Below are 56,933 nucleotides of genomic sequence, written 5' to 3' on the forward strand. Positions count from 1 at the left end.
ACATTCTGACACCAAGAGGTCAGAGAGCCACAATGGTCTGCATGTGTACCTGTGGTCATTTGGTGGCTGTGCAGACTTACACGCTGTTTCTAAAACAGTATACTTACACTAAAATGTGTGTCACTATAAAACTACCTTTACTTATACTTTGCATATGTACAGTAATAGATGCTGAAGCCTGTTAGTACATAGAACAGAAAAAAAAAGGAACAAAGGAAAATAATTTCAGTTTTATTTGCCGGAGTACAAAACTGATTATATTGTAAAACTGTTCACTCTTGTGATTATTTAAGGCTACTATCGCAGACACTCCTCCATGGCTTGCAGCTCCTGTAATTCATTGCAGCGAGGGCCACAGTGAAGGCAGAGGAGTCGTCTGACCTTGGGGATGACGGAGAGGGCCGGGCCTCTGGCACCACTGGGAGAAGGAGAGGAGAGAGACACAGAGCTGTTATTTCTACTGATACATCAGTCAAAACAATGAGACAGTGGGAGTTTGGAGATCAAGTCGTAGCTTTTCATCTCATTAAACTTCATGTCCAGTTTAGGGAGTTACATGTTCTTGTTTTCTTCTTACTCACCCATTGAAGTGTAGCTGAGCTAATTTGAAGAGTTGTTGACCCAGTTCAATACTGTCCTCTCCGTACTGGGAGCAAATAGCTATGGCGCTTCGCTCCAGATAGGAGGCTGCATTTTTCCAGTCACCTACAAGAAGCAAAGCAGTAAAATCATAACTGCCCACAACTCTGGTCATGAACACACCTGGAGTTCATTTGACACCCTGGGGTGTCTGAGAATTCTGTTATTGGTTTCTTGACTTTAGCTACTATATCTGAAATTTAACATGACCCTATTAAGCATTTTTTGCTGATAATCAGAGCACCATGAGGCCCTGTGCAGGTTCAGCAGCTGTTAGGATTACTCCTCCATTTAAGTCTGTACCTGGTTTTGGAAAAAGTGTCAAGGTGGTTATTTCTGACCTAAAAATAAGCTCTGCACTGCTGCTCTGCTGCCACAGCCAGTAATGCTTTTATACCTGCTGAAAAGGCACATTAAGTTAATGGGGTTGCTTGATACTTTTCAGTTCCTATCAGTTCATTTTTAATGGTCTTCTCTACTGTTTGACAGAGCATATTTATAGATATCTTGTTGAAAGATTTGTTGTACTGAACTCAACCTGATTGAGCCACAGCTCACACTCAATTTATGTGTTAAGCCTCAAATAAATCGCCAGAGTGCACTGTATATAATATTCATGATTTTTCTTATTTTAAACTGTTAAAACTAAAGTCATCATATTGTATATTTGTTGAAATTATCAATATCATTTTGAACTTAACTCATTTGACTATTATTTTCAATTTTGACTTTAAACAAAATGTCATAATAATGATAAATTATATTTTATCTCTTAAGTTTTACACATGCTCTTGTCCATAAAAAGAGATGGGGAATTAAAAAATCTTAAAAATCTTTATTGTGCTAAAAATTGAGACTTGCCCTTCACTCTATTCAGACTGAAATCCCTACTGTTTGGTAGAGATCCACATTTACCATTAATAGACAAGTTAAACCTTTGAGTGACCATTAGAGGGTTCACCCAGTTTTTTGAGACAATACATGTAGAAATCCTGCTGAGAGACAAAAGCAACATAACCCCCAACTGTGTTAGTGAAGGAAGGGGTGTATTAACCACACAGCTCCCATGCAAATACTCATGCATTCTTTTTCTCACCCATTGTAGCATATGCTCTGGCCATTGCATCTGCCAGCTCCCCTTGTACAGGGTGTGTCTCCGCAAGGATTAGTCCAGACTGACACTGAGCCCTCTTCAACAGACTCAGAGCGTCATCTGAAAGGGGGGGGGGCAGAAGATGTAACAAAGACCTTCTGAACAAATGACAATGATACATTACTGTATCTACATACTGTATCAGCAGCCGTTTCTCACCTGGCCTCTCTCTCTCCATCAGGTCCACAGCCTTCTCTAGGTCGACCCTGATCTCCCGCAGCCTGTGGCTCACTTCAGACGAAGATATACGGTGACCACAGGACGACTGCGAACATATAAATCCTGTTCCTTTGTCCACACTGCTTTTCTGAAAATCATATAGTGTCTCAAATGATTAAGATGGAAACATCAACAACAGTAGAGTAAATCTTCAGAGTAAGTATAAAGAAAGTCACACGCACTTTGACAGATGCTTTGCACTTGCCACACAGGAGTCCAGACTGACGCTGACTACCTCCAACACCCGGCCGCTGCTGTCCGCCCTCTGCACCTTCCTCCGTCTCCTCTTGGGTCAGGGTGCAGGCCTCACACTGACACAGGAAATAGTACTGCTGCTGCAGGAGATGCTGGCGTTCTTGGGTCACCATCCTACTGCTTTGAGGACCTGAAGGAGGGACAATAAAGATAGTTCGAGAACCACACAGTCGAGAGTGCATTCTCAAATCAAAGTGATTCTGATTAATTCAAATGTTCTTACCATAGCAGTGCAGAATCTCTTGTCCTGCAGTGATACCTTTGGCTGCTCTCACAGTTACAGTGACTCCGCGGGCTGAGCCTCTGTGCTCGGCTACACTCTCACCGAAGTCTGCAGACACATCTAATCCGAGGGGATCAACACTAGCTCCGGTGCTGAACGCCAGGCTGGTGTTGGGACAACAGGAGTGATTCAGAAGGCTAAGAGTTGGGAATATTGCCGTAGCAATGCGGATTTCCCGGCTGGACTGCACTGGTGAGTTTGTTGCTCCTGCAAAAATCAGAGTAAAGGTCCTAGTGAACATTCATAGCAGAGGATGTGATTATTAAACAGGCACCAATTCTTCTATAGTGGATTCTACCACACTATAAGCATGGACACAGTTACAGTGGAACTGACCAATTAATCAATTAGTTGATCGCCAGAAAATCGATAAACAATTAAGATAAATGATTAAAAGTAATTTTAAGCCAAAAATACCGCAAATTCACCGGCTCTAACTTCTCAAATGTCAAGGTTTGAGGTTTTCTATGAAAAAAACATAATACCTTTGGATTATGGACCTTCAGTCAAACATTCTTTTTCTGACAATTTATAGGCCAAATAACATTATTACTATTGATTAATATAGAAAATTAGAGTAATTGATAATGTATAATAATAATAATAATAATCCTGTGGACCTAAATTGAAGAAAAATTAATTTTTTAACTTCATTAAAAATAATCGAATTACAGAAATAGAGGTAAAAAAGATATATGACTTCGTCACACCACTGCAAGTCGTCCTAAAAAAATATTTTGTTTGATATTTTTATGCATGTGGAATCATCTTTAAGCTGCTCATCCATCTCTTCTTCCAACCGATTCACTCTGAATTGATGCAGCACTAAGATAGATAACACTGTATGAAATCTGTATGAGTTACCTGTATCTTGCAACATCAGGATTGCCTGCGCGTTACACCTAAGCTGCAGAATGTGTCTCAGAACTGCACTTCCCAGCAGCCACAGCTCCGTGCTCCAATGTGCGTTACCTCCCTCCTCGTCTGGTGATTGCCCGTTTGTCCCCGAGGGCCCACTGAGGGCCCAAGATGGAGGTGGAGGTCCTGCCTTACTGAGCCTCAGGTAGAGTGTTGCTACGGTAACAGCACTCAGGAAACGCAGAGCAGGGCTATGGCGATTTAGGTGGTGCAGTAAGTGAAACACGCTCAGGTAAGAGTCACCGAAGTATGAAGCAGAAGGATCGGGTTGATTTGTACGACATGAATAGGACTCACTGGACTCTCTCTTTAGGCAGCCTGGCTCTGACTTTGTGTGCTCGTCTCTGATTGGTTCCCTGGCCATTTGGATGTTTTTTAACCCTGCCTTTAGTGTGACCCTCAGAGCGAGCTGTGACATCACACCCATCACCATCAGATCTGCTCCCAGTGCACATTCCCAGCAGTGATGTTCTTCCCAGGCGTCCCGCTGACAGCCAGTTGAACAGTATCGGCTGTAACTACATCCTTCACACGGCACAGGACACAATGTGTCAGTCAGACACCTGTGACAGCACCTGTGCTCTATTCCAAACATTCCTCTCTTCCCTTTCTCTTCCTCCATCCCCGGTATGAGGACACAGCTGTACGGCCTGTCATTAAGGATCACCTCCCCTGCTGCTATTCTCTCTGCTGCCACCAAGTGTCGACCTTTCTCCGGGCTGAAGCCAACAGTAGCTTGAGGACAAATCCCACATGTGAGACAATCAACAGATGGTGCTTTGACCCCATCTGGACCTTTGTGATTCTTTGAGGCAAGATTGTGATGATCCTCTTTTCCGTTTTGACCTCCAGAGAGGTGTTTGAGACACTGTGTGCGACGGTCCTCCAGTTTGTGTGAAAGATGAGAGGGGTAGCCATTCTTCAGGGCTTTGTCAATATCATCAAGACATTCCTGAGTAAAACAGAAATAGTGGAGTGTGAGCCACGACAAAATCCAAGCTTGTGAGCAAAACGTCAGATGGATGACTTTTACTAACTTATAAAAGTCAGCATTTTCGCTATAAAATGTTTAAAGTCTAGGATTGAGTATTAATCTAAACCTAAACGAGGAAACAAAGACGTGAGATGGGAATAGTTAAGCCATCTCTGCCTACAGCACAGAACAGATGAGCTGGAACAACTTGTGACTGATGTGAAGAAAAAGAAAATGAGTCAATCTAATGTGTAAAGCTTGGATATGACAATTTGTTCACATTCTTACCAGTTTTCACTGGCTTCATAAGTACGTCATTTCACATGAGACGTAGGCTTCTCTGTCATTCAACTAATAAGTATATTAGAGATGTTTGGGTAAAAATGAGTAATAGCAGGAGAGGAGGTTTTCTTGGCTTGGCCACAGTCAGTGTGGGTTGAGCTGAAGACAAGCAGCAGTTCAATTCTTGTTGTAGGTTCCTGGCAGATTGATGTTCCCCCAACAACAAAACACACAGGTTTCCTACGCTTTGGGTAACAAAATCAGCAGGATTGTTACAACACTTGGGGTTAGAGCTAAGTGTCTATCCTCTAATCATACTCCCTGTTAGCAGTTATACAGGTACACCTAGTTAAAAGCAAAGCAGTCTAATACAGCAGCCCTGCAATGAATCCTCCTTCAAGAGGTTTATACGGTTCTGTTTATATTGAAATTGTTTCGTTGTTAGAATGCAATACAGTTCAACAGCGACACAAACCGCAGTCTCCAAAATGACCATAAAGTTGAATCAACACCTCTCTAAAACGGTTTCAACACAATCTGAACATTATAAGCCTCATGAATGTGGCCTCTATCGCTGGACTGTTCTATCAGACTCCATTAGTTTTAGCCTGGTGTGCCTAATAAACTGCCAACTGAGTGTATATTGCCTGGATGACCTAGTTGGGAAAACACTTTAATGTCAGTGATATGTGTGAAAAGATCAAAACCTTGACAAAATATTATTTGATAATAACCAAATTATTAATGGGCTCTTGCAAATAATCTAGTATAAACAGCAATGCTAAGCTTGTGAGTGTACTGTTTACATGTAATAACTGGTCTACACAGGTTTTAATGATAATACAAGTGCTACACTGCTTCGGTATTTAATTGTGGAGGGTGGCTCTGTCTCACCTGGTAGCGCTGCAGATGGTGGAGCGCAGCCGAGCGGTTGGCATAACACAGAGACAGCTGCTGCGAACTTTGAGGAGCAAAACATATACCCTGTCATGACAGGAGACAGAAGCTGAGTGTTGGTGCGCATTAATTAGGACTGAGAGGCATGTCAACTTTAAAGCATACTGCTATTTCATCCCTAATGCATTTTTAGACTACTGCTCTCAAAAATGTAAACATATTATTTGAAACCAGTTTACAAAGATATTATTTTTTTCAGTTTTACAATATATAATGGTTATAGATTAATGCAAATTTCTCTGGTGAACATCTGGTTACTTCTGTATCACATCACAACTATTACACTACTATTATTACATTAAATGTCAACTGCAATACCATCAACTAAAACATTAACTAGACAAACGGATAAAAATTATTGCAAACACTAATGTAACAAGATAGGAAAGAAATGACAGTTGGACATAATCAAAAGCTAGGTGGTACTTTGAATGGAATGATGGACTTTTACATTCAATCTGATTATTGTGGTGGATTGAAGTTTCTGTTTTCTGGCCAAGACTTTATGACTTAAACCACAGATGATTGTTGTCACCTCACCTGTGAATAGTGGAGAGCGGCTGCAGTGTAGTCTCTGGTCTTGAAGTTTGAGTTACCCTTCTCCCTGCATTTGGCTGCTTGCTCTGTGTCCTTCTGCACTGAGTGTCCTGCAGAGATCGACTGCAGAAAATCAAGATCATCCTGGCTGGAAAACAGAGATATGTACCATTAGAAATACACAGAGGAAACTGATCAACAACTAAGCCAATACCTTGTTCAAAAACTTTTCCCAGAAGCATTATCATGGATTTATTGGTGGTTTATTGACAAATTACATAGAATTGATTATGGAATTTATTCACTTTGAACAAGTCTGCTTTGTGAACAGAGAAATGGATACGTGGTTCACCCGGCTACAATGCATTGTCCCTTTGTAGCTGATGAAAACATTACGTTTTAAATAGTTTTATAGTTAATAGTTTATAGTTTTTACCAGGATAAACTGAAGTGTAACACTGATCAGATCGATAAATCCACTAGCACAATAGTTAGCCAGCTACTCACGTTGTCAGAGTTAAGGCACACTTAAAAACATCATCTATTTCAAGCAGGGATGTGAAATGCTCCTTTAACTCGGGGGCGAGTCCAGTCCATTTCTGTGCAACGTGATCTTGCCACTGGACACACGGAAGATCCATCATGAGGTATAAGGAAGCCTCATTAGCACCGCAGACCAGCTTTGGGTTTATTTTGAGTCCGTTTCACGCCACTTTTAAACAGTGACAACACCACTGTCAAGTTAGCTTGGACCTAAAGAGAGTTTCCGATAAGAACCTTCAAAATAAAACCCTTGAACCCCTTGCTGTCCAATTCAAATTAAATAAGGCAATCATAATTAAGTGTCGAGAAAAATGTCCTTCGTTTTCTAATAAACCTTTCGAAACGAATCAGAATTTGTCTAAAATGCATTGTCATAAACAAAGCTTATTCCACAGGGCAAGAAAAAAGTGAGGTTTTCAGAGAGATGTAGAATTTTCATTGGACATAAACAACTTAATACATTAAATGTAATTAATTTCATTCCAGGCTTTTTGACGGCCTCCCCCATATTGCTGCCCTAGGTATTTCGTTCCACCATTCCTCCCAGTAACTACACCACTGCTCGTACTAGTGCTATGCCATTATGTCGGCCTCGCAATATCCTTACCAAATCTCCTTTATTTTGAAGGCATAAATACGCCATATCCGGTGTAGTACCCTTTGTGATTAAGTTGCTTTTTGTAGTCATTGCGAAAGTATCGTTTGTCTCGCTTCTCTCGCGATAAGTGCCATGCCTTTACCTTGGGTTTCGCATGAAAACAGCTAAAGTCTGCGGGCTTTAAGAACAACTTTACCCGGGAGAGATGAGTGTTACACTCACAGAGGGGGCGGTTGAAGTAAATATGAATATAATATAACTGACTTTCCGACTTTTTCTTGATTCGATGTCGCCAGGCTGATATTTAGCCATGTAGCTCTACTTGCTGCAGCATGCTAGCGAGCTAGTCTGATTTAAAGAGTCAGCTGCACCTACAGCTCAAAATGTTTAAACTTTGATTATCTTTGAAAATTTGTCAAATAGTGAGTTTCTCTTCATATGTGGGTGATTGGGGAAATGCTGATATGCTTTATTTATTCAAATACTGACACACAACAATGCTATGATTAAGTTGTCAGAATAAAATCTTGATATTTGGCCACGTCTTCCCAGTATTTAGGCGTCCAGACAGTTGATGAATGTCCGTTCAGCTGATAAACTAATGTTTACTTGGTAGGGGCAGTACAAAATAATTGCTATTTCATTAGTCTCCAATAATATTTAATTTTGACTTTTTACATTAGCAAGGTGGTAATGTGGTGGGACATGACGAGGCGAAGATGGAGGCACTAATAAGTGAAAATCCTTTTTTTGTGTAGGCCCTGCTCAAAGGCTCACACATGAACAATCCCGTGCTGCAGATGCTGGTGAGTAGATTTTAGGAGTCCACTTGACCAGCCAGTCCAACTGTATTTTATTTCAAACTCCACTTTGAAAGGGTACATGGATAAAATCCTTTATTACAGTATGTGTAACTTCATATCATGATGTATGGGATATAATACATTTTAATTGAGAAACCAGTTGTGGATAAAATTGAGTAGATGGGAGTTTCTTCTTTTAGCATATCCAGTATATTAAATTTGTGACAAGTTGAGGTACAGACTTACTCATCATGATCAGTGGTCCAGCACAACTAAAGACATTTAAAGGGACAGCTTTGCTATAAATGCTCTTTGTCTGTTCTGTCACACTAACAAATAACTATAAAGAAAATGTAGTATAAGTATCCTTCCTTCTCTCTGTGCTTGTCAGAGCATGCGTCAAATCAGTAACACCACAGGCCCAACCAGGTTCCGGCTTATGATGAGTGACGGTCAGCACTATTGGTCTTGTGAGTATCATACAGTAACTTTGATACTGTGGGTTCAGTTTGCTAAGGCACTGATAGGTCTCTGGTGTGTTGGTAACACAATGACATGGGATCCAACAAGGGTAATGTTATCAATTACAAAATACAGCAGTAGTGCTAAGGAAAATTTGCAGCTCAGAAGATCAGATCTGATATGTACATGATTATATTTGATTTGGATGTGTTCGTTTGTGTGTGTGTAGCCTTCCTGTTGGCCACCCAGTTAAACAAACTGGCAGAAGAGAACCTCCTGTTACCAAACTGTGTGTGTATGCTGACCAAGACCATCACCAACACATTGGCAGATGGCAGGTATGTGTTTTCTCTCTGTTTCCTTCCTCTCCTTTCTTTTTGTGGCTCTATTTTTACTCTCTCCCACTTCTTGTGTTCCAGGCATGTGGTGGTTGTGATGGGCATGGACATATTGCAATCAGCTGAGGAAACTGGAGGGAAGATAGGGAATCCCACTCCGTTTAATACAGATGGTATGTTCTTTTTGAAATGTGAATGCATGAAGTTAGAAACACGAATAAATATCATCTGCAGGTCCCTTATGCTCTCTTTATTCAATTTACAGAAAAGTCGTCATCTCCGCAGAAGTTTGCCTCAAGCACCTCTGCCTCACCAAGCCCTTCATCAGCTGCAGTACCTGGACCCTCCTATGTCAACAACAGCAGTGAGTGTCATATCAAAGATTTTTTTATATATGATTTCATGTTTCTGTATATATGATCCTCTCGGTTGTTACAAGTGCAGGTCAGTGTTAAGAGTCTTTACATATATAAGTCTTAAATATGCCTTTATTCCAGTTTCTTGCATGGCTTAAGTACCTTTGTATGTTGTTGCCTTCTCATTCACAGCAGCAGTTATTAAAGTGAAATGTGATTAGTGCTTAGCGGTATCATATTTTGCAGTGAATAGGTGATGTATCCTGAGGAGCAGAACTCCTTGTTTTGAGAAAGTTTACTTCAGCCAACAAATTGGATGAATTTCACTTGTATCCCTCAAGCACACAGTTATTGATTAGTACACTTATATTTCCAGATATTCTAAGAATATACAACACTAAAATCATTGCTTTCCATGCACAAGTGAGCAACATGAGGCTGATGCAGATTAGATACAATTCATTTAGTTTAAAAAAATGTCTGGTCTGTGGTTTTTTTTAAACTAGTAGCACACGTGGAGTATTGACAGCAGTACAAAAATATATGTGTTCATTTCCAAGCCACTGCAAGCAAGGCAGAGATGTCTAAATAAATCAGTTTTAAACACAACAAAGCACTGCCTCCAGAGGCCCCCAAGCTCTGTTTGTGGATATTACATGCCATATAGATTAATACTACTTATTTGCAGTGCAGATTACAGTAATTAAATACCTCACTAATATAAACAAGTTCTTATTTCTTCATTTAGCAGTTAAATGCACTGATCATTAGGGCTTTACTCAGTCTAAATACAGTTTTGTCAACTAGAAGTCACTGACTTTATTATGCGGTCATGCAGAAGGAGCGCTTGAAATGTTGTGCTTGTAGAGGACCAAACCATAGCTATCAATAGTAATATGAAGCCAGGGAAACAAGTTAGGATCATTTTCAAGTAATAATTAACTGAACACAATTTAGGACTTAGTAAAATGTTAACTTCTTTGTTAAAAAAGGAATTATTGTGTCTTCATTTTAAATGATCCTCTGCCTCTGAGTTCATTCCTTAGTCTCAGATCTTAACATGAGTATTATTCAGGCGTGTTGCACTGTGGTAAGAACCTAATAGTACTTTCAGATTAACAGGAAAATTTGGGATTGGTTGGATTCTTTAGCTTTGCCCCAGTTATTTCAGAGAATATTCAAATAATTTGACAAACTCTAATCTCGCCAACAGAGGGAGCCATGTACCCTTTAAAGGAAGGCAGCTGATGAATGATTTGCAGTTCCCACACTATTTTTTCTCCTCATTGCTGTTGTCTGTTCATAATTTGGGGACCAACATAGTCTTTGTTGTTTGGCTTTCAATCTCATTTACCATACCACACCGACTAAAAAGTAAAGTTTTCGTTCCTTTAAAATTCATAACACTACAGTGTTCAAAGGCTGTAGTCTGAGTGTGGGTGAAGAACGAGATGAAACAGGATCATAAGGCACAGCATGGTCCTCTACCAGTTGAAGGTAGCCACAGGAAATGCTAAATTAATGGAAGAGTGCAGTTCCTTCAGCTCAAATGCCTTTTTTATACATCACATAGTGCACTTTTATCATATTTACTGCCCAGCCATCAGAGCAGGAAACTATCTTGTTGCCCACTGGCCACCGCTGCTGGTGGAGTCTATAACTCACCCCTTCACTGTTTTAATACCAACCAGAATTTTATAACAAAATAGGACCCCGAATGATGGTTGGTTTCCTGCCAAAATGGCTGCTGCCATGTATCATGCTCAAAGTAGCCTGTGTTTTATTGGATCTTCTTTTATTAGCTTAGCCTTTGTTTCACTCAGTTGTTTTATACCACCAACTGCTCACAGCATCGACATTGATTTTGTTATGTGGCAGGAACATACCCAATAGTCCTCCTCAGTGGAGGATGTAGCCATGTGGGCGGATAATGAGTGCTTGGTATATATTGTGTGTTTGTGCATGTGTAGGTGTGTGTCCGTATGTGTGTTGTGACTGAGGGAGCTTGTGTGGGCCGATGGCTCCTCCAGTTCATGGCTTCATGAATATTGTGTTGTGGACCGAATCCCCATGTAGCGATGCACAGACGGAAAGAGAGAAAGAAAGTCAACTAATTTGACTCTGCAAAGGTGAGGCTCTGCATTAAGTAGTTCATCAGACTCTTTCCTCGTTATATCTTTTGATCCATGTTACTTCAGAGATCCCACCAGTTACAGAAAACCTGCTGCTCTGTTTAATTGTTCTGTTGATGAAATGGTCCTGTATTCCTCTTTAGAGACAAAAGCAAACCTTATGCACAAAGTCTGAAAGCGTTTTCTCCAGTTGAATGCGGCTAAGTGTTTGATTACTTTCCAATATTTTTGTAAATTGCATTTGCAGTAGGTCAATGAATTTGTGTGCATTCACAAAACTGTCAAATTCCACAAATGAAGTGTTTCCAATGGGCTGTGGGCAATGTAATGACTAGGGAGGCCGCTGTTTTATCAGAGGTTCTGGGTTAAAGCCACTGTAAAGACTACAGTCTTTGAGCAACACACTGAATCTCTGGGCGCTTCCATTTGGCTAATTTAGCTTCTTACTTCCTTCACTTGTGTCTCTTCCTCGTGTCTTAGTAGCTCCTGCCAGTGGGGATGCGACAGAGAGCTAAGATGCTAGGAGGAGATGCAAAGGCAGAAGAGTTGTTTTTACCAAACAGGACTTCCTTCCTCACTCCAGGGTCATTTTCATGAGACTGCTCCTACTCATGATGCACAACATCTCAACTGTCCCATAATTAAATATGAATTTCAAAAGAAATTACCTGAAGCCTGATGACTGCTGCTCCAGTACCAATTATAGATCTATTGCTGTGTCAAAACATGATATAAATAACATCAACAGACAAATACATTAGTTTATTCCTAAATAAAATCAATAATTTGGCTGTGAGGCTACAGGTATATTAAGTCCATATTATACAGGCTGGATTTTATAGGACAGATAATTCTGTGACTGATCAGTTGTTTAGGACAAACATTCTCCCGAATAAGCCAAGATACACTTGGAGCAAAAAAAAAGAGAAGCAGAAAGGAAAAGTCTTTCACTGATGAAGGAAACAGTTTTTTGATTCATTCAGGATTCAGAATAAAAACATCTAATTATTTTTATTCCCTAAATGTTACTGGTGTTGGGATTTGTTTGTACACAGTCTGCTCAACCAGCGGTACTGCAATCAGACAACCAACCACCTGTCTGCTCCCATACTGTCTCATTACATCAGCTGACCAATCACAGAACAGCTTCAGATTGAAACAGTGTTGCTATGTGGTTTTTAAAAAAAAAAAAACTTCTACAGAAGGATACACCTGTAATATCTCCCTCCTCCCGTCACACTCCTTGTCTTCTCCAAGACATATTTTTTAAGGATTTGAACGTCCTTGATGGCAGACCTTAATCCAGGTCAAGTGCCAGAGGACGGAGGAGCGAGGATGGGAAGAAGCGTATTTAAATGAATGGAAAGCCCCCCCCTGTCAACTCTAGGTATTCTGTTCTGTAGTGACCTCTGACCTCCATGACATTGGAGTGGGAGGATGTGATCAGAGAACATTTTTTCTTCAGGTGCCAGCAGAGTTTGGAGAGCAAATTTGAAAAATGTTTGGAGCATTTGATACAGGTTGAGCATGTCAATCACAGGTGATACTGTACTCTCTCTATTCAAAAGTATCAATATTCTGAAGTAATAGACAAAAAACACTCTTTAACAGTAGGTGTAGAGTCAGAGGTCATGACACAGTAGCCACCGACAGTTTTGTGTTACCAGTTAAATATTCATCAGCAGCCATCACTTAAAATACACTAGCTTCAAACTGCTTCGCCGATGATATTTAAATTCCAGTGAGATCTGCGCTCGCTGAAGTGCAGCTAAAAAAAATATTCATTATTCATCAGTAACCATTCTCTGCAGGTTTCCTTTGTCCTCACAACTCTTTCTCTCTTCTCCTCCCTCTGTCTCTTAGAAAACACACACACTTCACACACTCTCCTTCTTATTCACTTTCTCTATTTATCGCTATTTTCTTGTCTATACATTTCTCTCCTCCTACATTGTCTTCACCACCAAGCACACTTTACAAACACTGTTGGCATACATATTAGGAGCATGTTCTGATCTTAATGACAAAAAATGAGGATCCTTGATAAAGCTCTGTGCCGCTCTTCGCTCTGTTCTTCACCCTCCCTCCACCCGTTCCCATCGCCTATCATCTCCCCTTCTCTTCTTTCACCACCAGCTCCTTCCCTCTAACACTCTATCCAGATACCGTGTGTATGAATATTGATGTTAATTACCCCTCGCCTGAAAATAGCTGTTCAACCTGTGATTTCCCCGAGGAATGTACTCAAGACACACACACACACACACACACACACACACACACACACACACACAAGTACAAGGAGGGTGTCATAGAGGTGAATATTTGTTGTTCTCCAGCATTGGAGCTTAAATCGGTCGAGTGGTCTCTGTGTAATTGCATCTTTTTTATCCCAGACAATTCTTCCCCCAATTGCTGTTGCCCAATATGGCAGATCATTCATGCCAAAATGAGGCATTGCATAGAATGCATTCTGACAGCAGCTATCTATCTATCCTGCTGATGGGGCTGATGCTAATTTATTGTGGGAGGTGGGATAACACCTTGTGATTCTGGGGGCTGGTCCAAACTGTGCAAGTTTTCTGGCATTGTCATTTGTCAAAAGAAGAGGAAATTATGTTTTCAGGTCGTCCGTCTGTCTGCCACAGGTAAACTCATGAATGCCTTGAGGGAACTTTCTCCGATTTGGCACAAATTTGGACTCAAGGATAAACTGATTCAGAATTTGGTGGTTAAATGTCACTCATGTCATAATTAACTGTGACTGGATTGGTTGGCAGAGGCGCAAAACAATGTGGCAGTAATTTTAGTTTTAGAAATAAAAGGAAGTTATCCTTTTTTTTTGGAAATTTTTATGTCTTTATTTGATAGGACTGAAGATTGACAGGAAATACAGGGACAGAGAGCAGGAGAATGACATGTAGTCGAACCAGGGACTTGCTGCTTAGGGCATTTGCGCCCAGGTGGTATGCGCTCTAACCACTTGGCTATAAGGTCGCTCCAAGGAATGAACCTGATTTGAGTAAGTACTGATAGTATTTAAGTTCAAGTTATTAATTAGACATTAGGGCCAAGTTCTACTCTGTCAGACCTACTTCGTTCAACATGCTTTTTCTGACCAGCTACACTAGAAGGGCGGAATGAAGAGTTGGCCGTCGCAGAGCGGGAGGAGACGCAGTATAATGGCACATGTTTTCAGACAAGTTCTCCAGGAAGACATTCGTAGTTTTGCACTCAGTTCTTCAAATGAAAAGTACCACAAATAGTTGTGTAGCAAATAAAAAAAAAGACAGTTTGAGAGAAAAGTTCAGTCCCAGCGTACTTTCTCAGCACAGCTGGCCAGTCACAGCATGAAGTGGGTGTGAATGTTGAATTGTTAGTTTTGAAAAGTCACAGAAATGGTCGAACACAGCCACCCCCCCCTAGTAAGGGTGGGGTGGGGTGGGGGGGTCTGAATCTATCGAACCATCCAACAAGCCCTTTGGACAGAGTATACTGGCCCCTTAGTATCTGACAGAAGTAAATATATATATACCTTCTGTTGTTACTACACAATATAATAAATGTATGAAATATGGATTATTGGAAGCATCTGTGGGAAACAACCTATAACTTTAGCCTTCCTCATTTTGTGCTCTTACTGTATTTTTCATGTTTCGTTTTAAAATAAGTGCAACACTCTAAACTTTATTTCTTGTCTTTCACTCAAAACTATCGTCATGATGCATGGAATGTGTTTAAGACTAGTATTTACAGATTTATGTCTGGTGTCTTGGCCACAAGGCTGATATGCTGATAACAAATTGTAATTATCATTATTATTTTTGCTATGACTGAAAGGCATAATTACAGTAATTATGAAATTAATAATTCTTTGGCAGCCTTACCCATGAGGAAAAACACTGTTCAAATCATTGGCAGAAACTGATGTTATGGAGAGATCTGTAGGGAGGGTTTAACTTTCTCAGCTATTTTACTATTTTGGCAGCTGCTCACATGATCAGATAACAGTGCTACCACTTCTACTTTGTAACTGCTAAAATATTTTGTCAGGGTGTTTTAATTAAGTTTGTAAATCTGGTAGGAGCTCTATCAGTTACATATCAGTTTCTGCAAATAAATTTGTCAACATCAGATCCTGCTATTGATAAGTTTGTACTTTGAGATAATAACTATCTCACAATGTATGGAACGTCTCTGCAGTCAATGAAGAAATTATAAAAATGCTATATTTCTGTATAAATAAGCATAATTGATCCAGACAATTGTTTAAATATGCAGTTAGAAAGAAATGAGCTTGCCAGACCTCTGTAGCCCACTCTTGCTTTGCTTTTTACTCTATACTACATTAGTATATTACTAATCCTTTGGAGACATTGGAGAATCTAGAACCAGAAAATATTGTGTAAGTTTTTGCTTGATAAATGAAAAGATCTATGTTGACAAATAAATTAATTTGCTAATCTTTTAGCACTATTAAATTGCCATTTTATTAATTTGATGTTCTCCTAAAGTATTTTAATTTTTTTCCCAGCAGCCCCTTGTCCTCCCCGAGGCCGTGGAAGTGGTTTTGTGGGAAAGTCGCCCATGCAGGCTTCACCCATGAAGGCTTCACCCTCAAAGTTTTCACCCATGCAGGCTTCACCCATGAAGGCCTCACCCTCAAAGTTTTCACCCATGCAGGCTTCACCCATGAAGGCTTCACCCTCAAAGTTTTCACCCATGAAGGCCTCACCCTCAAAGTTTTCACCCATGAAGGCTTCACCCTCAAAGTTTTCACCCATGAAGGCTTCATCCAGCTCATCTCCAGGTTCTTCAACTAAAGTGATTCCGATTGCTACCCTCAACCCCTACCAAAGCAAGTAAGTTGTGTGTATGTCCATGTTTGTATGTGCCTGCTTGGTGTCTGTAAGAGAATTTAAACATGACTTAAATTCTATAGTGGATAGTCACAAAGCAGTGAACTTGACATATGTGTATTCCCTCTCATATTCCAAGAAAACCTCTTCTGTATACGTTCATTTATGATATGATTTCACTTTGATTTTTTTTTCCTCCCCTTCTGCTCAACCATCAGCTGAACTATTTCCGCTCATGCTCTGCCTCTACGTCCCTGTTTGCTGCTATTTCTGAGTGGCACTTCGGGGCATGTTTGGAAATGTGTGTATAAGTGTTTCTGCATGCATGTGCAACCAATCTTTTTTTTTTTTTTTTTTTGTCATTGCGTGTAGCTGTGTGGATTTGTGCGTGTGCCTGTTAGTCAGCCCATTTGTATGGAAATGAAATGAAATGACCAATCTCGCCTCAGAAACGGACACTTTAATGGCAGGTACTGCTGGGTCTTTATGATCTGCTGCTGAGGTTTTGATTCTGTTACTTCGCCCAGTGGGGATTTGACCAACCTGGTTTTTTTCCACCCTTCCTTCCTTTACCTCCTCCAGGGCTCCATTTTACTGCTTTTTTCTCCCCCTCTTGCTTCTTATCGTTTCATTAGGCTTAAGTCTCTGTCTCTGACCTTAAAGTTGGCCACAAAAAGACAAGAGCACAGTATAGCAAGATGTAGTTGTCCAGATTGGAGTAAAAGTACCCTGTCAACTCCCCCTCTGTGTTTGGGCTCTGATAACGTAGCTCTGTTTGAAATTGCAAGCTGTAAAGATAACTGTGCCTGTAGGAGTTGTAATAAACTGATGACTGTTCTAACTTTGAAGTTGGGGAGTACCTACAGTGAGTAAAACAGATGACTTCAGCAGCTGTGGTTCTTCCACGTATGTTTGCATGAGATGAAAAGTGTGTGTCCATCTGTGACACAAAGTGTTTCATACGGTAGATGCTGTGTATTTGCACATGGTCTTTTATGTTCCGTTTGCATGGCTTTCTCATCCCATTCTACTCGTGTTAAGTAATAGCATCTAGAGCAGACTATAATTGACTTTTGGCTGCCATAAAACCTCAGTGTAGCAGTCTTATCCATACTGAGCAGGGAATGGGGTTCACTCTGGGCCAGCAGCTGCTCTCATGATAGGGGATTTAATTGCAGGCAAAGTTATGGTATGAATATCCTCCACTGCACAATTATCAGCGCAGTCAAAAAGCTCACTGCTGCATAAACTGCCGAGCTCGGCTGGCTGTTGTTAAAAACAGAATGAGAAGCACATTTTAAATGCATCCAGGAGTTGGCAGATGTACAACACCTAGTTCACTCTTTGAAAAGAAAGTTGTTGGATGCTTTTTTTGTCTTTCATAGAACTTAAAAAGAAAAACTGAAAAGACACTCATCCAGTTTCCTTGGGAATTGTTCTTCTGCGCAAGTGTATTTCACATTGGTAACTGATGTGAGCTAAGATGGGATGCTCATTAACAAAAAAGGAAGCTTTTTAAAGTGTCTCTGCAGCATTTTTTTTCTGTGTGAGCTGACCCTTAGACTGCAACTTCAGTTAAGTTGGACATAACTGTGTTGGTCAAAGGAAAGTAAAAAAATATTCATAACAAGGATATACTGTATAATAAGTGTTGTATATGCACTGACATAAAAGAAATCTGTCACTGGAAATGGAAAATGAAAACATGATGGCAGGCATTTATGTAACTGCTGCAAGTAAAACATTTTGTGAGCTTAGATTTTCTGATGTAGTATTACAGATGTCCACTCTGTGTATATCCTTAGGTGGACTATCAGAGCCCGAGTCACCAACAAGTCCAAAGTCCGCACCTGGAGTAACTCAAAAGGAGAGGGCAAGCTCTTCTCCTTTGACATAGTGGATGAGAGTGTGAGTATAGAAGCAGAGAGGTCTGAGTATCTGTCTGTTGCATATCAACACACGTCACACATGGCTGTTTTTTGTTCTATCCGTTCAACAAGATGTTGCTTAATGGAAATATTCTCGTCCGCAGGGAGAAATCAAGATCACAGCCTTCAACAAGGAGGTGGACAAGTTTTTCTCTCTAGTGGAGCAAGGCAAGGTGAGCAAGTCCCACTCACCCATATCCATCCACATTTTATGTGATAAGAGCTTGTTGGACGTTTCACATAAAAAACGATAACTTGAGCATGTGTTGCGCATTTGCCAGGAAGCTGCAAGTAAATGTTTGTACTGACATTCTCTCCAAAGGAGCTTTCACACGTAGCCGTGTTAGTCATTAACGCAAGACTCCCTTTGACAGCAGCAAGACAATATCTACAGGCTATAACAAATTTGCAAACTACTTGCAGACTAAGCCTCAGTGACGTGTCCATTTTGTATGCACACAGCACCTCAGTGTATCATTGGTAAAATAGTGTCTAATAAACCCCTTCTGCAAAATCCTCCCATGCCTGCAGGACTTCTGGCCAATGAATGAGCTGGAGGCAAGTATTAGAGGATTTTGTGGATGGGATTTATTAACTCACATTTTACTGAAATATATATGTTTGAGACATACTGAGTAGTTGAGTGGATGTATAAGGCCGGGAATATGAAACAAATTGCAGTTTGAGAAAATGTTTAAAATCTGACATTATTGTTTTATTGTTTTGCTGTTTTTAAAGTGTCCGGTTGTCTTCATTGCCAGTCTTACAGGCTGTGTTCTCCATGGAGGATTCATGTATATAGTTTTTCAGGGCTTAAGTGGTTGCCGCAGTGATTATAACTCTTGAGGCAAGTATTCCTGTAAGATATTAGAGGATAGGCTTGGATTTGTATCTGTCTTAACACAATAATAACATGCTGATATGTATTTTGAGAGTATTAATGCTCATTGTCATCATTCCTCCTCTCCATTCTGGGAATGAGGCAACCCCTTCATAGAGAGACTACATTGTATTAGGCATCAGCAGTCTTAAGTTAGCCTAATTAACTCACCATCTTTGTTCTGGTAGTCACACGTTGGTTTATTTTTATTGTGTTGTGTCCAAGGTCGTCTCCTGCAGTCATGGCTCAGGAAGAGCATAAAAGATACACTTCAGTTTTAATCAATCCAATACTTGTTGTCCTTGCATATTTTTAGACTCCAACTTGATTCTCCTGTGCTGTGTGTATGTAACTACAGTGATTGTGTGTTGATCTGCAACTGTGCCTGAACGCCTCCAGTGTAGACGCACACAGTTGCTGAGCTGCTGCTCACACTGCATGCACACCTGCTGTGTAAACATGGTGTTAGAAGACGCTGTGCAGGGAAACACTAAGAGGGAATTTCATTCAAGGAATCAAAGGAGGACGTAACTTTGGAAGATACCCACTTGATTTGGTAAAAATTCAGAATACTGAAAACTCATATTAACTTTGGCTGAAATTCTGAATGCATTTTGCTTAGAACAAGGACATGACGCTGCCTCCAGGCACTTTATTTGTGTGTGTGTGTGTGTGTGTGTGTGTGTGTGTGTGTGTGTGTGTGTGTGTGTGTGTGTGTGTGTGTGGGAGCAGACAGCACAGTGAGAGGAGAGACAGAGTGGAGTTTTTCCTCACAGAGCAAGACTTCTAGAGGCTACTTTGTGGTAGTTTACTGGCCAAGCTAGACTCGAAAGAAATCGGCAGCTTTCCTTCGCTGAAATTAAAATCCGTTGAGCGCTAATACATAAATCTTTTTGCCAAACCAGTTGGTTTAAGAGTCTCGGAGGCAGCATTTGTTAATAGGATCATCTTTCAACTAGAGGGCCCTGGTTCAAGACCTCATGTCAGCGAGCATCTGCTTTACTGTCCTTCAGTAAGAAATGTAGTGCCCACCAGCGCAAGCTCCTGTTACATAACTGACAATGACACTGACCTCTGACCTTGCTGGAGGGCTGCAAACCAAACAGAATTTTATACATACATATAGTATAGACAGTAGCATCCTTGAATAATCTCAAATATTAAGGAATAATTCATATTTATAGGAAGAGTTAAATATAAGATAAAGTATATAGATGCTTTTTTTTTTCCTAGAAAGAGAGTTTCCACCAGTTAGCACCAGTCTCAGGGACCAGCTGAATAAATGATCAACATGCTATTTTTTATGTAAGAGAGAAAATAGGTCTTAGAAAGGTGTGTTGTTTGTGTGATGCTCAGTCACAGTTAGAACAAGCCCTTTGCATGTTTCGCAAAACCTATGCTATTACAGCCAGGTAGAACACATGCTAAAGCTCCTGCTCAACTCAGTCTGGCCCACAGAGCTTAATAACTCAATTAACCCTGGCCATCATTTTGCTAGTCACACTGGCTCAGGTATCAGCCACTGGCAGTGACTCCCAACACAGCCCCAGATCCAATTTGTGCCCTCTGCCCTCCAAAGATAAATAAAGGAATGAATCCGTCTTTCCTTCGTGATCTGAGTATTGACAGAACAGTGAGTGGGTGTGACTGGCTCTGAGCGGCCAGAATGCTTATCACATTAGTTTCATGCTCCTATCTCTGTGTGAAGAGAGAGAGAGAGAGAGAGAGAGACGAGGAGATGAGGAGAGAGACGACCAAGAGAGATGGAGACGATGAGCAGAGACCGAGGAGAAGACGAGAGAGACGAGACGAAGAGAGAGAAGAGAGGAGAGACGAGAGAGAGAGAGAGAGAGAGAGAGAGAGAGACTCAGAGGCGGAGAGAGGGAGGGAGAGGGTATTGGATGCAGAGCTGGGAGAGTAAATGAAGAAGTGTGCCCTGCAGATTGAGTTTAAATTGTACTGTTTAGCAGACACACTCTCAGCTGCTTCTTATTTTCTGGTGAATTAGAGAAGTGATGGGACTGATATGACACCACATCTTAGTCGGACCTTGAGGTTTTTTCCATTCTTATTAAGAGGTTTTGGTGGAACAGAAGCTTTATCATTATAATAATTTCCTTGGCAGCGTCAATGAAGTGGTCGCTCAGTTCGATCAGTCATAGTTGCTTCAAATTCACAGGAAATAACCAGTTTGATTAGGTCTAATTTTATAATACCAGCACACCTCACTCACCTGTCCTCTGTAGGTGTACTACATCTCCAAGGCTACACTGAAGGTGGCCAACAAACAGTACACCACGCTGAAGAACGACTACGAGATGACCCTCCATGCTCATTCATCCATTGTACCATGTGATGACAGTCAGGACGTCCCCACGGTGCACTGTGACTTTGTGCCCATCGCAGAGCTGGAGAACAGAGACAAGGACTCCATCATTGGTAAGAGAGGAAGTTCATCAGTGAGACTTTATTTGCACATTTCCACCATTTAATCAATAAGAGAACAAAAGAAGAGTGAGAGGGAGTAGGCAGAGCTTTTGTGCCAAGGACAGTTGGGATAAAAGTGGCAGAGGTGGCAGCTCAGCTTATTCAGCCTCACAAAGCCAGACTACATCTCAAAAGCTCAATTTATGCAATCAAGGCCCGAAAACATCGATAATCAACTGATCCACATTGGTTTGTGTCAAACCAATCAGCACTCTGTGGTGAGTGTTCAGATAATGATGGGACTCACTGCCTCTCCAAACCTTGTGATGAACTACTGAAACAAGGTGTTATAGACAGAAAATGAAGTGTGATTCATGAACTGTGTGGCTTTTCTTTCTTTTATTGTGCAACAAATTCCTTCAGATACTGACTTTGTGGGTAATTAAGGAAATATTTTACCACATTCCTGACTGGCTGCGATATAGAGTACATGTGTTTTGCAAACCAGAAGCAACAATAGCCAAGTAAGTTGTGCATTAGTCCAATCAGGTGAAGGAAAGGTTGTTATTTCTTGATATTTGTGTGACAAAGAGAACTGTCAGTTATACTTGGCATTACAAGTTGCTTGGACTGACGTCAGTGTAAAGAAAAGCTTTAAGCCTCACGCAAGAAAATTTTCATATTTTTATCCGAGACATTTCAGGAGTTTTCCAAATCAGATTCACCAAACTCTCCTGACTGTACAAACTTGTCATTAATTGCTCGTTTCAGCCTGATGAATGTCGTCTGTTAATGAGATGTTCTTTCATGAGATTTAACCATCAGCCCCTTAAATTGCAATTTAAAGCTACCTGTTCTGCACATGGGTAAGTTTCATTTAAAAAAAAAAAAAAAAAGTTACTTACACACCGCAGAGCTTGAAGTTCTGCTGTCAGAAGCAAAATCAGAGTCAGTGTAGTGGTAGAGGACCTGAAACAATAAATAGTGCAGCTGTCAATGACGTCTCCAGAGCAACGCTGTACTGTGACAGAAATAAATAGTGACTGCTCTGACATGAAGTTAGTTGCTTAAAGACGTCTTTCTAAAGCAAAGCGATCCATGCCTGATGTGAGTGGCGGTCAGGATGGCGATGTGACAGTCACGTAGCTATTAGATGAGAGAATATTACAGCCTACGGTAAGTGTTGTTACACCATTGGGTGCAACAGAGGACTATAATCGACAGCAACCTGCATAGAGACCCTGAGGCAACCGTCGGGGCGAGAGAATTTTCCAACAACTACTGAACTGTTTGTAATTTTGTATGCCAGTATAGGCCAATAAAATTAGATCAATTAATAGATGAAAACTAGCTCTGTATGACCGGTACGACAGGTAGGGACCATTTGTGAATTTCGTTTGTTCATGGTATGAGAAATGGCCACACATTCTCTTAAATCACTTGTATGTGCCACTTCAGAAGGATTCTGTTTGTACTCCTGGTTCTTGCGAGAGGTTTGTTGAGTAACCACAAAGTGAGCTGGCGCAGTAAGTCTAGGACATGTTAGCTGTTGCCAGTATTTAAACGTGTGTTATCAACCAGACCATCTCTCTAACTGCTCAGTCAACCTAGGTGATTATAAGTCCTTGATATAAATTGTAAAAAAAAGAAAACCCTGAGCTAATAGAAGGGCACGTGCCAGCCAGTTGTGAGCCAGATGTCATGGAAGAATACATTATGACAGGGTCAGAGAGAAGGTTAATTCAGTTATACAGTAAAGAGGAGAGATAAAAAAAGAGGATAAGGCTCATTCCACTGTTTTTATGAAGGTTAGTTGCGGTGCCTGCCCTCTGCACCTGACAGGAATGTCTTATCTCTGTGACAGGTAAATTGGGATGGTCCACGTGTAGATTGGGGTTGAAATTAGTGATTCAACAGTGCGCCGTTAGCAGTCTGCTCAGTGCTATTAGTGAGGTGATGCAGAGGTATGACGGTGATGTTTCTCTGGTTGTGGCAGTGAAGATTTATTTTTTAGAAACTGCTCTTGTTTTGCATGTTGAAGGGTGAGGACTTAACATTGTATGTTACAGTGTTTGTCTATTTTTTAGGTGATTTTTGTCCAAGTGTTTCAGGTTTGGTCAACTATGAACAGGGATGGGTGTCAATTAATGGTTGTCATTATTTGTATCAATTCGATACCTGAGTTTTTTGGTAGCGACACAAGACAACTTACTTTTGAGAAATACAAACTTGTTTTTCTACAAAACCCATTGTTTGGTGTAACAACACAGGCTCAGGTTGTCAAATGTTAAATGACATCTTAACTTCAACAAGATTAAGTTTAAAATTGGCACAAACTTTGATTTTATTCAGGAACCATCTGATGACAGAACAAACAAAACCGATTACAAATGTGATATCTGATTTGGTACTTGATATTTTTTTATACTTGGCGTTCAAACACATTTCAGTCTGTCAAAGGGTAAAAGCTTTTCAAAGCAAGATGAGCCTGTTTTATAGAAGAGTAATTCGGGAGTAATTAGCATTGTCAGTTGAATTTGCAAAATCTTGTTAGGATGAAAATCATTGTTTCACTGACTTCTGTGGGTTGAGATTTTCGGGTTTGTTGCATTTCTCCCCACACCCATCGGCACAGGTATGTGTGGTCTCTTGTCCAGATGTGATTTTGCATTGCACAGTAATTTAGTGCTCGACTGCATAGGATCAGCAAAACATACAGCGGCTGCTGGAAGACAGCACAAGCAGGGCTATTAATTCTTTTAAGTGTTGGACATGCCATATTAGAGAACAACTTAATGGTTGTAAAGTAAACAACATACTGCAGCCTCCTGAGTGGAAGATTAATGTGGGTTTACATTTAGAGCATTAATATAACATGATTACATTAGTGTAAGCTATGAGCAATACACGTGAGCGTAGCAGCGCACTGCAGAGTGAAGGGATGCGCTGAGCGCTCTACCTGGAGGAGCGTGTTTGCGTTGGTCGCAAAGGGGCAGCGTTACATGTCCTGTGCGTCATCTGTTGTCTCTCCATTCACTCTCTTTCCACTCCCTCTCTCTCCGCTTCTTTGTTAAATAGGGGATTATAACATGGTAATGAGAACTGTCAGCCTGTTCCTGTGGTGATAATGGAGTTCAGAGGTGGATGACATCGTCTCAATCATAATGGAATTAAGGAGAGCTGAGAGAGCGCAGACAGAGAGCAAGGGAGGAACCGGGGGTGGGGGTTTAGAAAAAGGTTAGCAGAGGTAGCAGACAGGCGGATGAAGTTCACAGAATGACTGGTTTGAAAAGTCTTTATAATAATTCTGTCCAATCATTTTATTTAATGCATAAGCACTAGTTCTGACAGCATGAGATGACTGACAGAAAATTAGCCACCGCAGTTGTGATAATTGTTAAGCCATTTAAAGGTGCCCTATGGAGGTTTTAAGGCAGGGAAGAAGATTTCTTGAAAACCTTCAAATATACAATGCACAATTTAAAGTATTCAAAGAATCGGCTTTGCAGATTATTTATGGATGAATTTAACACATTTGTCAGGTCCCAAGGATACTGACAGCGCCTTTTGAATGTAAACATTACTTTGTTTGTTCGTAGGAAAACTCCGCAGGGCACCTTTATTTATTAATCAAGTAAAAATGACAAACCTCTGCTGATCGTAGCTTCGTAAATATGGCTGCTTCTCCCTCGTTTCACATGAATGAAAGTGGGTTGTGAAAAAAATGCACTTTTAAATTATCAATGCTCATCACATGATTGCATTTGTCATTGTTTTATTTTTACACTTTATAGTCTAAACATTCGATTCATTCAGTTAAAATTGTACTCGCAGTGTATCTAACCCTGTGTCACAGTATTGAGATGCATGAATCTCTTTTACACTGCGTCTTGATTGAACGTGCGTGTGTTTGTTTTTGTTTTCAGTAACCCTGTAAAAATTGTGTATTGTACAATAAGGGCTTTATAAATTAATTAGTTTAATTAATTAGACTTGTTCTGATTTAGTTTTTGATATGAGTCATGGTAGGCCAGGGTCGTCACCCTCTCTCAGCTGTGACTGCTCCTTAGTGCAGTAATCCTGAATGAAGTGTTTAGGCCTTGAGCATGACAGGAAACATGAATGAGGAATGAGTGTTTTTGTTGTGATTTGGAAAGTGGGCCTGGCTTTTAGCCAGCCTTTTATGACATTTATGTCAGTCTGCTGTGACTTGGATATATCAGAGGGGAGTGTCAACTCTCTGCTGGGTTGGATCTTTGCTGCTTATGAAGTGATAACACTTCACAGTATGCAGAGAACATCTAGGGGGCATTTTTACACTTGCTACCACATTGAGACTTTTCAAAAGACTCTGTTAACATAACACACTATTGCTTCGTGTTTCTAATGTGTGTCTAAGCATATTTGCCTACCTGTATTCATGAGCTGTCTATAGATGGAGATTAATTGATTCTCTCTGCCCGTAGATGTCATTGGAGTGTGTAAGAGTGTGGAGGATGTATCCCGTATCACCACTAAGACCAGCAGAGAAGTCTCCAAGAGGGCCCTCAACCTAATAGACACAACTGGCAAAGTGGTGACAGTCACACTGTGGGGAGAGGAGGTAATAACTATAATCCTTCTCCCTCTCTCCCGCTCCCCCTGTCTCTCTCTCTCTCTCTCTCTCTCTCTCTCTCTCTCTCTCTCCTTGCTCTCCGTCTTTATCCAGGGATGGATTTACGGTTTAACATAAAAACATGTTGAGCAGACTGTAATTAATGGTGTGTTTATGAAGGTGTCCATGCGTGTGTGTGTGTGTGTGTGTGTGCATGTATCCGTGTCAGTGCACATAACACAACGGTGTGTGAGCTCTTGCGTACAGAGCAGTTTGATTGAGTTCTCGGGGCTGTAAAATTTGGATCGGTCAAATCATTCCGGTGACCTTCAGGAGTGTTTTGGACCAGAGTCCCTGATTTGAGACGGAAGGCTAAATAACTCTCGAATGTGCATGAAATGGCACTATTCTTCTCTAAGCTCATTCAATCTGCAAGAGCTAATCCTCCTCTTTGCCAAAATCCAAAAATGACTTTCAAATTAACTTGTAGGTTGTCCAATTATTAAAGCAAACTATACCACATATTACTTTCTGGTCGTTCCAAGCTGCAGACACACACTGAACATTTAAGGGACAATTATTGATGTCTGTTGTTTTCTATCTTTCTGTCCTCAATTATTGTCTTTCACAAACTTTTTTCTGTCTCCAGGCAGAGAAGTTTGACGGCTCAGGGCAGCCTGTGGTCGCCATCAAAGGAGCTCGCTTGTCTGATTTTGGGGGCAGATCTCTCTCTGCTTTGTTCAGCTCAACAGTCATGGTCAACCCAGACATACCGGAGGCCTTTAGATTGAGGGCCTGGTGAGTCACACTGATGTGCAGTGCTCACACACACATTCAAAACACATATAGAATTGTCCATACAATGTTGTCATGCTGGCATGTGCAGTGTACAGTGAAACTTGACACAAGGACCACATAAGACACAGTATATATGTATAATCTTATATATGTAAAATGACCTATAATAAATACTAAACACAGGGCATGCTCACACATACACTCAGACACAGATGAATAAACTTGAATGCCTGGATAATCACGTGTCAAGAGACGGGTGGCATGTGCCTCCTCAGTCCCAGTGGGACTCCAGACAGGATGTAGACAGGATTGGATGGAGGGAATAACAGAAAAGCAGAACATGGATATTTCTGGATTCTCACTCTGAACTGCTACTGTACGTGTGCAGAGAGATGGGCACACGGCGAGCCGCATCAAACTGGATTCCAGTTCCTGTGGAGGGATTTTGAGTTATGACTCATTCACTCATTAAGGCTGTTCCCCAGTCTGGCCACGCTGAAATAAACGTTTTTTTTTTTCCTCTTTTATTCTGTGTATGTACATGATGCTGCGGTGTGCATATGATTGCCTGTGTGTTACACCGAAAGCTATTCTTAGGCATAAAATTGCGTCAAACAGCATGCTCACAGCCTCACAGCGTGAAGACAGTAAATAAAGGGGCATGTTTGTTGGTACCTGTGGGCATTGTTCTATTCACTTTTTCAGTCGTTAATGTCTGGTTTATAAATTTGGCTAATTGCTCTAAGAACAATAACGTTGGCCATTTTTTTGTGTGTGTGCCTTTTATTAGTTACAGCAGTTACACGTGAGTGTGAGTGTTTGTGTGTGTGAGTGAGAGAGAGAGAGGAGGGGAATGCTCCATTTCTCCAGCTTTAATCTTGCTCTTATTAGTCTCTGGTCAATACACCATCTCATCCTGACATTCAAAGGGCTAAATAACTAAAAGGCAGGGACCCTCCTTCCTTTCATTCCTTCTTCCATTCTTCTCTAATCCCTGGCTTTTCCCTGATCTCTGCTGCTGTTTGGTCTTCTCCCCAGTTTACATGCTGACAGCGGTGAACGAATGACAATGAATGTTATTCAAGGAGCAGACAGAGTGTTTTTCTACTCCTTTTTAACATTTAGGTCTGTGCTTTAAAAAGACAAAGAGTGTCTGTCTGACTCGAGTTCCTGTGGCGATGTGGTGCTTTGTGGGATTGTTTTGACTAGGCTGGCTTGCATAATTGAAGAAAACTGATGAATTTGGATGATGCCTTGATTAGATTGTTCTGCTCGGCTAGAATACAGAGCAGGAGTCACACTGATGCATTAAGATTTTAAAGGGAATATTAAAAAGGTAGATAAATGAATAGATGGAGTGGGTAGACAAGGACAGTTTGTTCCTCTTTTTTTTAATCAGTGAAGAAACTGTGTATATGGCCAGAAACATATGTAAATATAAAAGGCTGATTGATGTGTGAAGGCATTGGTCCATGATAGACAGCCGAATGTCCGATAAAAGAGATGACAGGATACAGATGCAGTTCAATCAGGGATTATGGGCGAAATTCAGTCAGAGCTGAAGATGGTTTCTTTAGATTGTAGCAAATATAATGTAGTGTACGTTCATACATGTAAACAAACACACCTGGTTTCACAATCTCTTTTTCATTAAAAAGAAATAGCTTCAATCCTGGACATGTTCACATAGGTGTAGTATTAATGGTATACTGTAATATAATCAGCTCAGTATTCATGGATCATTAAACGTGCTCTTGGGTCTCACATGCTGTTTATGTTTCTCATTTTAACCAACAAGCCCTCCTTCTTTTTTCTTTCTTGTCTCCCAACACTTCAAATAACCTATGTCACATTTCACTTAAAAGAGTGTGTGTTTATTTTTCATGTACAAGCGTGTCTGAGCATACCTTTATTTGTACGTGTGCTCTGTGTCTTAATGTCCAGGTATGACCGGACAGGCTATGCGCTCCATAGCCAGTCCCTGACAGAGACGAGGTCCGTGGGCAGCGGAGCAAAGATGAACTGGAAAACACTGAGCGACGTGAAGAATGAACACATGGGACAAGGAGAGAAGGTGCAGTGCTCACATGCTCACATGCATACATACAGCAGGGAATTCATCTAAAAGAAAAGGCTCATTTTTACATTTATATGTGAAGCTTTAAAAGTTGGTTCACCCAAAAATAACCATAAATATCAGAGACAGAAATCTCAAAAAATGAGGGCAGATGAAACCATTACTGTCATGGATTGACACAATTAGAGGTAAGTGAGGAAATCTGGGTTTTTCTTGTAATATGGATGAACTGACCCTTTAAAGAAAAATGTACCATAAAATAGATTTTGGTGGTGTCTTTTTAATTATCCTCCCAGTTAATTAGTTAGCCATTCTACAAATTGTCAGAAAAAAATGTCTATAATAATTTCCCCAAGCCCAAAGTGTCACCTTCAGATGTCTTGTTTTGCCCCACTAGCTGTCTAAACCCCAAAGATTTTCATGTTACTGTGATATTAAACAGAGAAAAGCAGCAAATCCGCACAACTGGGAACCTGGAACAGGGGGATGTTTGGAATTTGAAAGTTGTTGCAGTTTAATTTCATGTTAATTGACTAATAGATTTAGCTTTGCAATGAAAGCTAAATCTGTCCATAAGTCAGACTTCATTTTTATTCATGGAACTCATACTTTATTAAAACACTATGAGCAGACTATTACTTAGTGGAAGACCCAAGTACATGGTAGAAATTCATAGTTCATGTTTTCATTTCTCTGAATGTGTTGCATATATGATATCTCTGTTTCTCTGGGTTTGGCTGTAGATTCATTTAGGCCCCTGAGTGATTCAGTTCAGTCCACAATAAAGGACCAGAATGGAAGAACCGTTATGAGAACCACAAGTAACTGTGGCACTAATCATTTTACTTGTTTTTATTGGGCTGTGTAACTTCAGGTTTGATTTCTGAGCTTTATATTTATTCATCCTCTTGCATTTGAGTCACAGGAGAAAGGGGATATTCAGTAGATGAAATAAATGGAAGCCACCAGGTGTGTAACAGCAAAAAAACTAATCTTGTTATTTGTGTTGCAGTTTTGGTTAGATCTCTGAGCTGGTTCTTTATGAAAACTTTGGCTGGGAGCAGATTGATGTGCGAGTCAGTAAAGTCCTCTCACTCAGGCAGCTGGCTACTGTTTGAAGAGGAATGAACCCCTACAGATGACGTAACATCAGCATAGCTACAGTACAACCGAGTTAGAGAGCAGAAAATCTTCCCAGTGTTGTTCGACGAGCGTGGTAAACACCAGGTTTGGTGTCGGTCCCCTCCGAATCAAAGGGTTAGAGCTTCAATGTTTTTGCACCAAAGTTTCACAGTCACACCAGGACAAATCCATCATGTTGGCAGTCTTTGACGTTAGGAGTCTCTTATGCCCTATCGCTGTGGCTCATGTTTTATCTACCTACACATACAGTGAAAACCGCAGCTGGATTCAGCTCAATCACTTGTGGGGCTTGTCAGAATGCATTTAGGAAAATTTCGGAAATCACAAAGTGGAAAATTGAGATCAGGTATGCTCCTGCTACTAAACATTACAGGGATTTAAAAGGTTAAATGTTGGGGTTAGGTTTTTTTTTTTTAATTATCTAGACTGAAGGCCTCTTATTTAAACTATGAAAGATCATTTCCTGCGAACAGACATGGATTTAGTGATTTATACAACGGACTGCTTCACAGTCATTTGAATCTAAGCATTTAGACAAACACAAACCCACAGTCAGTCTTCCATTCATTGTAAATAGAGCAGCTGTAGGCCGCAGCTTGCTTTGACTTCATGGATTAGAGTCATGGTTCTCTTGTTTTAGCTGTGGGAGGGAAATAGTGATGTTCTCATATTAGCAGTATTGAATGAACTGCTGTGTGCCATTTGGAGGAGCATGTGAGAAATTCTCAAATTGAACCGTGTGCCATTTCAAGAAGTGGCATTGCACACAATTATCATGCTTTCAGCTAAAAGTAGAGTGCGTGTAAGTGGTATGTGCCTCTCATAAACTTTCTATCTAATTAGGTTTATCTTCGACTAGTCTCTCTCATTCCTCACGTTTAATTAGAAGCCACTTACGAGCAGCTCCAACATCAGTGTCGTTTCTAATAAAAATTTCTAATTATGTATTGGAGGTGGAGGAAGCCTATAGGGCATAACATTACCAGAAGGGAAGTAGCGCGAACTGAGAACATGGGAGGGTGAGAAAGGGTAGAAAAGCCAGGCAGAGCCACTTAAACTTCTTGTCACTTACAAAGCCGTGTTGAAGGAAGGAAGGAAACAAGGCCACAGGAGGAAAAAGGATTTTTTTTTTTTTTTTTTAAACGGAGGGGAGAGTGTGGTGACAAAGAGAGACAAGTGACAAAGGATACAGATGGCAGATGTGGGGAAAGGAGTTGAAAGGTGAGAATCTGTAAATAATTCAAGCTCATATTTTTTCTCTTCTTTTTTCTGTTATTTTCCCTTTCTCTTATTCTCTTTGTCTTCTCCTCCTCTCTCTCTCTGCCTCGTGTGCCCCCAAACGTTTCTGTAATTGAACACCTTTAAGGAGGTTGCCTATAATAATGAAATCCAAATCATTAGCTCATAGTTTGAAGGAGTCTAATTTGACATTCTACCTGTTTGTCTCCATGTATGTGTGAGACTCGATGTGTGTGTGTGTGTGGTCGTGTGGACGCAAGTGTACAAGCCATTTCTAATTAATGTAGCTGTGTGTCTGTCTGTACGTGTTGGGGTTTTGGGACAAGCATTAAAGTTGGCATGTGCAGACACGTCAATTATGTGAAGTAGATTTTCACTTGGTTGCCCTTCCACATACAAATTTTAATTGCATTTAGGTGCCAGAAGGTGACACAGGGATTTGCTGTGATAAGAATGAAGAATTTCTGAATGTTTTTGTGTGTGTGTGTGCGTGTGTGTGTGGTGTGTGTGTGTGTGTGTGTGTGTGTGTGTGTGTGTGTGTGTGTGTGTGTGTGTGTGTGTGTGTGTTTAAATGTTTAGGTAAGTGTGCGCACATATTTTTGTGTGCAGTGTGTCTGTGAGCGTTTGTGTGTGTCTGTTTTTGTGTGCAGTGTTAGTCATGCTGCTCTTCTAGGTTCTCCACAGTGTGCTTAAGGTTAAGACTTTGCCCCAAGGCTTCTGTGTACACACACACTGGAATACAGAGGGAGAGTAAAAAAAAAAGAAAACAGGAGAAGGGGAGACATGATGGCAAATGCGGGGGGGATTTATTTAGAGTGGGCTTGTTGCGATGGAAGTGCTATGGTCCACATCCTGCTGACCTCCCTGCTCACATTCTCAGTAGCATCTGCCAACATCATGAGCCCTCATCACACCCCCAAAGAAAGCATCCTGTTCTTTTCTTCCTGCCATGTCCACCCTCCTACCACCTTCCCCACCCATCGCCTTCCCACCTCTCCAGCCTTCCAGCGCTCTAATCTGCCCAAGTCTGCGAAATGTGATGAGGCAGGCGCGCGGGCGGAAACACGGGAGCGGAGTTTTGAGGAGGAGAGGGCTGTTTGCTTACGGGAGAAATCCTCCTAATTAATAAACCTTCTTAGTAAGTGTTTTGGAGGGGTTCTTGCTGTGTGGCGTGGGTACTGGGTAGATGGATGGGTGGACAGATTATGAGGCATGTGAGTCAGTGTTAGCTAGCGGGAGGAAAGTGTCAGAGAGAGCTCTAAGTCTGACTGACAGTATCTGTAGAGGTCGTGAGGACATAGGACAGCGTCAACCATCTCATGAGGGATGCAGAGAACACAATGGCCTTTTCACATTCAGTGCTCTTACCAAACACTTTACAGAAAGTGTGGGTTGTATAACGAAGGAACAGCAATGCTCCTTCAGTGTGTGTGTGTGTGTGTGTGTGTGTGTGTGTGTGAATTTGGCCAGTATCCTAAAGAGAGTCTTTGATAGACTCATTTAGGCCAACATTAGTAATGAGTCTGGCCCAGCTCTAGCTTGTAGTTGTTGTTTAGAATGCATTTTAAAGCATTTCATTTTAATTTCTGGCTGTAATTCCAACATCTTGTTTAAGGCCTGCTCTCCTGGTAGACGAAATACCCTCTGGTGAAGCTGGGAAAAAGGATTTTTCTGTGGTTTCCTACATGCGCGTGTATATCGTATTTATCGGTTTGTTGCTTGCGTACGCTTCTACCCGTGTGTGTCTGTTCGCAAGCAGGCGTGTACATGTATGTGCCTCTTCCCGATGAGACACAGTTCATCTGCCGTGCGCATTCTTTATATTTACATTTATGGAAATCAAATGCTGTGCTTCTCCACAGGATGAGAGAATAGCCTTTTTCCCCCCAGAGTATGCATTCCTTTCCTTTTTAGCTGTTGATTTTACCAGTGTGAGTTCTGCCGCCTAAGGTGCTAATATCTGTTTAAATTACCGCAACACATCGCTGCATTTTAATTTGATTCTGTTTGACTGTGTACACTTTAATTTAAATTCATAACTGAGAGAAGTTTAGCTCATTGTATCTGTATTGCAAATGTGTAAGTTTGGCTCTTTGCATATAACCTTGTATGTTAGCCATGTGTATGCAAGTGTGCTGGTGTGTATGTGTACATTAGCACAATTTATGTATTCGAGAGGGAGAGAGAGATTCGTCTCATCTTGCATCTATTATGCATAGAATTCTCAAACTCCCTCTGCTCTCTTTTTAAACTGTTCCAAGATTGTTTGGAAGTCAAATAGAGATGTGTAAACAGCGTGCATCTACCAGCTGGACTGACTCGTTGGCAACGGTTTTACTTATCATGCCAAGTTTGATCCAAGTTTATTTTTATTTTATTTAATGTTTCTCTTTTTCACCCTAAGCAGCTTATTAATTTTCCTGAAACTGTTGAAGGGTGTCCTGCCTCCACTAGAAGGAGCACTTTGGCTCTTCTCCTTCTCGTACATGTTTTTTTTCTCACTTCAGTTTGATGGAACTTATTTTCATGACGTGCTGTTTGCTGATAAGTTATGATTTAAAAATACCAAAAATCATAATATAAGGTAATGCCAAAATGATACCCATAGCATCTTCACCCAACATTCATCCAAAGGTTTGATGAATATTTCTTTCTAATGTTGCTGTGTTTAACTTAAGACTTGTTTAATGGGAATGATATCGCAGCATTGTCGTGAACCATCCCTATACACTTCCTGTACCGATGGCAGCATTATCTTGTTGTTGTTATCTTGAAGCGTCATGGTAGTAGTCATTAATTGCTGAGCGTGGCCTGTACACTTGTTACCATGCATGCCATAGAATCGCTTCATGTGGCTGACCGTTGTGGCTGGAACTGGGACTCGTCAGACTCAGACCATGTTTTCTAAGCTGTCGACACTCCTTCGTGATGTTTTTAGCCTACTTGAAATAGGTTTCAGTTTATGGTGGGCAGGAGAGCAGTTGTACTCTGACAGGAAAGAGTTTGAGTCATTGTGTCCTCTGAGATTGGTCGTCGTACACTACAACTGTGTTGTGATTTTGACTCTTGTACTGCGCACTGATTACTCATTTTGTTCTTATGGCCTGAGCCACCTGGTGTCTTGTTCATCTACCAAGATGCATCCTCCTACATAACAAACACTTTGAAGAGGTGTCTTTTTCCCATTTATTCATTGTACACCTTTTAAGATTGCTGCTTTTGAAAAGTGTGGCGACAGTCTTTGCAATGCTCGGACTTCCTCTCCTGGCACACAAAAACGTGCCTTTTTATAGTCTGTAAAATCACACCTGTTTATCTCTTAATAATGCAGTAACATACAGAGAGGGTCCACTTCTTCAGCAGGGGAAGAATCTCTTTTTTTAACATTCAAACTCCAAATGAGACAAAGACGGGACCTCGACCAGGAACCACTGAATCTTTATTTATTTTGAAGATGCAGAAGTTTTAAAACTGTGGATATACTCAGTGACAGATTGCCTTAATGTCAACAGTAAAGGAGCTCTGTCTTCATTAATATTATAATTTACTAATAAGGATTTTTAAGCGAAGAAGTCCATAATTATCTGTTGCGAGTGCATATGTGCAATAGTCAGCTTATACAGCCTTGTATGAGAAGCTGTTTTATGTCTACACAGTGATTGTAAGCTTGAATTCTTGTGCAATTTATTTTTGTCACATTGAAAATGTAACTGAAAACATCTTGGTAAAACAGTTTCACTCAAGACTCCAAAAGAAAAGAATGAGACATCCTGAAATTTTAATGAAACAAGGCAATCAAGCAGTCGCAAGGACAGCTCCAGTTATCTTCATGTTTTTAACATCTGCCAGCAACTACAGCACCAACACATTCAAATGAGAGAGCTACCAGTTAAACAGGGAAACTGGATGATCACCAAGTATCAAATAAAATATACAAAATGCAATACAAACATTTTCTGCAATTAAATGATTTGGAAGACTTTACCAGTATGTAACTTGATTTGCAGGTTAGATTTCTCCACAGCACAATATTATGTAAAGGGGCAGCACCTGCAAATTAACTGCAGCCTCTTAGACGTTCAAATTGCAGCAGTTTGATGTGATTTGGTGGTTTTTATTGATCGTGCCGCTCTACCCTCCATAATTAGATTTCTTCCTGTCCTATTTTTTGTTCTCTCTATTCAGGCAGACTATTTCAGCTGCGTGGCGACGGTGCTGTACATTCGTAAGGAGAATTGTCTGTACCAGGCCTGTCCATCTGCAGACTGCAACAAGAAGGTCATAGACCAACAGAACGGACTGTACCGCTGCGAAAAGTGTAACCGAGAGTTCCCCAACTTTAAATATAGACTCCTACTTTCTGTAAGTGCAAAGTGCACACAGTGCACATCATTAATGTCTGTTTGACACACATACAGTGATGCTGACTTTGAGAAATCTTGTATCTTCTGTGATCTCACATGCACACACTCAAACATACACACATAAATAATCTCTCGCCTCTTCATCATCTGTCTGTCTGACTCTCAGGCCAACTTAGCAGACTTCGGGGATAACCAGTGGGTGACATGCTTCCAGGAGACAGCTGAGGTCCTGTTGGGTCACAGTGCAGAAACACTGGGGGAGCTAAGAGACACAGTGAGACATGCATACACACACACACACACACACACACACACACACACACACACCATCACTCCTACACATAGCTCTGCTAAAGCTAGTTTGTTCACATAGGACAACAAAATTGCTTTTACAGTTTTTCCATGAGATCTAACTTTAACAGATTACTTCCTGAAAACCACCAGCCCTGACTTTTTATTTGTGTGTGTGTGTGTGTGTGTGTGTGTGTGTGTGTGTGTGTGCGCGCGCGCGCTTGCGTGCTTGCGTGCACGTGTTTCTTCCCAAGGACGAGACTGCATTTGATGAAGTCTTCCAGAGAACTAACTTCACAGAGCACATCTTTAAAAACAGAGTCAAGCTGGAGACGTACAATGTAAGTAGCTATAAACCACGGTGCAGTAGGATTTGATACAGTACAGTGGTGTTCATTATTGTCCTACAAACTGCAAGAAGCTGCAAGAATCTTTCCTGTGATCTGTGCCTGTCCACCCTGATTGACCAGTTTATATCTGTCACACAAAGCTACAACTACACCAACGAGTACTGTTGTAAAAACTGTAAATGGTCTTATTTAGGGTCAATTTCATAATCAAACGAAACAGTAGGAACCAGCTGAAGTATATAGCTCTAAGCTCTGTGTGTGTATGTGTATGTGTGTGTGTGTTAAAGCAATTTATTTCATATGACAGTGACTATTTTTCAGTTATGGAAATAGTAACTGGAAATTGCAGCATTTAATATTTATCAACCACACAGGATTCTGTTTATGCCAGATCCAAGTAGCACTTTCTCAGTCAGGTTTTCTGGTGACAAAGTGTGATGTGTTTACAGATCAAATGTTTTGATTGGTATCAAGTATTTACTGATGAGCAGTATCCTTTAGGATGAACTAGTTGCAGGCAGAGGTGAAACTTCACAATGAATACTACTCTGAAAAAGTGAGAATTCACTGTTTCATGTTAAGTATCCCCTGGTGTTAAAGTGTGTTACGTTGCGGTGTGGTGTTAATTAGCTGCATCAATGAATTTGTATCAACCGGACTCATCGTCGGTGATTATTTTCCGCTGAACTTCGACCCCAAGCATGTAAAGCCACAAAACAAGATGCATAAAATGCAATATATTCACAACACCCTGTCAGTCACACAACATGAATCCAAAATCATTTCAATTAGTAGCACAGTGACGAGGGAGCTGTTATGTAGCCAGTGCACTTTGGATAACAGAAAACAAATACAGCTGTGGATTCATTTCTCTTAATTAGGCACTAATTAGCATTTAGCTATTGTCAGTCTAAGCCTAATTAACTTAATTATTCAGAGACTAATTTGCTACAGAGGGCACATACCAAGAGGCTGAGGGGAATGATTGAGATGTAGGATGAGCTCTGAATGGTCTGTGTCCTGGCCGCGGGAAAACCTGCAAGGAATGTTACAGAGTTCATGAGACATTTCGTCATTGTGCGGAGGATAATGTTGAACCTTTTCAATGAGGAGTTCATATTTTTCTGTAGCTGCAGTCTAATCTTACATATGGTGTATATGTATATGTATATGTATATGTATATGTATTGCAATGAAGAGTAATATTCACATCTCAAGTAAAATGAGTTTGACTGTTTACAGCCAACGTCAGTCCAGTGTCAGTCTTTCCAGCTAATGGGGAAAAAGCCTGAAGCCCCACTGACAGATGCTGGAGGCTGCATTTTTAAAAACAGCCCACAACACAGAGGTGTTGGGCAGAACAAACAACATACTGATGATTTCTCTTTCATTATAGGCTTAGCAGTAGTGGAGCTCAATATGCAGTTTGTCCACAGGGGCTGCATTACAGGAAGAGTCATGGTGCCATTGAAAACAAATACTTGGGAGCACAAATGTTCTCGCTAAATCATCCTCTGAGGACCATGAGTATCCACAGCAAATTTCATGGCAATCTGAACATAAAGTGTGAGAGAGACAGACTGACAGTCATCACAGTCCGGAGGCCCCCCCTGGAAAAAAGTGGAAATGAAAAAAGTAAACATGTCAACAGTGTTACAGCGGCTGTTTCAAGTGATCTACTGTGCAGAACAACAGACTGACTGATCACTTTGTTCCCTGCCTCTGCTTGTACCAAATCAGTTTAATGTGAAGGAATTGCATAACAAGACACACTAAGCTCTTGTGCAGGGTTTTTCCTGGCTCAAAATGAGGCGGAGGTGGTACCATCCTGACTATGTGCACACACGTGTATGTGAACAAAGCCTTCACCTGGTTCAAGCCAACACTTTTTAGGAGTTTAAGTGAATGCTGAGCAACCAGACATTTTTTCTAGCTGATATTTGGCTGAATAAGAAAATCTTGTTTATTGTATTTTGTTTGCTTTTGTCAATCTTCCTAAATTCTGGCTATTTTACAGCAAGGAAAGAAAAACACTGTTCACAACAAAGGATTATTTTTTCAACAGTTTTTTTTTGTGTTGTTGTCTAATAATATCTGAAATACACAAACTAATCATTCCATGTCTCAGGAGGTAATTTAATCAGGGAAAGTGAATAAAAAGTGATGTTGAAATCATGTAAACGTCGGCTTTGCATTAAACACTCCTAATGAAGTGTATTGAAGTGCATTTAGCGATGTATGTTACGCCCGCCCACATTCAGCTAATACGTTAAAAATACAGTTGTATGCAAACGTTTGGGCACCCCTGGGTAAACATATTCTATACATATTCTGTTGATTTTTGAAGTGCAAAGAGGTAAATGCAACAAAAAGGCATTAAAATTAGCATATTAATGTTACTTTTCATTTCAGGAGAGAATTAAACCGCGTGGCACGTGCAACAATTTGGGCACCTTGTCCTTATAAAACCCTCAGTTTCATTAACTTATTAGGCCTTAATTGACTTGTGAGGCAGGTCAAGAATCAGCTGATGACATTTCCATAACTGATAAAGACTCTTCAAACCTTGTGGTGACACTCAACAACCATTGGCTCCTGTAAGCAGCTGACTGAGGATCTGAGAAAGAAGTTAATTGATGTCTACAAACCAGGAGAGGCTCTAAAAAGTTATCGAAGCACTTTTAGCTTGAAATTTCCACTGACTGAAATGTCAGAGGTGCCCAAACTTTTGTGTACAATTATATTATTGTTGAGTCATTAATTTAACTGTGATGAATATAAATCATGAAACATTCAGCTGGAAAAACTCACCCGTTAATCACACATCAGAGGTTATACTGTACCTTAGTAAGGGAGGGCAGAAGTGCTAAACAGGTGTTGTTGATATTTTCTGAGGATGTCAAAACCACACAAAACACAATTAACACATAAGTAACAAAATCATGAGTGACAGTTTTCTGTGCTTTCTAATTAATTTAAAATTGTAGGAAATGGCAAGAATTGAAACCCCAACAGGAACAATATAAAACTTTTTATTACAGTATTCCACAAAGCAGAGATAATAAGCTCTGAGCAGATACACTACTACTCAAGGCTGTATTCATTTTCAGTGGTTGTTAGTCAAAGTTTACTGTTTTTATTTCAAAGTTTATGATTCAAAAAGATGAGCACAGAACAGAGAGAGTCTGTGATTCACTTGAGATTAACTGTGCGTCTTTCTACCGCAGCCGCAGTTCTTTCCCACAGACGTGTGAGTGTGACACAAGGCAAAAACATCTGACATCTAACACCAGTGTTTTCATAAAAATAGAACAATGTAATGAAATGTCAGAGCTTAACAAGACTAATGAAGTTACAAGATTTCTACATCTCTCATAACAGGGACACAGAGACACAACCGAGCTTAGGATCATTTCAAAGTTTCTGTTTGAACTTCTTTTGCATATAAACTCAGGTTTGTATTATTTTAGAGAAGAGCAGAGATGATAAATCACCATTTTTTTCTGCCATCAACTGTAAATATTAAACCACATAAGTCTGTAGCTGAATGTTGGTGATTCCAGCGGTGCAGCAGTCTTTGGTTCATCTCTTGGTTTTCAGGCTTGATTTAGCATTTTTAAAAACATTGACTTCTGTGTTTTGAAGTGTTGGACTACAGTTTATGGCAGATTTGTTAAAAGAGAATAATCAACATTTTCATATAAATGTCTGTTAGGGTTATATTGTAATTCAAACAAAACATTATTAATGACCAGAAGGAAAATGCATGTTACACAATACAGGAACCAGTTTAAAGAGGTCAGAAAACTGATAAAGAACCATTTAAAACAAATAAATACAGCAAAATAAGATCAACATTCATTACAGTACTCAGGACGTATACATGATTAATCCATTGTCCAAGTGTGTAAATGTCCAGTTCTGTTTTAATGAGGGGAAGTAAGGATTCTTTTTTTTTTTTTTTTTTAAATGCCATGAATAGTATAATAGTATAATAAAATTTATCAGTTCTCATACAAAGTACAGTAAACAGCAAAAGATGGAAAATTACACATGTTGATTTATGAAGTGACAACAAGTAAATACAACTCCAGTTTTCTGCAGGGTTTGTCTTTTATTTTCAGCTGTATACGTAGGATATACTGTTTATGTCTCTGTAATTGGAAGGCAAAAGTGATTATATTTGTTCCAAACAGCTTCGCTCGAAGGCGTCATAGAGAGGGGCGAGATGTGATAATTGTTTAAATACGTGGATGATGGTGCACATTTTCAGACTGTCTCTGCTGGAAGATATTCATGGTTTTGCACTCAGTTTTTACACATGAAAACTGGCATAAATGGTTGTGTAAAGCATGAAAATAGCAAACTTCTCTCACCTCCGCACACTCGGCCAACCTCTGCGTGCAGTGGACTTGATTGTCATGTTGTTGATTTCAGAAAGTTACAGAAAGAAAAGAGGCAGAAAAACGTCACATTTCGTTACAGTGGTGGCCCGCAGAGCCGGGAGAGTGTGCAGTGAATCAGATGCTTGTGCAGTCGAGGCCATTTCACTGCGCTACAGGTAGAGTCGCTGGAGCTCAGATCATAGTGAAGATCAGATTTGGCCTGCAGGATTGGATTTACTGAGCACAGATATTCACACAAACATATAATTTGCATTTGTTTAAAAGCCAATGCAAGATATTTGATGCATATACAATTTGGGAAAGTGCATCTAATTTCCAACCATTACCTAGATGCAGAATATTGAATCCGTGTCTTTGTGAGCCTCTGTATTGGCCTCAGGCTGTATGGTTGTTTGTGATACACTACTGTATTAGTAATATATATCCAGGTATAAACAGACCTGTTGTTTGCCTCAGCAGTCTCAAATGTGTATATAACTGTTTTTGTGCGTTTGTGAGTCTTAAGTGCATCTGTCTGCCTGAGGTGAATGAATTGATTTAGTCTCAATGAATACATTAGCAGAGGGGACGGGTTTTTCCTGCCTCATGTGAACAGATAGGCCATTGAGAGCCACACAGACACTTAATACACTCACTTTATATCATCAACAAAGCAGACTCTTATCAGGCTTGGTCAACGCCACATTGAGGTCATTTCACTGTCTCTCAGCATGAGAAAAGGGTCTGAGAAAGATCACCAAAGTCAGTAGGATTCATCCTTTGGGGACTGTTCCCGTCAGTTATATGTAACATTTCATGGCAATCCATCTAGTAGCTGTTGGAGTTGTTTCAGTCAGGACCGAAGCAGTGGACAGACAGACAGATATTGCCATCCATAAAGCCGTGCCACTAGTGTGACTAGAAGTTCAAATTGTGTTTGTGAATTTGATATAATTCTCATTCATATGTAACCTGTCGCTGTGAAGTATTATTTACAGCTTTGTTATCCAAATTAATCTGCAGGGATCCTTTGTGTTATGTAATTTTATTTTTGCAGTGCAATACAGTATCTCATTAATTCTCTGTGGGGTTGTGGCGTCAGTAAGAGGTGTGTGTGTGTGTGTGTGTGTGTGTGTGTGTGTGTGTGTGTGTGTGTGTGTGTGTGTGTGTGTGTGTGTGTGTGTGTATTCTGTCAGTGTGCCAACATGTACAAGTTGTGTAGTTGTGGTGTTTAATTCTTCCGGGAAGAACTCCACCTCGCCCTACCATCTGAAACTGAGTTAGAGAATAGGGGTGAATGTTGGGCCACTGAGTAATTGTTTTCTCCTGATGTGATGTGGTGTGGAATATTAGTCTGAGCACATTAAATTAACAAACCTTCTCTCAAGCAGTAGTCTGTCCTTTGGAAAACCATTAGTTTTAACCAAGTTGTCACCTTTTGTCAAGTGGAACCTTTGTCTTGACAGCCACCCAGATTGTTTAATTTGCCTGCTATCCTCAGGTAGATGCAAATTGAAAATACAAGTAGAGGTGTTGAATCACATATAAGATAATGGGAAAGTGTTAAATATTTGGTGCTCGTTTTGCTGGCTGATTTGCTAATTGATTAATGAATTGTCTGGGTATTAATGCCACTTAACGTGAGTGTGATTATAATGGAAATTAGTTTTTGGCTTTATGTCTTAAAGGATCTATTTGTAAGTTTTGCTATTGCTACATACTCAGCGTTAGCGTTAACAGCTGTTTACTTAACAGTCTTGCCAAGAGCTTCAGCCATTGTTGCATTTACAAGACAAGAGGTTATAATACGTTCTCTTAAGTAGCAACTTCTAAAGGGCAGACTGGAGGCTACAGTGACGCGGTATTGGAAAGTAAGCAAGGCGGGCCGGGGCTAGCAGGTTAGCTATCCAATCAGGTTGGGTAGTCCTCTTGTATGTTGACTTACTGCAGCTTTGATCATGTGATGTGTCATAATACCTACACACTTTGACTCAAAGATGAACTGATTAGATTTTGGTGGTCAAAGGTCAAAGTCATTGTAATCTTGAATACATCCCATTCTTGTGAACGTGATATCTAAGGAACGCCAAATGGTCACTTGGGCTCAATGACTTCACATTGAAATCTACGAGATTACACAGATGTGGGCTTTGGGAGATGCATATATGTTGTTGTGTTATAGTGCATTTAGAGTGTTATTGCCAATCCTGTTACATCTGTGTGAGCTGGCTTTCCTATCCCTGTTATAAATGAAAAACAAGACAAGGAATTGCCTGTGTGTGGAGTCAGAGCTATAAGTTTCTTTAGGTTGAAAGACTTTGGGACCACGAATCTATAGAAAGTCATGTCAGCTGGCATGATAGATAGATTGGGACGTGGAGTTTGGTCACAATTTAAACCTATTTACTTATCAAACCATCTGTTGGTTTAAATTATTTTACTACGTATATATAATTATTATTTGCACTTTTGAATGATGCTGATCATAGATGTTGGAAATTCTTAATCAGATGTTGCTGCACTTAAAATCAAGACTGTTTGTCTTCTCTCCTCAGGATGAAAGTCGAGTGAAGGTAACGGTAATGGAAGTTCAACCAATCGACCACAGGGAATACAGCAGGAGACTCCTCAGTAACATCCGAAAATTGGCCAGCTGAACTTGGTCCCAGTCATCCAAATGGCTGCCTGGTAATTAAACATGTCTTTGACTGGTCTCTGACCAGTCTGACTTTTTCCACCAGCAAGATAACAGCGTATCTGACAGAGGCGGCAGAGGGGCAGCCAGTGATTCATCTGATTTAAATGGCAGCCAGACAAAGGACTGATATTTAGTTGTTCACTTCCTTCATTTCGGTTCAACAGAACAGTTGTGAAACACTGAAAAATGGTTGGAAATGACTTTTACCTTTAATTTAATGGCATTTTAAGAAAGAAGTTTGTCTGTTATAGATTAATGTATTTTATACCTGCTTACATTTATGTCTTTTGTGTGTTGTATCAATTCATGTCCCTTCTTGCCCTTATTTCTTCTTTTACAAATGACTCATGTTTTTGATTTCAATGTGTTGGTGATGTTCTGTTAGCTGAGTAAGACTTAGATGAGTCAGAACTATTTACTTTTCATTGTTTCATTTTAAAAATGAAGGCGTGGCAAAGGGGGTGTGGGAGATGCATGTTTTTGCATGTTTTTTTAAGTGTATTCACATTGTTTTACTGCTTGTTAAAAGGATTCTTTGTTTTAGTTTTTTTTTTAATTTGGTTTGCTGTGTGACCTCCAAAAATATCCAGTAAGAAAAAAGTTATTAAAAAAGATGTTAATATGAAAACAGTGTTTGTCTTTGTCACTGTTGCTTTAAAGGGTGTCTACAGGTCTTGAAAAATCTCAAGAAGCATTGAATTTAGTTTTCCTCAAAAAAACAGTAACAGGAATGATAGTTTTAAAATTTGTTTGCATCAAATTTCCATCTATCAGGAGAAATTACACTTCTGTAAACAGCTGGGAAAGTTACTTGGAAACTGTTAAAATCTGTTACTCATTACACATTATTCATTGAAAACGTAATCACATTACTTTACTAATTACTCAGCAGGAAAAGTGATGTTACATTCCTTATTACTTTACCACCATTTCTCAACTGTCATCTCCCATTCAACTCCAACTCCTCCACAGCCTCATGTCGCTGCTTTTGATTTAACACATGTAGAAATAGAAACACATTTTACCGCTCTTAAATAGCTGTTTTATATTGAACCAGCAAGGACAGCGCTTCAGTTGCGTGCCTCTCTACTAAGGTGTGGCTCAAGGGCATGACACTGATTTATGTTGGCAGCAAGCCGCCTGCTCCCCTCACTCTGAGCACCATCAGTACCATCTCCTGCCTGCTGTCTGCCATGCTGTGAGCAGAGGTTTGGGAGATTAAACACACACACTGATCTTTTCATCCCAGTGTCACCTTTCCCTCAGGTTTTTCCATTATCTCTGACTTCCTTTTTTTTTTTTTTTTCTTTTTCTTTTGTATAGAGCGTGATGAGGCCGTAGTCTCAGTATCGGTTTCTTTTTGATGACAACACAATCTGACGCATCCAATGTATCAAAAGTAGTGGACAAACATTTATTAATACAGACACCAATTTAAAGCCAAAGTGAAAAGTATAAAAGGAATTAAATCAATGATTAAAGGTTGCTTTGCTTTCACTGACTAACACAAATGGTCCCACACTGTTCAAACAACTGATACTTTCAGTGACACCTGATTTTGAGGTTTGCTTTACGCCCTAACCTTGCTGGGTCAAAAATCAAATCAGGACATTAATTATTTGGTGGTATAAGCAGATGAAGTGAGTGTAACTCTGTGTTCTGTTCAGTAAATCTACAGCAGCAGTAGAGTCCATGAGATCAGAAAGTCATTTCTAACTTAAAGCCTTGCTGGTGATTGAGACTTAAGATGGAGACACATCACTCTGCAGCCCGAGCCAGCCCCAAGGCATTGTGGGACAGAGGAGGACATAGTGAAGAGAGATTAAGAGAAATACATTTTTTTTTTCTGTATTATCCTTCAAGAACTTTATCTGAATGTGATGTGCTAAGCAGTAGTGAACTGAATTGCTGGTAAGGTTGTCATATCTTCTGTCTGTGAGTGTGGGACCTTCTGTCAGGTGAATATGCAGTTCGTCTCTATCTCCAGAATGTGTCTGAGGCAACAAGGACAGCAAATGGAAATGAGCTGCGGTTATCACAGAGGTCGTAGTCCCGATCACAGTCTATCTGTCCGCAGTCTTATCTTAAAACACACTGTAGTTCAGTCAAGCGCTCCTGTGTGTGTGTGTGTGTGTGTGTGTGTGTGTGTGAGAGAGAGAGAGAGAGAAACTTGCCAAGAGACCAACATTCCCAAGACCTGGTATATGCAGCACCTATATATAGTGTCACACCAAGACCTGGAACTGTCACTTTGCAAACATTTAGACTGGGCACACAGGCTCTGACGCATGTGATGTGATGTGTACATGCCGCATTCAAATGACATTAGTTTTTACAATGTAAAGAATTCCTGTCCCTGGACACTACAGGGGTGTTTGCAATCAATTCTCTGGCTGATTGACACGCCCACACCTTCTTAAAAAGAGATCTAATCAGACAGAGAATTGAAAACACCTGTGCAGGTGAACTACAGAGAAACAAAGCCATGACGTCACGTAAGCATCTGGCTCACTCACCTCTGTAAGTCAGTGCAATAACTCATTTTTGTTGTTGTGATTTTAGCGGGGCTATGTTTCTCTGCCGCTGAATGAATGCAGTTTCTTATATTGCGTTTACAAGAGGTTATAAACAAACTGCAAACTGAGCAGCGTGACGTCTTCAGGGCAAACCTGGGCACTAAAGTGACGACAGAGGCCGGCAGGGCTGCGGCTAGCCGGTCAACATGCTAACTTCAGTAGAAGAAAAGAAAGGGACAGAAATAGAGGCAAGAGTTAACAACTTTCCACTTCTGGAGACTCCTCTTGGTGAGTAAAAAGGCGAAGGTTGATGCTGAACTTGCAACATTTCTTCCAGACTGGTAAGTAAAACAGCTGTTAATGCTAATGTTAGCTCTGTAACTCATTTAAAGTGAAATAATGATTACTTTGAGAGCACAGAGAACGATACAGCTATCATGCAGCAGCAGGGATACCCATCATAATCATGTGATTTTTTTTCATCTTTCTAGCTATAATGTCTGAAGTCTAGAAAACCTCTAAAACATTTAATCCTCTCTGTCATCCTATTATTACCCCTCGGCCTTTCTGTTGAGCTGTGACGTTTAGCCTGCAAACAGCTAGGGCTCATGGGAAATGGTGTTAGTTAAAGGCCACTAAAAATGTAAAATCCTCAATAAACAACAATATTTGACTTTTTTTTTTTTTTTAAACTACCCTCTTTATGTAAAGATGAGTAGGGAGCCGCATGACATGTTTTTGAAACCGGCTCTATTTCAATGCTGTATTTTGAGTTATTAGCATAGTTACAAATGTCAGTGGGATTTTTGAATGAGGTTTCAGCTCTCTGTGGCCTCATGTACACTTGTCTTTTAAAGTGTGGACCTGATAAAACTGGAGCTATTTGATAACTGCCAAACATGTCAGAACGGGTTTAGCATGTTAGCAGGTTAGTTATTATAAGGGAGCTAACAATCCTTAAACTAGCAAACACATGGATAAGTCATATTTCTGAACTAGTGAGACAAATGTTTTATTACCTTAGCGGGCCTTCGCTTACACCGCACCCACAACAATCATATAGATATTAAACTGATCAGACATCTGTAAATACATGCTACAACAGCTCTCTGTGCTGTCTGGATGATGTTCGATCACTCAAGGCACTTTTCCCCTGTCACTTTAATGAGACTGGGAGAGTGACGGCTAATTTCAATGTAAATTCAGTTGCCATTATCACAGGGACAGAAAGTGTTGCTTTCGAAAAGCTCTGCAACATCTGTGTCCTCGTTTGATTTCCATGTTATCCAAGCATGTGGTAGTAGTGTAGACATTTAAAGGTTCAAGTCAAAAATCAATACATTTGAATCTCTACATGTACAAGTCTAGGAGCTTGATTAGACCTGGAAGTTTATAGTAAGAACTGGAAGACTGTTACAAAAAAAAGTGTAAATTAAGTTGATGGGGTTGTTTCTTTGTCTGAAACAAAAGGAAAAAGTGCAAACTTCAAATGTCAAACACTTTGTTCTTTTAGAGGGTTCATCGTCTCTTTATACCTTGTTTCGTATCTAAAAAGACTCAAACAAATATGTCAACATCCAAGTGCTCTGTGGGGTCAGATTCAAGGCAAAAAAACAGAAATCAGTCAGCACACCGCCACCCATCAATGATCCTACATCCTGTGCTTTGATGTGCATAACTTGAAAATACTTGTTTAATCCAGAACATGCAATGACTGACAGGAAAAAGAAATTGTTTTCTCTCCAAAGCTCGGCGAGGACTGTGCTCGTCAGTTAGCCAACTTCATCTCTCCCGCTCTTACTGAACATTTTAATAGACAGTTTGACTGCCTGTTTCCGCTCAAGAATTTTTTATCAAGGTGACTTCACTCTCACGAGGGTATTTATAGGCTCCATTTTTTGTGGTGTGTGTGTGTGTGTGTGTGTACGTGCTGGTGCATTAATGTATGTATGATCCGAGTTATCTCGGTTAAAAAAGGCTCTAGAGGCAGCAGGTATTGTGCAGCATTCTGGTCTTTCATGATACATGTTCTTAGCAGGGAGCCGTAGGTGCAGATTTCTCACTCTGACTCTCTTAACTTTTCTCTCTTGTAGGAGGTCATTCTTTCTTTCCTTCTTGCCTCCTGCCAATCTTTACATAAATTACCCAAACCCCCTTCAACACCCCACTTGCTCCATTATTCTCCTCATCTGTCTTTCCCGCTGCCTTCCTGTCCACCCACTGTATCTGTTTCTTTTTCATACAGTTTCCACAGCAGCATCATCATCATTTCTTTCTGAGCTCCTCATCGATTTCTTTTTTCCACCCCATGCTGCCTCTCATCTTCTTCTGTCTTTGTTTCTCTCCTACCCACCACCAGTTAAATAAACCTTCCCTTTTGCCCTCTCTCTCTCCATCATAAACAGATTTGGCCTGAGGGCATTCATGTACGTTTTTTTTTTCCTGCTTCACTTGGAGAGCCAGAGGCCATGCCGAAACCAAGGCCAGCATGCACAGTGCATGCTGTGTGCCTGCACTTATGCATGTTAACTCTTGAGAGATGGAAAGATTTTAAATTGCCAGTGCGAGCCAGTTTATAAAGCTGTGAACAACATGAATTGAGGCACGTGATGGATCATTACTTAAATGGTGATTTTATTGGATGCAGTTACGACATGTATAATGTTTCAGGCTCTCATTAGTAGTACCATACCTACTTTCCCGGTAGTACGGTATAACTGGCAGATTCAACATTGGCATGTTTATATGGCATGCATACCTAATAAGTGGATCATTAAATTATAGCACACTCCCAGGAAGGCTATGAGTGGCAACAGAGGGAGATGGAGCACCACATTAAATATAACAATGGCAGAGAATTCACTAGAAATGAAAGCTTACAGTGATGCTATTAGATACATCAAGCATTTATAAGAGGTTTACCACACGTTTGCCACCAAGGATGCTCGGTTACACAAGACCCACAACAGACTGGAACCAGAGACTGCTGTACCAAAAACAACAGCAGCAATATTAATGCAAGCCAAAAAATGGGATGATAAACAATAAACAATAGAATCAAAACACATGATGTAGAGCTAGACTTGATGATAGGGGAGGTTAGAGTTATGCCTAATATAAAAGCAGACAATTTAAAACATAAATGATACACACGATCCAGTTCGAATCAAAGCCGTTCAACACCACTTCAAACTTCCCTACAAACAGCAAATTAAGGCGACTCAAACCACATAATAAAGCATGCATTCAGTATGGCTACTTCTAAACTGTCCCCTTAATGCTTCAATAAAATAAACACAAAAATGTCTAATGTAATTTAATCAGTAAATATACACTACAGTCTGACGATAAACCTGGAAAAACAAATGTTTGCTTTGCTAGCAATTTGTCTCTGTTTGTTTGAACACTAGATGAAACAAAAGCACATTAAAATAAATATAAAAGAAACATTACAAACACTTAACAAAATACATACAATGTAAGATAAGTAAACTACCAACTCTTAAGAACTGGACTACAGTTTCCCCTCAGTCAGAGACATGCAACTGGAAAGTTTCAGTCCCTAAGCCAACACGAAGAATCTAAAAATAACAAATATCTTATTTCATATTATTATCTAAAATCAGAATTTGATGGTTCCAATATTTAAGTATTAAAACCACGCTTTTCAAACACAAGTGAGCTTTCAGCCCCATTTTTTTATAGACTCTGCCCCTTGTCTGAGTCCTAGTGCCTGACTCCCTGTTATCTTATACAGTATTATGTACAGTGTATCTGAGGTCTCCACACTTGTGTAAGCTGAACAACAGATGAATGTAAAAACAGCCTTCTACTGTCAAAGTCTGCACATACATCATTCTGCACAGAGAAGGTCAAACATCCAAGTGACAATAAGCGAAACATTTTTTTTTAAGTGGTGGTGAGTTTGTACTGTTCTCCCAGATGCAAACCGGACAGCTTCTCGAAGCTTATTGAAAAGGGACATGAAAGTGGATGGCAGTGCTTTATGAGACTGTCCTCCCATGAAGAGAAACAGCATCAACACTGAGTATGTTTACAGTACGTTCAAATGACACAGCCTTCTAGGGCCTTCGGTATTTGTGAAGCTTTTTTATCAGTGGGCAACGAAGGAGACATCACATACTGTGACATTATAGAAAACTCACAGAGGGAGGAGGGGGTCAACAAAACGTTGGGCTTCAACACAGCTGTTTGTTCCCTGTTTCTAACGGACAGTCACCCTGTCTCTCAGAAAATTACATCTAACATCTACAACTAAACTGCAACAGCAAATACGTTCTGTAAACATACAAACATAACAGTAAAATGTTCAGACATCCATCTCAACCAACATGCTTTTATTGCGTAAACCTAACCACACACCGTAGCTTCATTCATTTAAAATCATGCTCTCCCTCAACAGACTCCAGGCAGAGGTTACATTTCATACAAAATGTATTTGCTGCTGCAGTTTAGTTGTGTATTAACCTAATTTCTAGGGGGCAGGATTGAACCTCAATGCCGCTCATTCCCTAACAGAGACCCAGTGTTTTATTGTTGTAATCATGATGATGAAAATCCCCCAACCTAAACGAAGACATCATTTTATCCCAAACCACAATGTTTCTCTAAACCTAACCAAATTGTTTTGTGACTAAAACAAGCCAAACCTCAACCAAAGCTGAGATGGCGTCAGATCAGAAAACACTTGTGTGTCGTTCTAGAGAGCTTGGACCAGCCACATGTTTTGTTATTTGTTGTATTTTGTCATTGTACCACATAGCAAGATTATTTATTTTATTGTCCTCATCTTATTAGCGCGTACAGTATTCTGCAGTATGTTTATAGAACTGAATTGGGACACAGGGCGCATAACTACTTCCTCTTCCTCTACTTCCTCTTAATGATTTACCAGAATGTCTCTCAGCTCCTCTCAGTTATAGTAGTGAACTTGTTGCACTTATAATGTCAGTAAAGAGAGGAATGGCAATAACAAGCGAGCACAAGACACAAATTTAAGAGAAAAATGTGTGAATAGCAGGCATTACTCAAAACACTGTATTATATTTCCGTCTATTTTGCCTGCTGTCGACCGACAAATTGGTGTCTCTGGGCTCTGTTCTAAAGAATCAGCGGTGCAGAGTGCTGCACTCACGCTGTGGTAGCAGACTTTTGGATATTTCATAGCTGTGGGGGCAAGTGGCACAATTGAAGTGCAGTTGGAAACAGGGTGTGATTAAGAGAAATATATTATGAGGATGTGGTAGGGGCCCGCGCCAGTCATCATCAATCAAATTAGCCCTTTTTCTTTCTCTTCTAAAGGTTGTCTTCATGCAGCTCAGTCTGTGATACAGAGACCATGGGAGGGGATCTGGGAGAAGTTATGTGTTTTTTCTGAAATACTTTCTCTAAACTCTATGAATATGCAAATATGTTCTATTTTCAAAAGTTTGACTGCTACATGCAAGATGACTCCAATCCACTCTCGGTGTACGTGAGCTGCAGGCTTCAAGTTTCCATGGGAGATGTTGGGCTGACGTGTTAGACAGTGGTCTCCACCTTCATCACAACACCGAATGAGGGAGTATATTGTGGAACAACGGTGCTCATCCCTCCAGTAGAGTTCAGAGACTTGTAGATTTATTCTAAGGAGAATTAAAGGTGGTTTGATGGTTGTATTCTGGTTTCCCCTTTAATTTTCCCTGTAATTTGTCATCCATCTGTATGTGCATGTAACATTACTTGGTACAATCACAGACTGGCACAGCAGAACAAACCTGCATGCAGTGCTTCAGTATACCTTTGGTGTGTGGTGGGTGGAAGGCATAAGCACAAATACCTGTAATGCATGGCATCCAAATTGCACTGCCTCTTATGATTGCTCCTGCCACAGCTATTCATCCACCTCCCCTCACTCAAGCTACAGTCAGGTTCACAGTAATTTGATAAAATATCAGTGGGTGGGAAAACAACCTGTGTATGGCCAAACTAAATGTCACTTTACTGCCTTGAAGTACACGCTGACTTTTCTTTGGATGTTTCTCTCAAATTCTAACAGATATTTACAGAATCGTGATTCTACATGGACACTGCCTATGTTTATGTTCGGAGGAGGTGATTTTATTGTTAATGGCATTAATTTAAACTGTAAACGAACAGCAGCTAAGCTAAGCTAAATGACCATATTGTGTGTGTATGTATGTACAGTAACACACTGTTAAATGTTTTGCAAATTGCAAAAAAAAAAGAGGACAAAGCTTTACATTTTTCCAATGGAAATCAACTCTATACATCAAACAGATTCATAAGTATGAGGTTATAGCTGTGGTTTAGCTTTATTGAACAAAAGTACATAAACATTTTTGACAACATCAATCATTTTGAAGAAACAGTGTCAGTGTTACTCTAATCCATAGCGCACACTGCCAACAGGTTTCATAAAGACTATTTCTTCACAAGAAAGTATTTCTTTTGAAAACAGACTATTCAGACTGGTTGTATTTTTTCAAAGCTGTGAGCATCCCAAATTATAATAATAACAACCTTTATTTAATCAGATAAATCCTGAGACTGTGACTGAGATCAAATTTTCAAGGAAACCTCAGTTATTGTAAAAGAAGACTAAGTATACAGCCACGCTGGAGGATCTGTGAGGTCGTACTTTGGTGCTTTGAGCTAAACAATAATATCAGCATGCTCACAATGACAATGTGAAAATTCTCAAAACCTGGGCAAATAAACCTCAACTCTCTTGTTGTTGACTAGTGTAAATATAAGATTATGTGTTTTTTTGTTTGTTTGTGTTTTTTGAAATGCTTTGGGTGAACCATCAATGACTGACAGTGTCATTCCTCACCTGTCCTCCAGGCTCCCTCAGTGTGTTCCCACCTCTGCACACCTGTGGCTGTGTCCCTCATCAGCTCTTGTGACCTGCTGTCTGCCTCAGCTCATTTCACCATTAGTGTCTCTGTATATATACAGCTGACATTTGCCTGCTGGCTTTTGTCAAACAGGCTATGCTTCCTTGTCTTTTCTTTTCTTTTCTTTTTTTTCTTTTATTCTTTTTTATTTATTTATTTATTGTTTTTTTTGTGGCCACCCATCAGTTTTCTGCATGTTTCGGTCTATTCTGCTAGATTTTGCTGAAGTCCTGGTTTTCTGGATTTGGGTCCTGCTAGCAAAAGACAGTCCATAAAATCCTAAGTTGTATTAAAACACCACTTCTCTCAAAGCGGTGGGAGCGTGACGACTGCAAGATGTTGATATGAAGGAATATTTCAAAATGTAATATATTTTTTTGTGAGTACCATATTTTTCAGTCAGTCCATGTGATCTCCATGTGCACCTGTAGCGTCTCCAGCATGAGCCAGTAGATAACTGTCTTAAGCCTCTATCTTCATAACCTCTAATCTGATCACAGAGGGAGATGACTGTGATAACTCCCCCTTGTTTGTTTTTGCTTATCTGCAGGATTAGATACACCTACTTGGATGGCTCTACTTGTTCTACTTTTCCATTACCAGGTGGAGAGAGGGAGAGAGGTGTGGACTTGGCACAGATGGCAGTGATTTAGCTAATTATACATTCATGAGCAAAGTGGATTGTTTCTACCCTCATGTTGTCTTACTTAGGCCTCAGTTGATGGCAAAACTCACTTACATGCTGCCTCTACAAAACAAAATGAAATATGTAGTCTGTCTTTCTCAATAACTTTACATTAACAATGGATCAAATTACTATAGAATTTAAAATTTACTATGTAAAAAGAATCTCAACTAGTGACCATCAGCCATCTCTGCAGCTTTACAGAGCGCTTTAATGTCTTTCAGCTTGTTTTGATTTTATGGCCCACAACCTTAATGTTCGGTTTTTACTCTCATCGCTCTTCTCAGCGTCATCTCCAGATGCAGCAGGCAGCTGTTTTCAGCAAAAAACCTCAAGAATTCACTATAAACTAACATCCCATCATCAAACAGACATGGTTGGTTATTAGCTGGTGAGCTAGTCAAGCATTTAGCAGCAAAAGATTCAGATATTTCCCCTCATAGAGGCCAAAACTGAGGTAGTATATATAAATAGTATATATTGGACTTACATCTGCTAGGTGGCTAAAAATGCGACCCCCAAATGAATGCTAATATTGTCTGGGATCAGCTGGATGTGTAAATAGGCAACTTCTTGCTAAAAAAGTTTGCCATATCAACTTTATAAGGTGGCAGCCTGTTGCGTTGCTGCAAGTGGCCATGAAGTCAGTGAATTCATGCTTAACAACAGCTTGTCACTTGTACATTTTAATGCTGGTTTCAAGACAAGTCACAGTTCAAAGAATTACAACCTCCTAATTGAGAGAGTGATAGAACAACATCAATGTGACAGTGTCCACAGAAACTGGTTAAATGAATAAAACTCTCAAAATGAAAACTATTTTCTTAGGCTATATTAGTAAATAACATTTGAAATTACTTTTGTGCGTAATATTCTGACTATAAATTGCTGTAAAATATTATGTGTGACAGCCTGTCTCCTTATCCATCGTTTATCCTCCTCCATTTCATCTGTGTATACAATTAAGCTCCACTGGCAAATATGCATATGCTGCCTGCCACGAGTAGACTCAGAGTTTCTCTCAGTCGGCCACGGATGCTTGTTTCAGGTTGGAAATTACCATCCTCTGAAGTGAATTGAATGCAGCATAAATTAGGAACAAAGGAACATATAAAACAGAAAACACATAGTCGGTAAAATGAAAAACAGAGTAGACAACATACAAGTACAGCTACAACTACAGCTAGTGTAAAACTGTGTTTAAAATAGTCCACAGATAAATAGTAGTTGTTGATTGGAGTCAGTAAGCTCACGCCCCATGCTAACTTAATGAGTTTGATGGATGTAGGTGTAAAGCTCGACATGGCCTGCTTGAACCTGAATAGTATGAGTGACTTGTATCTGCGGGCTGACAATAGATGTCTGTATTGGTTGTGTAGTGTGTGTGTGTGCGTGTGTGGTATCTGAAGCTATTTGTAGTCCTTTCATCTTCGTCCATCTGCTGAATGCTGCTTAATGATTCTTGCTCTAGTCCGATGATTTTGTTGAGAGGATTAAGGACGATTCCCTAATGATCAAAAAAATAAAGTTGGAACAAGAGAAGACATGACACTGCGAGCAGCCATCAGTCATGAGGTAAATAGGTTGAGTGGGAAAGTTCACAGGCGATGGAGTGTGTGACTGTGATGCAGTTGGAAACCTGACGTATGATGTGTGGTATGATAGTTGCCAATAATTCTGATGAACAAGATCAGATGAATCAGAAAGAAAATTGTCTAAAAAGAGTAACATCAAATACCAGGAAACTGTCTATCATCACATTCATGTGGGTGTAGACACATAATCACTAAGCAGTGCAGTTGTTTTCTCATAAAGGGTACTTCAGGAGCGGAGGGCTAAACATAAAAGGGGGGAAATGGTGATTGTGTATGCAGCATATGGATCATTCTCATTGTGCTAGCATGTGTTCTGTAATGATTTGTGTAGGAATTTCATTATCCTGCTATAGAATCACAGTCAGCAGATGTGGTGATGTTTCTGTCTGCCGCAGTGCTCGCTCCTCTCCATGACTCCAGCTGAGAGCTAAGTGGAGACATGGCTAATTACCCAGTTTACACCACAAACGTGATTACGCCCCTATGAGAAGTTACACAATGAGTGCGCTGTACATACTGAATGTGAGGAAGTGGGGCGGAGGGTGCGGAGACTCTTTTTTCTTTGTGTGTGCGGATTCATAACAGGTACATCAGTGAAGCGTTATTGGGAGGATCTTCTTGAAGCTTACATTAATTAAACATTCAAACATCCTTTTCAGGATTAATAGGGAAAATTTGAGAAGGCCAACATAATTGAACATGTGTGTTGAGCTTTCAATACCTAGTATCTTGCTTGGAATAAAACAATGCGGTTTGAAGCTCATAAATCTGTCTCCCACAGGGACGTGGCTAATCACAGATGCACCACATGTCTGAAGCTCTGTCATTTAACCAGATTATCAGTGCAGGAGGTTGCAAGCAACAATGCTGCAGACCTCATTCCTAGACACACAACCTCGGGTGGTGGTGATGATTGTTACAAATTTTACAACCTTGTATTAAATTAGATTTTAAAGGAAAAAAAAAAAAAAGGGAGGAAGCTTATATTAAATGGGGGATTGGAGAGTAAAGGCTGTCAGAGTAAAGTTAATGTGTAAAAAATGATCTTTTCCTCCTTCTGCTATTGAATCAACCTGCTCAAAGACACTGTTTTTTTGTGAATGTTATCCACACTCACATGAAACATGTGAGCAGACACACAAAACCCATCCACTAATCAGTCACACTCTTAACATGCTTCTTCTTTACAGTCACAGCCTTGAGCCTCTTTTTCGCACAAACACACACAGGAAAACACAGAAATATGAAGTGGAATGACAATAATAGCCCTAATCAAAAACCTATCACCATTTCACAAAAGGTGTAAAAGGTGCTGTTAAAGGACAGCACCTTTTTTTTTTTTTTTTTTTTTTTTTTTAAATCATCAGGGAGCAGAGGGGCAGGAGAGAAGAGGAGAACAAAATTAAATGTCCCTGTAGGGAAATTTTCCTTGGACTCCATGTTGCTGTGTTTTTACAAAAACAAGTATAAAGCTCATGCAACAGAAATAACCAACATGTTGTTAAGAAACATATTTCACTACCCAGCACAGCAGAGAGAGAAAGAAAGAGACAGATGGGATGTGTCCTGTCACGGTACAAATGTCTTCTTCTCTCTGCATTTCCTGCTTCCTGTCTTTGTCCGCTATAAAAATTGATGTTTGCCCCTCCATCCTGACTGTCCCAGTATTGTCAGAAAATGAAAGAAAGCCACTTAGTTGGAGGACACACTGTGTATCCTTTTAGGAAGTGGCAAGT

General features: G+C 40.2%; 2 protein-coding genes across 3 annotated transcripts; one reads left to right on the forward strand and one right to left on the reverse strand.

Moving 5' to 3' along the window:
* Nucleotides 1-218: 218 nt before the first annotated feature.
* Nucleotides 219-6,918, reverse strand: smyd4 (SET and MYND domain containing 4). The gene is made up of 10 exons (XM_022738910.1): nucleotides 6,724-6,918; nucleotides 6,220-6,364; nucleotides 5,617-5,706; nucleotides 3,414-4,419; nucleotides 2,490-2,756; nucleotides 2,194-2,396; nucleotides 1,952-2,099; nucleotides 1,736-1,852; nucleotides 582-705; nucleotides 219-418 (listed from the first exon to the last, which is right to left on the reverse strand). The coding sequence occupies exons 1-10, from the start codon at nucleotides 6,858-6,860 to the stop codon at nucleotides 298-300; spliced, it is 2,358 nt and encodes a 785-aa protein (XP_022594631.1). The 5' UTR covers nucleotides 6,861-6,918; the 3' UTR covers nucleotides 219-297.
* Nucleotides 6,919-7,475: 557 nt separating this feature from the next.
* LOC111217109 (replication protein A 70 kDa DNA-binding subunit-like) lies at nucleotides 7,476-44,087 on the forward strand. 2 transcript variants are annotated; one of them, XM_022738827.1, is made up of 17 exons: nucleotides 7,476-7,595; nucleotides 8,116-8,163; nucleotides 8,552-8,630; nucleotides 8,852-8,960; nucleotides 9,042-9,133; nucleotides 9,226-9,324; nucleotides 15,983-16,310; nucleotides 18,113-18,215; nucleotides 18,340-18,408; nucleotides 21,362-21,554; nucleotides 26,009-26,145; nucleotides 26,786-26,934; nucleotides 28,879-29,008; nucleotides 35,579-35,755; nucleotides 35,924-36,031; nucleotides 36,303-36,389; nucleotides 43,339-44,087. In XM_022738827.1, exons 1-17 carry the CDS (start codon nucleotides 7,563-7,565, stop codon nucleotides 43,438-43,440), a joined length of 2,043 nt encoding a protein of 680 aa, XP_022594548.1. In that variant the 5' UTR covers nucleotides 7,476-7,562; the 3' UTR covers nucleotides 43,441-44,087. The 2 variants fall into 2 exon arrangements, with proteins under 2 accessions (XP_022594548.1, XP_022594549.1); XM_022738828.1 differs by having other exon boundaries at nucleotides 15,986-16,310.
* The last annotated feature ends 12,846 nt before the right edge of the window (nucleotides 44,088-56,933 follow it).

This window comes from Seriola dumerili, unplaced genomic scaffold (genome assembly GCF_002260705.1).
Source record: "Seriola dumerili isolate Sdu_G_001 unplaced genomic scaffold, Sdu_1.0 BDQW01000040.1, whole genome shotgun sequence".
Lineage (NCBI taxonomy): Eukaryota > Metazoa > Chordata > Actinopteri > Carangiformes > Carangidae > Seriola > Seriola dumerili.

Coding starts and splice junctions, on each gene's coding strand:
- smyd4 (XM_022738910.1), bottom strand. CDS start 6,860: ATGATGGATCTTCCGTGTGTCCAGTGGCAAGATCACGTTGCACAGAAA. Junction 4,420..5,616: donor ACCATCTGCAGCGCTACCAG/GTGAGACAGAGC, acceptor TGTTTTACTCAG/GAATGTCTTGATGATATTGA. Junction 706..1,735: donor CAGAGCATATGCTACAATGG/GTGAGAAAAAGA, acceptor TGCTTCTTGTAG/GTGACTGGAAAAATGCAGCC.
- LOC111217109 (XM_022738827.1), top strand. CDS start 7,563: ATGAGTGTTACACTCACAGAGGGGGCGGTTGAA. Junction 7,596..8,115: donor TCACAGAGGGGGCGGTTGAA/GTAAATATGAAT, acceptor TTTTTTGTGTAG/GCCCTGCTCAAAGGCTCACA. Junction 9,134..9,225: donor CACTCCGTTTAATACAGATG/GTATGTTCTTTT, acceptor TTCAATTTACAG/AAAAGTCGTCATCTCCGCAG.